The sequence below is a fragment of the Aquarana catesbeiana genome, linkage group LG02 (genome assembly GCF_042186555.1).
Source record: "Aquarana catesbeiana isolate 2022-GZ linkage group LG02, ASM4218655v1, whole genome shotgun sequence".
NCBI classification, from domain to species: Eukaryota; Metazoa; Chordata; class Amphibia; order Anura; family Ranidae; genus Aquarana; species Aquarana catesbeiana.
The window spans coordinates 808,322,345-808,384,157 of record NC_133325.1 but is presented as its reverse complement, the minus strand read 5'-3'; the positions used below and the strand labels follow the sequence as shown (position 1 = coordinate 808,384,157).

Here is a 61,813-nt window from a genome sequence, read left to right as displayed (position 1 = left end):
CCAGAGTTTGGTAACCGGAACGGATAGTCAGACAAGCCAGAAAGTCGGGGATCAGTGTAGTGGAACAGCAAGCAGGATCTGGAGCCAGAAGGAATGTCAGCCAAGCAAGTCTTAAACAGGAATGCAGGAGATTCTGTGATGTTGACCAAGGCGAAGGCAGAGCTCCTCTGGGCTGGACGGCTTAAGTAGCCAGGACTGACGAGCAGGATATCATCAACAGGTGAGTCACTGTGGAGAGAGACAGGAGCTGGCAATAAGCCGACAGCTGAGCGGCCAGCTCACAGAAGGAAGGGCTGAGCCCAGCCCTGACATGTAGCTGCTGTCTAAGTTGGATGTATTGTGTGTATGTACAGAGGGGAAAATAATGATTGGCTCCCCTGCAGATTGTGTAAGTTTTGCCCACTTACAAAGAAATGAAGGGTCTATAATTTTTATCACAGGTGTATTTTATATGACAGAAACAGAATATCAACCAAAAATCCAGAAAACATACATGATACGCAGTTCAGCGAGTAAAATAAGTATTTGATCCCCTACCAACCAACAATAATTCTGCCCCCCACAGACTGGCTCCAGTAGGTCCTCATGTGGTACACAGATTAGTCCTGTCAATGTAAGAAGGTTCTCCTAACGACAACTCGTTATAAAAGAAAAAAGTTGAAGTGGTTAATGAATAATAAAAAAAAAAAATATATAGTTACCCCATTTTTTTGTATAATGTGAAAGATAATGTTACGCCGAGTAAATGGATACCCAACATGTCACGCTTTAAAATTGCGCACACTCGTGGAATGGTGCCAAACTTAGGTACTTCCCATGGGGGCCCCTCCCTGGAGAGCATTTTCTCCTTTTGGCGATCCATCTACGCCCGGGTTTGTCCACCTCAGCTCCCGGGACTGATGTCTACACCCGGTCGGCCTTCCGGCCCTCCATGCCTTTGCCTAGTCCCATTGACATCTCTGTAAGTAGTTGTGGTAAATTGGGGTCATTCCCCCTCTCCTTTTCCTATCTAAAACAATGATTATTTTAGTTTACCCTATAAATTAACTATGTGTTTCAATACATACAGACATCTACCTCATACTTGCTCCTGAAGAGTGGCAGTCGCCACGAAACGCGTAGAGCCAATAGATGCCCTTTTCGCTCATACTGTACTGTATCAATACTTACCAATTGTATCGTACCAACAAATCTAGACATAGTTTTCTATCAGGGAGACACGCTTCTATGAAAATGGCTTTCTATGATGTGCATGATATGAACTCATTATGCTAATATTGTTGTTGTCATTTCTATTGTTACACCTATCCACCTAATGTACTTTGTTTTTATATAATATTTAACATTGTGAACTTATTATGTCATTATTTTATTATGGTATCATTATTACTATTGTTACTATTTTTTACCATCAATAAACCATTGACTGCTATTTGTTGCCTTGCAATGCTGTCATCAATGCCCATAGTTATATTATATCTAGAACAGCCCATTTTTCATATGTATCGTGATTTCTCCAGGGATGCATTCTTCATATAAAGTCCCACCCTCCTTTCTCCTTATCAAACTTCGGTACTTAAAGCGGGATTCCGGCCGCAGTTCCCAGAAGACAACGGGGCCGCTCACTGAGGAGCAGGACACGCCACGGAATAGGAAGAGGCAGATTAGGAAGACTGCCTAGCAACAAGGGTTTAGGTAAGTTTAAAAAATTTTAGTTTTTTTTTTCAAATGGTTTTTTTTTTTTTTTTTTTGGTGAATTATTTTTTTTTTCAGAGTGGCCCTCCACTTTAAAAATCTCCATAGGTGACAACATTTTTTTTTTTTTTTTTTTGTTACAGTTTACCTCTTCATAGTTACAGAGGAGGTCTAGTGCTAGAATTATTGCTCTCGCTCTAACGGTTTGAACGCTGTTTAAATATGCAGACACAACTTACAGATGTGGTCGCTTCTGCGCACCAAGGGATGGGGCGCTTTACTTTTTTTTTTTCTTATTTATTTTATTTATTTATCTTCTATCACTTTTATTCCTATTATAAGGGATGTAAACATCCTTTGTAAAAGAAATAAGCATGACAGAAGAGATCTGGGGGTCAAAAAGACCTCACATCTCTCATTTTACCTTTTTAAAAGCCAAGTCTCGCAACTTTAAAGTGATTTGTAAAGGTAAATAAAAAAAAAAATAAACATATCATACTTACCTCCACTGTGCAGCTCGTTTTGTACAGAGTGGCCCCGACCCTCCTCTTCTGGGGTCCCCCCGCGGCTCCTCCCCACATCAGATAACCCCCTAGGAGAAGCGCTTCCCCGAGGGGGTTACCTTGTAGGCGCGCTCCCGAGTCCAGCATTCGCCATCCATAGAGGCCAAATGCAGGACTCGGCTCCGCCCCCTGGCACTCACATTGTTGGATTTGATTGACATTAGCCATTTTCCCTCCCCGGTGTCATGTGACTCGTTAGTGTTACAAGGTCTCAGGTGTGAATGGGGAGCAGGTGTGTTAAATTTGGTGTTATCGCTCTCACTCTCTCATACTGGTCACTGGAAGTTCAACATGGCACCTCATGGCAAAGAACTCTCTGAGGATCTGAAAAAAAGAATTGTTGCTCTACATCAGGGGTCTTCAAACTACGGCCCTCCAGTTGTTCATGAACTACAATTCCCATCATGTCTAGTCATGTCTGTGAATGTCAGAGTTTTACAATGCCTCATGGGATGTGTAGTTCCGCAACAGCCGGAAGGCCGTAGTTTGAAGACCCCTGCTCTACATAAAGATGGTCTAGGCCTGTGATGGCGAACCTTGGCACCCCCAGATGTTTTGGAACTACATTTCCCATTATGCTCCACTACACTGAGGAGTGCCTGAGCATCATGGGAAATGTAGTTCCAAAACATCTGGGGTGCCAAGGTTCTCCATCACTGGCCTAGGCTATAAGAAGATTGCCAAGACCCTGAAACTGAGCTGCAGCACGGTGGCCAAGACCATACAGCGGTATAACAGGACAGGTTCCACTCAGAACAGGCCTCGCATGGTCCACCAAAGAAGTTGAGGTCACGTGCTCCGCGTCATATCCAGAGGTTGTCTTTGGGAAATAGACGTATGGGTGCTGCCAGCATTGCTGCAGAGGTTGTAGGGGTGGGGGGTCAGCCTGTCAGTCCTCAGACCATACGCCGCACACTGCATCAAATTGGTCTGCATGGCTGTCATCCCAGAAGGAAGCCTCTTCTAAAGATGATGTACAAGAAAGACCGCAAACAGTTTGCTGAAGACTAAGGTAAGTGGTATGGCAGCCTGGTTCTCTTGTATCAATCTGGTGTGGCCCCCAAGCTGAAGTCACTGCTGGCTTCTTATTTAGAAATGTTGTTACACACGGGGACAACCCTTTCTACTTCCATCATCTACTGCCACTTATTTCTCTGAGGGAAACCAATTATATATCCAAACCCTAGATGGCACTATAATATCATACATGACACGGGTCATAGATTTCAGAAGGTCAGGCTGTACTGGATGTAAGTAGGCAATCGCTAAACTAGAATTGGGATTTCTACATTACTTGCCCGGTCATTGCTTCACCTTCGGTCTCGCAAGCCACTGCAGTGAGTCAATGTTGTCCTCCTGCGAGGTGTCAGCACTGAGAGGTTTCCTGACATTCAGCACCACATTTATGGGTCGGTCCTCTCGCTGCTGTGACAAGGCGGTGCGGGTTTATCTTGCTGCATGCTTACATCAGTTCATTGTTCTAAGGCCCAACCCCCGGGCACAATGTATGACGTGGGGAACAGTTCCAGCCTCTCAGGTTTGTATTGTAGTCTGCGTCCTGCTGGGGATATTTCCCAATATGGAAGTGATAAAGAAATGAGTGATAGAGATGAGCGAGTTTTGGGTGGAGGAACCTGACTGACCTGCACCTCAACCCGATAGAACACCTTTGGGATGAATTAGAGCAGAGGCTGCAAGCCAGGCCTTCTCATCCAACATCAGTGCCTGACCCCATAAATGGAAGAATGTTCAAACATTCCCATAGACACACTCCTAAAGAATTGTTTTCATTCAGCCACATTGGAGGGTTTTCCCCATGAACGGCCTGTGTAAGGTCATGATTCAGCATCTCAATCGGATTTAGGTCCGGGCTTTGACTAGGCCGCTCCAAATCCTAAATTTTGCTTTTTATTTTTAGCCATTCAGAGGTGGACTTGTGTGTTTCGGATCATTGTCCTGCTACATAACCCAAGTGAGCTTGCAGTCAGGAACTGATGGCCGGACATTCTCCTTTAGGATTTTCTGGTAGAGCTCAGAATTCCTGGTTCCATCAATGATGGTAGGTCGTCCAGGTCCTCAAGCTGCAAAGCAGCCCCAGCCCATCCCCCTACCACCACCATGTCTGACTGTTGGGATGATGTTCTTGTTATGAAATGCTGTGTTAGTTTTATGCCAGATGTAACGGGACGCACACCTTCCAAAAAGTTCAACTTTTGTCTTATCAGTCCTCAGAATATTTGCCTAAAAGTCTTGGGGATAATCCAGATGTTTTTTGGTAAATGTGAGATGAGCCTTTGTGTTCTTTTTGCTCAGCGGTGGCTTTGGCCTTGGAACTCTCCCATGGAGGCCATTTTTGCCCAGTCTCTTTCTTATTGGTGAACCAACACTGATCTTATCTGAGGGAAGTGAGGCCTGCAGGTCTTTAGATGTTGTTCTGGGTTCTTTTATGACCTCCTGGATGAGTCCTCGTTGTGCTCTTGGAGTAATATTTGTAGGCCGGTCACTCCTGGGAAGGTTCTCCACTGTTCCAAGTTATCTCCATTTGTGGATAATGGCTCTCACCAATTGGCTGAAGTCCCAAAGTCTTAGAAATGGCTTTGTAACCCTTTCCAGACTGATACACGGCAATTACTTTGTTTCTCATCTGTTCTTGAATTTCTTTAGATCACGGCACGGTGTGTGGCTTTTTTTTTTTTTAGATGTTTTAGCGTGCTTCACTTTGCCAGACAGCTTCTATTTAAGTGATTTCTTGATTCAACAGGTCTGGCAGTAATCAGGTCTGGGTCTGGCAAGTGAAAATTAACTCAGCTTTGCAAAAAAATGTGCTGATCACAGTTTATTTATGATTTAGCAAGGAGGGGGCAATTACTTTTTCACACCACTGTATCGCTGGAGAGGGTGTGTGATGTTCTGGGAACCTTCACCCATCTAGGATGGCATCGTCCAATCACACAAAACTTTTGAAAAACAAAGACGTGCTACAGGAAAAATGTGGAATAGAATTTCTGCTAGACCCTTGGCAATATCTTGTTCACATGACACACCTCAAAAAGAACCTTTTTACATCCAGATTTTTGGGTTTTTATGATTACAGCTACATTTTTACTGCTTGTGGTTTATTGTAAGTATCATACTACATATATGTATGGGCAGACAAGAACTCATGTACACCAGATATAGTGCTGTGAAAAAGTATTTGTCCCCTTCCTGATATTTCTTTTGCATATTTTTTTTACACTCTAATCATTCAGATCATCAAACAAATGTTAATATTACAGAAAGATAACCCGAGTAAATACAGAATGCAGTTCTTATATGATGTTCGGTCCAATGTCAGGATATCCTGGAGGGCTGGATGTATAGAGTCAGGACGGGCAGTGACCTCTCACCTATGGAGAATGAGGGAGGGTTTCCTATCATATAACACCATCCCCCGACTACTACTAAAGAAAAAATACATCAACTACGAGGAATGGAAGAAATGACTCAGAATGAGAGAGATACTAATCAGACGTTCTGCAGTATGTGACGTGAACCTTCACACCCAACACAGATATCCTCAGTCTAAACATCTTAAAGTGGAGTTCCAGCTTGTTTTTTTTTTAAACACCCCCACGATGGTCACAACGAATCCAATACATTATAGCAGTGGTTTCCAAACTGCAGCCTGTGGGCCAAATGCGCGGGGGGGGGATCGCTGATTGGCACTGACTGGCATCACTGCTGAGCACTGATAGGGCGGCACTTATGGGCACCAATGAGACAGCACTGATAGGTTGCACTTATGGGCAATGATAGGCTGCACTGACTGGCATCTCCGATGGGCACTGGCATCACTGATGGGCACTGACTGGCATCACTGTTGGGCACTGTTGGGGCTGCACTGATGATCAGTGATTATCTGTACAATCTCCCCTGTGAAGAGATGCCGCTGATCAGCTCTCCTCTCCTCACAATCTGTCAGTGTGGGGAGAGGAGAGCCAATAAACGGCACTTCTGTGTTTACATGTGATCAGCTGTGATTGGACACAGGCGATCACATGGGTAGAGAGCCGCATCATTGGCTCTTTACTGAGATCAGGGTGGCGCCATGTTCCGGGGACACACAAGCGCGGTGAGATTGGGGCGATGTCATATGACGTCTTCCCAGAACGAGAGCGGATCCCGCTGTCATTTGTCTATTCGGCGGGTGGGAGGAGGTTAATTACGATCCGGACCCTCTACTTCCTCCTGCATTGAATTGTCTTGTAATTGTACGGTCTGCCCTCGTGTTGTAAACCAGTGCCACCTTTCTTCAGTCACGGCACCCTATAAAATTATGGAGAGTCTGGAGGCTCCTCATTATAAAATGTAATAATACTAAACGAATACTTTTACATAAGAAAGAAACATCCAGACATGTAGAACATCCAATGATTTATTCTTACAAAGCAAATACACTATTGTACACTGGTGGCGACTAGTATTCCGATGTTTCTCTTCTCCCAAAGTTGCTCACCCTCATTCAGCTAATGTTACATCAGTACTGAGGGGGAGGGGCAAATAAGGATGTTGTGTAGGCGCCTGATGTCCACCTTATTAATCAATGACGTCATTGGTTGTTAGGATGCCATTGGCTAGAAGCTTATTTTTTGGGAAATTTTTAGGCATTTTTCCAAGGCACCCCTGAAGAAACCTGAAGTCACCCCAGTGCCTGGGTACCCTGATAGTAAAGCGCTGTGCAAACTGCTGGTGATATATAAATCCTGTATAATAATATTAATAATGTATCTCTTATCTCATTCCCATCCCCCCTCCACTCCTCCTTCCTCTTGGGTTAGCCCCGTGTCTTTGTCTCTATGTCTACACCATATTGTACACGGTGGGGTGTTGGTAGTTGTACTTCCCGTACATTTTATGGACTTGTCTTATCCTTCTATCTGGATTTCCATTTTCAAAACTTTTTCTGAAATCAACAGAGAGAAAAAGAGGGACCCTCCAAATCATTCATCACCCCCCCCCCCACCCCCTAAGTACGAGGGTGAAAAGGGCTGTGCCCACCAGCTCCCAATCACAATTCATTTTATTGAAGTAAGATCAGTAAAAGATGGCTTCTGATTGGTCGCTCTGTGATCTGCCCATAAGCTTTTCTGCTTATGCTAGTAATCATTTGAAGGAAAGACAACTCTACTAACTGGTATTTTCCCAAAGAGCACTGGGAGTAAGGTGCATCATGATGGCGAATGAAAATGCACAGATGTTTCATTGGTCAGCCCTAATATCAGAACCAATCACGGATCAGGAAAAGGGAGATTGCACAGTGCCAGTCGTAGTCCATCCTACAAAAACACTTGAAGGACCGATCTTCATCTTCTGTGTCATCTGGCTGTTTGTGACCACACAAGTGGATCGGGGACCGTGTTCTTCATCCAGGCAGATCCCCCATCTGTTGTGTCCTGCCTCTGACCACACAAATGATTTGGGGACCATGTTCTTCACCCGGGCAGAACCCCCAACCTCTGTGTCCTGCTTTTGACCAAACAAATTAAGTGGCCACCATGTTCTTCACCCGGGCAGAACCCCAACCTCTGTGTCCTCTGTGTCCTGCCTTTGACCACAATGTTCTTTATCCAGACAGAACCCCCAACCTTTGTGTCCTGCCTTTTACCACACAAATGGAGTGGAGACCATGTTCTTTATCCAGGTAGAACCCTGTCCTCTATGTCCTGCCTTTGTCCACACAAATGGATTGGGGAGCATGTGCTTCATCCAGGCAGAACCTCATCCTCTGTGTCCTGCCTTTGACCACACAAATGGAGTGAGGACCTTTTGCCTCATTGAGACATAACCCTGTCCTCTGTGTCCTTTGTGTCCTGCCTCTGACCACACAAATGATTTGGGACCATGTTCTTCATCCAGGCAGAACCCCAACCTCTGTGTCCTGCCTTTGACCACACAAATAAAGTGGCCACAATGTTCTTCATCCAGGCAGAACCCCATCCTCTGTGTCCTTTGTGTCCTGCCTTTGACCACACAATTGAAGCAGGGACTGTGTAGTTCATCCAGGTAGAACCCTGTTCTCTGTGTCCTGCCTTTGACCACACAAATGGGGTAGGGGCCATGTTCTTCATCGAGGCAGAACCCTGTCCTCTGTGTTCTCTGCCTGTTGGAATGGGGACCACAAGCTGCATCACTACCCAGAAGAGCTGACGCTCTACATGACTTTTTCTGTGTTCCTTTCCTGATACAGCTTGATGGGCCCAGCAAGTGTCAGAAGGTGACAACATCTCCTCTCATAGAGCGACAGTCCTGAGTAAGTTTCTGGGGGCCGAGTCCTTCACACCGCTACACTCTGACTTCTCCAATATGGACCCACAACATGACCAATGGGAACGTCCAGGGTGACCCTTGTGGCCGTGTCCGCAGCCCTGATACCCCCCTAGGGAAAGGAGACAGAGATATGAGAAATCATGTGACACGGGGAGGGGGGACACACTGGGGAGATCCCCCTCCATCCACTTACCTGGCATTGTGCCTCCACATCCACAGCGAGCGTCCTTCTGACCTCCACTGGAGCAGAACGTACAGCAGTGGTAGATACCGGGGTGGGAGCGCGGGGTGCCTTTCACTGTCACATTAAAGGGGGATCCCTGGAGGAAGACAATGACAGATATTAACCCCTTCAAGTCTCGTTACCTTCTATACAACAGAGCAAAAAAAGTAGTTTTACTGTAAATAGAAAGTATACATTTTGTTCTGCATGTTTAGAATTACTCGGATGTTTCTTTTTATTATTATTTTTTTCCACATTTTCTTGTAATGTGAAAAAAAAAAAAAACAGATGAAAGCAAAAAAAAAAAAGAATAATGGTAAAAAAAATTTGAAATAAAAAAACACGAAAAATATTAGCTAAGGTGAGAAGGTGAGGAAGGAGCTAATGGACCAATTGGTATTTTTCTATCTTCTCTCTTTTAGGGTAATTCGGGCTGATTAGGGTTAACTGAGGGTCAATAAGGGGTTAAATATCAATACATCTTCAGATAAACTTGTACGGTTTCTGGAAGGTTCTGAATGCGATGGGGCTGCAGCGGCAGCTATTTCCAGTGCAGCCCCAACACATAGACGAGGTCCAATGCCTGGCTTTCTATGGTGTCAGGTCACGTTCAGCAAGGGTCACTGGTGTGAACGGGGCTATAAGGGATGTCACATGCAGTGGAAAGGTCACGCCTCGGATCTACAATACATACATAGGAAATAGTAAATACAAAACGACACATTGTTACATTGTATTACTGGGTGACACTTGTAGACTTTCTGCAAGTGTCTCTTTACACAGCAGGAGCGGCATTTTGACAGCTGGTGATTGGTGCTGCAGGGGGGGAGGAGCTGGATGTAAGAGATACAGAATGCTTCTTTGTCAGCACATGAACTGATTGGCTCCTTGTACTGCTTCTCCCTCCTCTAGTCTGAGTTCTGCTGTACGGGGACTACAAGAGGCGGATACTAAGTCAAATACAAGGACTTAACCACCTGCCTACCGGGGACTGTCACCCCCTTTCCTGACCAGATCAACTTTCAGCTTTCAGCGCTGTCCCATTTTGAATGACAATTACTCAGTCATGCTACACTGTACTCATATACAATTGTTATCATTTCTTTCACATAAAATAGAGACTTATTTTGGTGATATGTAACTAGTTGCCGACCGGCCGCCGCAGTTCCACTGCGGCAAGTTGGCTCCCCTCCTGCGCGAATCACCATCATTGTATGCTGGGCGCGTGGACGCACGTGCCTATTCACAAGCGGGGGAGCCAACCAGCAGGTCCGGCAGACGCCCGCGATCGCTCAAAAAACAGGCAGAACGGGGATCTGTCAGATCCCCTGTTCTGTCAGGGGAGGAGAGACAGATCGTCTGTTCCTAGTGATCGGGAACAGCGATCTCTCTCCTCCTCCAGTCAGTCCCCTCCCCCCGACAGTTAGCAACACCTCCCAGGGAACACTTAACCCCTTGATCGCCCCCCTAGTGTTAACCCCTTCACTGCCAGTGACATTTATACAGTAATCAGTGGCTATTTATAGCTCTGATCGCTGTATAAATGTCACTGGTCCCAGAAAAGTGTCTGATCTATCCACTGCAATGTCGCAGTAGCGCAGAAAATTGCAGATCACCACCATTACTAGTAAAAAAATAATAATAATAATAAAAATGCCATAAATCTATCCCATATTTTGTAGACGCTATACATTTTGCCCAAACCAATCAATATACGCTTATTGCGATTTTTTTTTTACCATAAATAGAAGAATATATATCGGCCTAAACTGAGGAAGAAATTAGTTATTTTTACATTTTTTTGGGATATTTATTATATCAAAAAGTAAAAAATATATTTATTTTTTCTAAAATTGTCGCTCTTCTTTTGTTTATAGTGTAAAAAATAAAAACCGCAGAGGTGATCAAATACCACCAAAAGAAACCTCTATTTGTGGGGAAAATTTGTGCGTCCAGCAGTGAGTGCCGCCCGTGTCCAGCAGTGAGTGCCGCCCGTGTCCAGCAGTGAGTGCACCGCCCGCGTCCAGCAGTGAGTGCCGCCCGCGTCCAGCAGTGAGTGCACCGCCCGCGTCCAGCAGTGAGTGCACCGCCCGCGTCCAGCAGTGAGTGCACCGCCCGCGTCCAGCAGTGAGTGCCGCCCGTGTCCAGCAGTGAGTGCCGCCCGTGTCCAGCAGTGAGTGCACCGCCCGCGTCCAGCAGTGAGTGCCGCCCGTGTCCAGCAGTGAGTGCACCGCCCGCGTCCAGCAGTGAGTGCCGCCCGTGTCCAGCAGTGAGTGCACCGCCCGCGTCCAGCAGTGAGTGCCGCCCACGTCCAGCAGTGAGTGCGCCGCCCGCGTCCAGCAGTGAGTGCCGCCCGCGTCCAGCAGTGAGTGCCGCCCGCGTCCAGCAGTGAGTGCACCGCCCGCGTCCAGCAGTGAGTGCACCGCCCGTGTCCAGCAGTGAGTGCCGCCCGCATCCAGCAGTGAGTGCCGCCCGCATCCAGCAGTGAGTGCCGCCCGTGTCCAGCAGTGAGTGCACCGCCCGCGTCCAGCAGTGAGTGCCGCCCGCGTCCAGCAGTGAGTGCACCGCCCGCGTCCAGCAGTGAGTGCCACCCGCGTCCAGCAGTGAGTGCCGCCCGCGTTCAGCAGTGAGTGCACCGCCCGCGTTCAGCAGTGAGTGCACCGCCCGCGTCCAGCAGTGAGTGCACCGCCCGCGTCCAGCAGTGAGTGCCGCCCGCATCCAGCAGTGAGTGCCGCCCGCGTTCAGCAGTGAGTGCACCGCCCATGTCCAGCAGTGAGTGCACCGCCCGTGTCCAGCAGTGAGTGCCGCCCGCGTCCAGCAGTGAGTGCACTGCTCGTGTCCAGCAGAGAGTGTTGCCCGCGTACAGCAGTGAGTGCACCGCCCACGTCCAGCAGTGAGTGCACCGCCCACGTCCAGCAGTGGGTGTCGCCCGCGTCCAGCAGTGAGTGCCGCCCGCGTCCAGCAGTGAGTGCCGCCCACGTCCAGCAGTGAGTGCCGCCCGCGTCCAGCAGTGAGTGCCGCCCGTGTCCAGCAGTGAGTGCCGCCCGTGTCCATCAGTGAGTGCACCGCCCGCGTCCAGCAGTTAGTGCCGCCCGTGTCCATCAGTGAGTGCACCGCCCGCGTCCAGCAGTGAGTGCCGCCCGTGTCCAGCAGTGAGTGCACCGCCCGCGTCCAGCAGTGAGTGCCGCCCGTGTCCAGCAGTGAGTGCACCACCCGCGTCCAGCAGTGAGTGCACCGCCCGCGTCCAGCAGTGAGTGCACCGCCCGCGTCCAGCAGTGAGTGCACCGCCCGCGTCCAGCAGTGAGTGCCGCCCGCGTCCAGCAGTGAGTGCACCGCCCGCGTCCAGCAGTGAGTGCACCGCCCGCGTCCAGCAGTGAGTGCCGCCCGCGTCCAGCAGTGAGTGCGCCGCCCGCGTCCAGCAGTGAGTGCCGTCCGCGTCCAGCAGTGAGTGCCGCCCGCGTCCAGCAGTGAGTGCGCCGCCCGCGTCCAGCAGTGAGTGCGCCGCCCGCGTCCAGCAGTGAGTGCCGCCCGCGTCCAGCAGTGAGTGCCGCCCGCGTCCAGCAGTGAGTGCCGCCCGCGTCCAGCAGTGAGTGCACCGCCCGCGTCCAGCAGTGAGTGCTGCCCGCGTCCAGCAGTGAGTGCACCGCCCGCGTCCAGCAGTGAGTGCCGCCCGCGTCCAGCAGTGAGTGCCGTCCGCGTCCAGCAGTGAGTGCACCGCCCGCGTCCAGCAGTGAGTGCACCACCCGTGTCCAGCAGTGAGTGCCGCCCACGTCCAGCAGTGAGTGCACCACCCGTGTCCAGCAGTGAGTGTTGCCCGCGTCCAGCAGTGAGTGCACCACCCGCGTCCAGCAGTGAGTGCACCGCCCGTGTCCAGCAGTGAGTGCACCGCCCACGTCCAGCAGTGAGTGCACCGCCCGCGTCCAGCAGTGGGTGTCGCCCATGTCCAGCAGTGAGTGCCGCCCGCGTCCAGCAGTGAGTGCCGCCCGCGTCCAGCAGTGAGTGCACCACCCCGTGTCCAGCAGTGAGTGTTGCCCGCGTCCAGCAGTGAGTGCACCGCCCATGTCCAGCAGTGAATGCCGCCCGCATCCAGCAGTGAGTGCGGCCCGCGTCCAGCAGTGAGTGCACCGCCCGTGTCCAGCAGTGAGTGCACCGCCCGCGTCCAGCAGTGAGTGCCGCCTGTGTCCAGCAGTGAGTGCACCGCCCGTGTCCAGCAGTGAGTGCACCGCCCGTGTCCAGCAGTGAGTGCACCGCCCGTGTCCAGCAGTGAGTGCACCGCCCGCGTCCAGCAGTGAGTGCACCGCCCGCGTCCAGCAGTGAGTGCCGCCCGCGTCCAGCAGTGAGTGCCGCCTGTGTCCAGCAGTGAGTTCACCGCCCGTGTCCAGCAGTGAGTGCACCGCCCGTGTCCAGCAGTGAGTGCCGCCCGTGTCCAGCAGTGAGTGCACCGCCCGTGTCCAGCAGTGAGTGCACCGCCCGTGTCCAGCAGTGAGTGCCGCCCGTGTCCAGCAGTGAGTGCCGCCCGCGTCCAGCAGTGAGTGCTGCCCGCGTCCAGCAGTGAGTGCACCGCCCGCGTCCAGCAGTGAGTGCTGCCCGCGTCCAGCAGTGAGTGCACCGCCCGCGTCCAGCAGTGAGTGCCGCCCGCGTCCAGCAGTGAGTGCCGCCCGCGTCCAGCAGTGAGTGCACCGCCCGCGTCCAGCAGTGAGTGCACCACCCGTGTCCAGCAGTGAGTGCCGCCCACGTCCAGCAGTGAGTGCACCACCCGTGTCCAGCAGTGAGTGTTGCCCGCGTCCAGCAGTGAGTGCACCACCCGCGTCCAGCAGTGAGTGCACCGCCCGTGTCCAGCAGTGAGTGCACCGCCCACGTCCAGCAGTGAGTGCACTGCCCGCGTCCAGCAGTGGGTGTCGCCCGCGTCCAGCAGTGAGTGCCGCCCGCGTCCAGCAGTGAGTGCACCGCCCCGTGTCCAGCAGTGAGTGTTGCCCGCGTCCAGCAGTGAGTGCACCGCCCATGTCCAGCAGTGAATGCCGCCCGCATCCAGCAGTGAGTGCGGCCCGCGTCCAGCAGTGAGTGCACCGCCCGTGTCCAGCAGTGAGTGCACCGCCCGCGTCCAGCAGTGAGTGCCGCCTGTGTCCAGCAGTGAGTGCACCGCCCGTGTCCAGCAGTGAGTGCACCGCCCGTGTCCAGCAGTGAGTGCACCGCCCGCGTCCAGCAGTGAGTGCCGCCTGTGTCCAGCAGTGAGTGCACCGCCCGTGTCCAGCAGTGAGTGCACCGCCCGTGTCCAGCAGTGAGTGCCGCCCGCGTCCAGCAGTGAGTGCCGCCTGTGTCCAGCAGTGAGTTCACCGCCCGTGTCCAGCAGTGAGTGCACCGCCCGTGTCCAGCAGTGAGTGCCGCCCGTGTCCAGCAGTGAGTGCACCGCCCGTGTCCAGCAGTGAGTGCCGCCCGCGTCCAGCAGTGAGTGCACCGCCCGTGTCCAGCAGTGAGTGCACCGCCCACGTCCAGCAGTGAGTGCACCGCCCGCGTCCAGCAGTGAGTGCACCGCCCGCGTCCAGCAGTGAGTGCCGCCCGTGTCCAGCAGTGAGTGCCGCCCGTGTCCAGCAGTGAGTGCACCGCCCGTGTCCAGCAGTGAGTGCACCGCCCGTGTCCAGCAGTGAGTGCACCGCCCGTGTCCAGCAGTGAGTGCACCGCCCGCGTCCAGCAGTGAGTGCCGCCCGTGTCCAGCAGTGAGTGCCGCCCGTGTCCAGCAGTGAGTGCACCGCCCGTGTCCAGCAGTGAGTGCCGCCCGTGTCCAGCAGTGAGTGCACCGCCCGTGTCCAGCAGTGAGTGCCGCCCGTGTCCAGCAGTGAGTGCACCGCCCGTGTCCAGCAGTGAGTGCACCGCCCGTGTCCAGCAGTGAGTGCCGCCCGTGTCCAGCAGTGAGTGCACCGCCCGTGTCCAGCAGTGAGTGCCACCCGTGTCCAGCAGTGAGTGCCGCCCGTGTCCAGCAGTGAGTGCCGCCCGTGTCCAGCAGTGAGTGCACCGCCCGTGTCCAGCAGTGAGTGCACCGCCCGTGTCCAGCAGTGAGTGCACCGCCCGTGTCCAGCAGTGAGTGCACCGCCCGTGTCCAGCAGTGAGTGCACCGCCCGTGTCCAGCAGTGAGTGCCGCCCGTGTCCAGCAGTGAGTGCACCGCCCGTGTCCAGCAGTGAGTGCCGCCCGTGTCCAGCAGTGAGTGCACCGCCTGCGTCCAGCAGATATGTAGAATAATACATATCGGCCTAAACTCAGGAAGACTTTTTTTTATATATATTTTGGATATGTTTTATAACAAAAAGTAAAAATAGTTTTTTGTTTTTTTAAATTGTCGCTCATTTTTTTGTTTAAAGTGCAAAAATTAAAAACCGCAGAGGTGATCAAATACCACCAGAAGAAAGCTCTGTTTGTGGGGAAAAAAGGACATAAAAAAAAAAAATGGCCTGGTCATTAAGGGGGTAAATCCTTCCGGGGCTGAAGTGGTTAATGATGTATTAATGATTACAGAGCTGCATTCATTTGAGTCTTTTATATCTGACCGGAGTTCAGCTTTAGGTTCTGTGATGGTTGAAGACATATATGACTGTGGAGGAGGGGTGATCAGAGAGAATCGGAGGTCATGTGACAAAGAACACCGTTGTCTCACCTTGATGTGACGGCCTTTTACACACACGCTGACCGACAGCTGTCCCACCTCTGTGGGGGTGTAGGAGATCTGGAAGGTTCCGTCATGGTTATCCTGGATGGAGGGTTGGAGAGCTCTGCCAGACAGAAAACAGAAAACATTTACAGGAGGGTCAGTACTGTAGAAGAGAGGGTTCTAATTGTAGGGATTGGGGTCCTCTCAGTAGGAGGAGGGTCTTCATTGTAGGGGTTGGGGTCTGAACAGTAGGAAGAGGGTCTTCATTGTAGGGGTTGGGGTCCTCTCAGTAGGAGGAGGGTCTTCATTGTAGGGATTGGGGTCCTCACAGTAGGAGGAGGGTCTTCATTGTAGGGATTGGGGTCCTCACAGTAGGAGGAGGGTCTTCATTGTAGGGATTGGGGTCCTCACAGTAGGAGGAGGGTCTTCATTGTAGGGATTGGGGTCCTCACAGTAGGAGGAGGGTCTTCATTGTAGGGGTTGGGGTCCTCACAGTAGGAGGAGGGTCTTCATTGTAGGGGTTGGGGTCCTCACAGTAGGAGGAGGGTCTTTATTGTAGGGATTGGGGTCCTCACAGTAGGAGGAGGGTCTTCATTGTAGGGATTGGGGTCCTCACAGTAGGAGGAGGGTCTTCATTGTAGGGATTGGGGTCCTCACAGTAGGAGGAGGGTCTTCATTGTAGGGATTGGGGTCCTCACAGTAGGAGGAGGGTCTTCATTGTAGGGATTGGGGTCTTCACAATAGGAGGAGGGTCTTCATTGTAGGGTTTGGGGTCCTCTCAGTAGGAGTAGGGTCTTTATTGTAGGGATTGGGGTCCTCGCAGTAGGAGGAGGGTCTTCATTGTAGGGGTTGGGGTCTTAACAATAGGTGGTGGGTCTGCACAGAGAAGAGAGCCAATAACTGGCTGCTGTATGCTCATAATCAGGGCACTGATTATCAGTGTCCTGATTATCAGTGCTGCCAATCAGTGCCCACAAGTGCTACCAATCAGTGCCTCCTCATCAGTGTCACCTATCAGTGCCCATCAGTGCTGCCTATCAGTGCCCATCAGTGCAGCCCCATCAGTGCCCATTAGTACCGCCTATAAGTGCCCATCAGTGAGGGAGAAAAAATACCTGTTTGCAAAATTTTATAGCAAACTATGAAAAACGTTTTTAGTTTTGTTTTTTTGTTTTCAAAAAGTAAAAAATAACCCAGAGGTGATTACATACCACCAAAAGAAAGCTCTATTTGTGTGAAATAGATAAATGATAATGATAATGATAAAAAATGTAGTTTGGTTACAATGTTACATGACCGCACAATTGTCATTCAAAGTGTGAGAGCGCTGGAAGATGAAAATTGTCCTGGGCAGGAAGGGGGTGAAAGTGCCGGTATTGAGGGGGTTAAAGAAATGAACGGTCTAATGACAGGGTCTCATTAATGACAGTCCCTGCTGGCAATGTCTCTCTTATATCCCGTCTCATCTGGCCATCACTGGACCTGCAATGTTGTAATCTGATCTCCCTGAACCTCCTAAACTGGAATCTCATCTCCCTGAACCTCCAATACTGATCTCCCTGGACCTCCAATACTGATCTCCCTGGACCTCCAATACTGATCTCCCTGGATCTCCAATACTGATCTCCCTGGACCTCCAATACTGATCTCCCTGGACCTCCAATACTGATCTCCCTGGATCTCCAATACTGATCTCCCTGGACCTCCCAATACTGATCTCCCTGGACCTCCAATACTGATCTCCCTGGACCTCCAATACTGATCTCCCTGGACCTCCAATACTGATCTCCCTGGGCCTCCAATACTGATCTCCCTGGGCCTCCAATACTGATCTCCCTGGGCCTCCAATACTGATCTCCCTGGACCTCCAATACTGATCTCCCTGGACCTCCAATACTGATCTCCCTGGACCTCCAATACTGATCTCCCTGGACCTCCAATACTGATCTCCCTGGACCTCCAATACTGATCTCCCTGGACCTCCAATACTGATCTCCCTGGACCTCCAATACTGATCTCCCTGGACCTCCAATACTGATCTCCCTGGACCTCCAATACTGATCTCCCTGGACCTCCAATACTGATCTCCCTGGACCTCTAATACTGAACTCCCTGGACCTCCAATACTGATCTCCCTGGACCTCCAATACTGATCTCCCTGGTTGGGTTGTATGTATACGTCAGTATAACCAGGACAGAGCTGACCTAGGTGTCCTCTCACCTGCCGGACTCTTTGTGTAAAATGGTGACTCTCGGCTGTTCCCGCGGCTCCTCCACTTTGTTCTTAGAGATGACGGTGAAGCTACATAGAGCACCCAATGAGCCGGAGTGGAGCCCTGGAGATACAGATAATGTACATTGAGCAGTGCAATATGAAGGTTAAAATATCTCTGCGTCTAAGCGAAGGGTAATATCCAGATATGAAGCTTTACTCCTTACAGAACTGGACCTCTAATGCCGCGTACACACGAGCGGACTTTACGGCAGACTTTGCCCGGCGGACTTTTCGACGGACTTTACGACGGACTTTCTGAATGAACGGACTTGCCTACACACAATCAACCAAAGTCCGACAAATTTGTACGTGATGACGTATGACCGGACTAAAACAAGGAAGTTCATAGCCAGTAGCCAATAGCTGCCCTAGCGTGGCTTTTTGTCCGTCAAACTAGCATACAGACGAGCGAACTTTTCCACCGGACTCGAGTCCGTCGGATAGATTTGAAACATGTTTCAAATCTAAGTCCGTCCAACTTTTGAGAAAAACAAAGTCCGCTGGAGCCCACACGATCAAATTGTCCGACGAAATCCCGTTCGCCGGGCAAAGTCTGCCGTAAAGTCCGCTCGTGTGTACGCGGCATAAGAGACTGGTAGGTGGTTGAAGTGATTGTGTATCTGATTAGAAGATATAAAAATCACCAGCACTCCAAATAGATGTGCATCACATATTAATTGTGAAGAAAAAGTGTCATATAAGTCAAAAGGGTACCAAAGTGCAATAAAAACATATTAATTGTGGGAAGCCAATAATGTAAGCGCTGGATCAGCCGGTGTGGCCTCCACTCAGAGGGTGGGTTCGGGAGTGCTACATAGCGTGACCATTGTCCAGCCATGGTGAAACTGGTAAAATTTGGTTTCTGCATACTGGCTGGATATGCTAATATTGGGGAACTGAGAGGGTATGTTTGAGGCACTTTTTCTCTTAGATTATTTCTATGTTTGTTGCTTCACACATGTAGCACCCTCCTAGTTAAGTTGCTAGTTATGTTAGGTAAATTTAGTTCTTTTAGCTCTACGGTGATCAGTTGAGCATCTTGTGATTTTTTTGGGCTGTTCTGTGTCTCGCTGGTTGCAGATAAGACAGCCTGAATGTTGTCCCAGCCAATCCCTGGAGGAGGGTGTCCAGTAGGTGGCTGGGAGGGAACATAAATAGTTTGAGCCTGTCAGGAGCATCTAGTGCTCCTGCTCCTCATTCCAGCATCCTGGTTTTGGCTGTGGCATTCTCCTTGTCTGTCTCTCCACCTACAAGGTGATTAATGTAGGCAGTCTCTGGGTGGAGACCAAACCTGATTTCCTGCTCGCCCCCACCCCCTTTCCTGACCGGCCGGGCTGCGTGCTCGGATCGGGGTCTGGTATGGATTTTGGGGGGACCCCCACGCCGGGTTCCCCTTAAAGTTCCATACCAGACCTAAGGGCCTGGGATGCCCCCTGCGCTCGCCGCAATAGGAAAATTTGTTTTTCCTATTGCAGCGAGTGCAAGATGCAGTACCCTGCTCCTCCGTCGTATCTGGTCCATCGGACCAGCATACAGACGAACGGGCTTTCCGTCAGGAACTGTGTCCAGGGGAGTTACGACGTAAAGATTTGAAGCAAGTTTCAAATCTAAAGTACGTCGGATTTCCGACTGAAACGGTCCATCGGAAGTCCGATGGAGACCACACACGGTCAGATTGTCCGCCGGATTTGGTCCGGCGTCATCCATCGGACTTTTGTAGGTGAAAAATCCGACCGTGTGTACACGGCATTACTGTGGAAGGAACCTTGGGGAAAAAACAGTGGACCTTTTATGGGGATGACACCTACATCTAATTCATACGTTTTTAATTAGACATACCCTCCCCCCACCCTTCTCTACTATACAAGAACCCTGTGCTGAGCTGTGTGGCTGTGATGAGGGGTGTGGCTGTGAAGAGGAGTGTGGCTGTTACTCAGCTCTGCAAGCACAGAGCGTTTGAGTGGGAGGGCAGGAAACAGTATTTCCACCAATAGTTTTCACCAATGGTAACAGTTATTTTAAGGCATATCCATGCAAAATTCAGCCATAAATCCTACATGTTGGGGACTATAAGGGGATAAGAAAAAGTTTTAAGACTTCAAATGGGGTTTAAACCAATAATCTGATTGGTTGATAACTTACTTCTCTTTTCCACACTTCTGCAGCATAGTCTCTGAAATCTCACCTTGCCCTTTGACCTCGCACCTGTCGGGGTCGACCCCTCCTCTCTGCACAGCACCGTACACTTGGTAACCTTGGCACAGCCCCGCTTCTTCCAGTGGACTGAATCGGATACTGACGGGCTCCACTTGTTCCGGCTTGCTACGATCCCCATGGCTGAGATCTTTGAGGCGGCTCAGTGCCAGGACCTTGGCGCGCACAATATGGTGGTCGGGCCCACAGTGTAGGAGGCCTCGGGTAAAGCTGGTGGCGGTACGGAGGTCTGAGAGTTGCTGATGGACCCGAGCTTTCTGTAGGTTCAAGCCCTGCTCCTTCCGATGAACTTCCTCATCAATGTCTCGCAGGAGGCGGAGTCTGTGCTCTTGGACAGCCTGTATATACCCCTCAGTGAAGACCTCTACCTCCTCCCGCAGCATATCCGCCCTCTGCCTCAGGTCTTCCCCCACCCTGTAAACAGCATTCAGAGTCTTCTCCAGGCCCTCCAGCTGTGGATCCCACTTTATTAAGGCTCCTCGGAGCTGCTCCTTGTGCTTCACCGCCACCTCCACCACGGGGCGCAGCTCATGTCCATGGTGCTTGAGGAGAGCGCAATCCCGGCATGAGGGAACCGCACAGACCTCACAGAATAAGCCCAGCTCCTCCAATGGATGGAGAGAACAGTACGGTGCCGGAGATAGTGAGGAGCCAGGGGGAAGGTCCCTGAGGAGCAACAGGCAATGAGCCGCTGTTCTCTTCTGCCGCCTGTGTGGAGGGAGAATAAAATGACCATTAATGTCCTTCTATCACTCAACCCTCACCTCACATCTAAAAATGAAGTGTGAAAAACTATGAAAAATAATTTTTTAAGAAACAAGTCCGACATACAATATTTCTACAATGATGGGTTTATATAATAATACAACCATCAGTCCCTCCCCTCATGCCAAGGTACTAGGTGTATTCCTAGACTCTGACCTGTCCTTTTAGCCTCAAATTCAACCACTGTCCAAATCGTCCAGACTTCACCTCCGAAACATCTCCAAAATGCGCCCCTTTCTAACCGACCACTAAGCAACTTTTTCACTCCCTTGACTAACTCCCTCCTCATTGGCCTACCTCTCCACAAGCTATCCCCTCTTCATTCTATCATGAATGCCTCTGCCAGACTCATCTACCTTACCAACCGTTCAGTGTCCCCCACTCCTCTCTGCCAATCCCTCCACTGGTGTCCCATTGCCCAAAGAATAAAATTCAAAACACTAACAATAACATACAAAGCCATTCACAATTCTGCCCCGACATACATCACCAATCTCATTTCCAAATATCACCTAAACCGTCCTCTCCGCTCCTCCCAAGATCTTCTGCTCTCAAGCTCCCTTGTCTCCTCCCATGCTCGTCTCCAGGACTTCTCCAGAGCCTCTCCTATCCTCTGGAATGCACTACCCCAATCTGTCCGGTTATCTTCTACTTTGTCTACTTTTAGGCAAACCCAGAAAACTCGTCTCTTCAGGGTGGCCTATCCTGCCTCCAGCTAACAACCAAATCTTCTACTTACCCCAAATCTTCTACTTCTACGTTCATCCCTCACAGTCTCTACCTTTTGTTTCACCAGCCCCTCCCGCTTAGATTGTAAACTCGAAGGAGCAGGGCTCCTCTAACCCTATTGTTTTGAATTGTACTGTTGGTGTAGTGTCTCCCTACATTGTAAAGCGCTGCGCACACTGTTGGTACTATATAAAAATATATGCTTCCTGGTAAGGCTACTATTTTTGTTACAAAGTTACAGTTTTGTATTATTTCCTGTAAGTAAGTATTTATTTGGTGCCGTATTATTGATAATGAAGCAGAAGTTGGAATGTGTGTGAGTAAAGGGGAAGTGTGTATTCTGTGTAGTCGGGTTTGCATTCAAGGCGTACCGCGCTGTCACCACACAGACCACCGCAACCACAGACACCCAGCACCTCGCAGTGTACAGATACACCCTTCGTGGTATTATCCTCACCCCCTTCCCCTTCTTTGTATACAATTGTGGCTTTGGGTAAAAAAAAGGCTCTTGTTTTTAAGCTGATGTTTAATCTGCTCATATTTGCCTTCCCTGGTAACCCCCTCCCCCATCCCCATCAACAAATGAATATCAACTTTAAATGCAAGCTTTCCATTTTAGTTACACACTTTATTTTAGTCCCAGTGATGTCGTCACTGGGTCTCTATAGTTCTCTATGGAAAACAGAGGACAGAATAAGACTTGGGAAACAATACCTTAATAAATCACCAGGATCGGATGGCTTGCACCCAAGGGTACTTAGGGAACTCAGTCAAGTAATTGCCAGACCATTGTTCCTAATTTTCTACAGACTGGAATGGTACCAGCTGATTGGAGAAAAGCCAATGTAGCACCAATATTTAAAAAGGGCCCAAAATACATCCCTGGGAATTACAGACCAGTTAGCCTAACATCAATAGTATGTAAACTCTTGGAGGGGATGATAAGGGACTATATACAAAATTTTAGTAATGAGAACGGTATCATTGGCAGTAATCAGCATGGATTCATGAAGAATCATTCTTGCCAAACCAATCTATTAACCTTCTATGAGGAGGTGAGTTGCCATCTAGATAAAGGAAGGCCCGTAGACGTGGTGTATCTGGATTTTGCAAAAGCATTTGACACAGTTCCCCATAAACGTTTACTGTACAAAATAAGGTCAGTTGGCATGGACCATAGGGTGAGTACATGGATTGAAAACTGGCTACAAGGGCGAGTTCAGAGGGTGGTGATAAATGGGGAGTACTCAGAATGGTCAGGGGTGGGTAGTGGGGTTCCCCAGGGTTCTGTGCTGGGACCAATCCTATTTAATTTGTTTATAAACGATCTGGAGGATGGGATAAACAGTTCAATCTCTGTATTTGCAGATGATACTAAGCTAAGCAGGGCAATAACTTCTCTGCAGGATGTGGAAACCTTGCAAAAAGATCTGAACAAATTAATGGGATGGGCAACTACATGGCAAATGAGGTTCAATGTAGAAAAATGTAAAATAATGCATCTGGGTGGCAAAAATCTGAATGCAATCTATAGACTGGGGGGAGAACCTCTGGGGGGATCTAGGATAGAAAAGGACCTGGGGGTCCTAGTAGATGATAGGCTCAGCAATGGCATGCAATGCCAAGCTGCTGCTAACAAAGCAAACAGAATATTGGCATTAAAAAGGGGGATCAACTCCAGAGATAAAACGATAATTCTCCCGCTCTACAAGACTCTGGTCCGGCCGCACCTGGAGTATGCTGTCCAGTTCTGGGCACCAGTCCTCAGGAAGGATGTACTGGAAATGGAGCGAGTACAAAGAAGGGCAACAAAGCTAATAAAGGGTCTGGTGGATCTTAGTTATGAGGAAAGGTTGCAAGCACTGAACTTATTCTCTCTGGAGAAGAGACAGTTGAGAGGGGATATGATTTCAATTCATAAATACCGGACTGGTGACCCCACAATAGGGAGAAAACTTTTTTGCGGAAGGGAGTTTAACAAGACTCGTGGCCATTCATTGAAATTAGAAGAAAAGAGGTTTAACCTTAAACTACGTAGAGGGTTCTTTACTGTAAGAGTGGCAAGGATGTGGAATTCCCTTCCACAGGCGGTGGTCTCAGCGGGGAGCATTGATAGCTTCAAGAAACTATTAGATAAGAACCTGAATGACCGCAAAATACAGGGATATACAATGTAATACTGACATATAATCACACACATAGGTTGGACTTGATGGGCTTGTGTCTTTTTTCAACCTCACTTACTATGTAACTATGTAAAAAACAGGCAGATGATTGCTGGTGGGAGGGGGCTGTACATGGCTTCCTGAAAACATCGCAGCACCTGACCTCTGCACTCTCAGAAGTCCTCAGTCCTGATGAAAGCAGTGGGAAGGTTATTGGGTAGAACTATGTAGATATCATAATGCTTTGATGGATGGGTGTACCTAAACAGGCTGTATTTGCATGCAAAGGACTAGATGATGCTGGATGTCCCACATCTAGGGAATGAGGTGCTGTTTGGAGCAGTATGCAGGGAGGAGTGTCAGAGCTCTGTTGATTGGAGCGGTGTGCAGGGAGGAGTGTCAGAGCTCTGTTGATTGGAGCGGTGTGCAGGGAGGAGTGTCTGAGCACTGTTGATTGGAGCGGTTTGCAGGGAGGAGTGTCAGAGCTCTGTTGATTGGAGCAGTGTGCGGGGAGGAGTGTCAGAGCTCTGTTGATTGGAGCAGTGTGCAGGGAGGAGTGTCAGAGCTCTGTTGATTGGAGCAGTGTACAGGGAGGAGTGTCAGAGCTCTGTTTATTGGAGCAGTGTACAGCAAGGATTGTCAGAGCTCTGTTGATTGGAGCAGTGTACAGGGAGGAGTGTCAGAGCTCTGTTGATTGGAGCAGTGTGCAGGGAGGAGTGTAAGAGATCTGTTGATTGGAGCAGTGTACAGGGAGGAGTGTCAGAGCTCTGTTGATTGGAGCAGTGCACAGGGAGGAGTGTCAGAGCTCTGTTGATTGGAGCAGTGTACAGGGAGGAGTGTCAGAGCTCTGGTGATTGGAGCAGTGTGCGGGGAGGATTGTCAGAGCTCTGTTGATTGGAGCAGTGTACGGGGAGGAGTGTCAGAGCTCTGTTGATTGGAGCAGTGTACGGGGAGGATTGTCAGAGCTCTGTTGATTGGAGCAGTGTACGGGGAGGAGTGTCAGAGCTCTGTTGATTGGAGCAGTGTGCGGGGAGGAGTGTCAGAGCTCTGTTGATTGGAGCACTGTGCAGGGAGGAGTGTTAGAGCTCTGTTGATTGGAGCAGTGTACAGGTAGGAGTGTCAGAGCTCTGTTGATTGGAGCAGTGTGCAGTGAGGAGTGTCAGAGCACTGTTGATTGGAGCAGTGTGCAAGGAGGAGTGTCAGAGCTCCGTTGATTGGAGCAGTGTACAGTGAGGAGTGTCAGAGCACTGTTGATTGGAGCAGTGTGCAGGGAGGAGTGTCAGAGCTCTGTTGATTGGAGCAGTGCGCAGGGAGGAGTTTTAGAGCTCAGTTGATTGGAGCAGTGTGCAGGGAGGAGTGTCAGAGCTCCGTTGATTGGAGCAGTGTGCAGGGAGGAGTGTCAGAGCTCCGTTGATTGGAGCAGTGTGCAGGGAGGAGTGTCAGAGCTCCATTGAATGGAGCAGTGTACAGGTAGGAGTGTCAGAGCTCTGTTGATTGGAGCAGTGTGGAGGGAGGAGTGTCAGAGCTCTGTTGATTGGAGCAGTGTGCATGGAGGAGTGTAAGAGCTCTGTTGATTGGAGCAGTGTACAGGAAGGGGTGTCAGAGCTCTGTTGATTGGAGCAGTGCGCAGGGAGGAGTGTCAGAGCTCTGTTGATTGGAGCAGTGTGCAGGAAGGAGTGTCAGAGATCTGTTGATTGAAGCAGTGTGCAGGGAGGAGTGTCAGAGCTCTGTTGATTGGAGCAGTGCACAGGGAGGAGTGTCAGAGCTCTGTTGATTGGAGCAGTGTACAGGGAGGGGTGTCAGAGCTCTGTTGATTGGAGCAGTGTGCAGGAAGGAGTGTCAGAGCTCTGTTGATTGGAGCAGTGTGCAGGGAGGAGTGTCAGAGCTCTGTTGATTAGAGCAGTGTACAGGGAGGAGTGTCAGAGCTCTGTTGATTGGTGCAGTGTGGAGCGAGGAGTGTCAGAGCTCTGTTGATTGGAGCAGTGTGCATGGAGGAGTGTCAGAGTTCTGTTGATTGGAGCAGTGTACAGGGAGGAGTGTCAGAGCTCTGTTGATTGGAGCAGTGTGTAGGGAGGAGTGTCAGAGCTCTGTTGATTGGAGCAGTGTGCAGGGAGGAGTGTCAGAGCTCTGTTGATTGGAGCAGTGTACAGTGAGGAGTGTCAGAGCACTGTTGATTGGAGCGGTGTACAGGAAGGAGTGTCAGAGCTCTGTTGATTGGAGCAGTGTGCAGGGAGGAGTGTCAGAGCTCTGTTGATTGGAGCGGTGTGCAGGGAGGAGTGTCAGAGCTCTGTTGATTGGAGCAGTGTACAGTGAGGAGTGTCAGAGCGCTGTTGATTGGAGCAGTGTGCAGGGAGGAGTGTCAGAGCTCTGTTGATTGGTGCAGTGTGCAGGGAGGAGAGTCAAAGCTCTGTTGATTGGAGCAGTGTACAGTGAGGAGTGTCAGAGCACTGTTGATTGGAGCAGTGTAGAGGGAGGAGTGTCAGAGCTCGGTTGATTGGAGCGGTGTGCAGGGAGAAGTGTCAGAGCTCTGTTGATTGGAGCAGTGTGCAGGGAGGAGTGTCAGAGCTCTGTTGATTGGAGCAGTGTGCAGGGAGGAGTGTCAGAGCTCTGTTGATTGGAGCAGTGTGCAGGGAAGAGTGTCTGAGCTCTGTTGATTGGAGCAGTGTGGAGGGAGGAGTGTCAGAGCTCTGTTGATTGGAGCAGTGTGCAGGGAGGAGTGTCAGAGCTCTGCTGATTGGAGCAGTGTACAGGGAGGAGTGTCAGAGCTCTGTTGATTGGAGCAGTGTACAGGGAGGAGTGTCAGAGCTCTGTTGATTGAAGCAGTGTGCAGGGAGGAGTGTCAGAGCTCCGTTGATTGGAGCAGTGTGCAGGGAGGAGTGTCAGAGCTCTGTTGATTGGAGCAGTGCGCAAGGAGGAGTGTCAGAGCTCCGTTGATTGGAGCAGTGTGCAGTGAGGAGTGTCAGATTGCTGTTGATTGGAGCAGTGTACAGGGAGGAGTGTAAGAGCTCTGCTGATTGGAGCAGTGTACAGGGAGGAGTGTCAGAGCTCTGTTGATTGGAGCGATGTACAGGGAGGAGTGTCAGAGCTCTGTTGATTGGAGCGGTGTGCAGGGAGGAGTGTCAGAGCTCTGTTGATTGGAGCAGTGTGCAGGGAGGAGTGTCAGAGCTCTGTTGATTGGAGTGGTGTGCAGGGAGGAGTGTCAAAGCTCTGTTGATTGGAGCAGTGTGCAGGGAGGAGTGTCAGAGCTCTGTTGATTGGAGCAGTGTGCGGGGAGGAGTGTCAGAGCTCTGTTGATTGGAGCAGTGTACAGTGAGGAGTGTCAGAGCACTGTTGATTGGAGCGGTGTACAGGAAGGAGTGTCAGAGCTCTGTTGATTGGAGCGGTGTGCAGGGAGGAGTGTCAGAGCTCTGTTGATTGGAGCGGTGTGCAGGGAGGAGTGTCAGAGCTCTGTTGATTGGAGCAGTGTACAGTGAGGAGTGTCAGAGCACTGTTGATTGGAGCGGTGTACAGGAAGGAGTGTCAGAGCTCTGTTGATTGGAGCAGTGTGCAGGGAGGAGTGCCAGAGCTCTCTTGATTGGAGCAGTGTGCAGGGAGGAGTGTCAGAGCTCTGTTGATTGGAGCAGTGTGCAGGGAGGAGTGTCAGAGCTCTGTTGATTGGAGCAGTGTGCAGGAAGGAGTGTCTGAGCTCCATTGATTGGAGCAGTGTACAAGGAGGAGTGCCAGAGCTCCGTTGATTGGAGCAGTGTGCAGGGAGGAGTGTCTGAGCTCCGTTGATTGGAGCGGTGTACAGGGAGGAGTGTCAGAGCTCTGTTGATTGGAGCAGTGTACAGGGAGGAGTGTCAGAGCTCTGTTGATTGGAGCAGTGTGCAGGGAGGAGTGTCAGAGCTCTGTTGATTGGAGCAGTGTGCAGGGAGGAGTGTCAGAGCTCTGTTGATTGGAGAAGTGTACAGCGAGGAGTGTCAGAGCACTGTTGATTGGAGCGGTGTGCAGGAAGGAGTGTCAGAGCTCTGTTGATTGGAGCAGTGTGCAGGGAGGAGTGTCAGAGCTCTGTTGATTGGAGCGGTGTGCAGGGAGGAGTGTCAGAGCTCCGTTGATTGGAGCAGTGTGCAGGGAGGAATGTCAGAGCTCTGTTGATTGGAGCGGTGTGCAGGGAGGAGTGTCAGAGCACTGTTGATTGGTGCAGTGTACAGGGAGGAGTGTCAGAGCTCTGTTGATTGGAGCAGTGTAGAGGGAGGAGTGTCAGAGCTCTGTTGATTGGAGCGGTGTGCAGGGAGGAGTGTCAGAGCTCTGTTGATTGGAGCAGTGTACAGTGAGGAGTGTCAGAGCACTGTTGATTAGAGCGGTGTACAGGAAGGAGTGTCAGAGCTCTGTTGATTGGAGCAGTGTGCAGGGAGGAGTGTCAGAGCTCTGTTGATTGGAGCAGTGTACAGGGAGGAGTGTCAGAGCTCTGTTGATTGGAGCAGTGTGCAGGGAGGAGTGTCAGAGCTCTGTTGATTGGAGCAGTGTACAGTGAGGAGTGTCAGAGCACTGTTGATTAGAGCGGTGTACAGGAAGGAGTGTCAGAGCTCTGTTGATTGGAGCAGTGTACAGGGAGGAGTGTCAGAGCTCTGGTGATTGGAGCAGTGTGCAAGGAGCAGTGTCAGAGCTCCGTTGATTGGAGCAGTGTGCAGTGAGGAGTGTCAGAGCTCCGTTGATTGGAGCAGTGTGCAGGGAGGAGTGTCAGAGCTCTGTTGATTGGAGCAGTGTACAGGGAGGAGTGTCAGAGCTCTGTTGATTGGAGCAGTGTACAGGGAGGAGTGTCAGAGCTCTGTTGATTGGAGCAGTGTACAGGGAGGGGTGTCAGAGCTCTGTTGATTGGAGCAGTGTGCAGGAAGGAGTGTCAGAGCTCTGTTGATTGGAGCAGTGTGCAGGGAGGAGTGTCAGAGCTCTGTTGATTAGAGCAGTGTACAGGGAGGAGTGTCAGAGCTCTGTTGATTGGTGCAGTGTGGAGGGAGGAGTGTCAGAGCTCTGTTGATTGGAGCAGTGTGCATGAAGGAGTGTCAGAGTTCTGTTGATTGGAGCAGTGTACAGGGAGGAGTGTCAGAGCTCTGTTGATTGGAGCAGTGTGTAGGGAGGAGTGTCAGAGCTCTGTTGATTGGAGCAGTGTGCATGGAGGAGTGTCAGAGCTCTGTTGATTGGAGCAGTGTACAGTGAGGAGTGTCAGAGCACTGTTGATTGGAGCGGTGTACAAGAAGGAGTGTCAGAGCTCTGTTGATTGGAGCAGTGTGCAGGGAGGAGTGTCAGAGCTCTGTTGATTGGAGCGGTGTGCAGGGAGGAGTGTCAGAGCTCTGTTGATTGGAGCAGTGTGCAGGGAGGAGTGTCAAAGCTCTGTTGATTGGAGCAGTGTACAGTGAGGAGTGTCAGAGCACTGTTGATTGGAGCAGTGTAGAGGGAGGAGTGTCAGAGCTCGGTTGATTGGAGCGGTGTGCAGGGAGAAGTGTCAGAGCTCTGTTGATTGGAGCAGTGTGCAGGGAGGAGTGTCAGAGCTCTGTTGATTGGAGCAGTGTGCAGGGAAGAGTGTCTGAGCTCTGTTGATTGGAGCAGTGTGCAGGGAGGAGTGTCAGAGCTCTGTTGATTGGAGCAGTGTGCAGGGAGGAGTGTCAGAGCTCTGTTGATTGGAGCAGTGTACAGGGAGGAGTGTCAGAGCTCTGTTGATTGGAGCAGTGTGCAGGGAGGAGTGTCAGAGCTCCGTTGATTGGAGCAGTGTGCAGGGAGGAGTGTCAGAGCTCTGTTGATTGGAGCAGTGCGCAAGGAGGAGTGTCAGAGCTCCGTTGATTGGAGCAGTGTGCAGTGAGGAGTGTCAGATTGCTGTTGATTGGAGCAGTGTACAGGGAGGAGTGTCAGAGCTCTGCTGATTGGAGCAGTGTACAGGGAGGAGTGTCAGAGCTCTGTTGATTGGAGCGATGTACAGGGAGGAGTGTCAGAGCTCTGTTGATTGAAGCGGTGTGCAGGGAGGAGTGTCAGAGCTCTGTTGATTGGAGCAGTGTGCAGGGAGGAGTGTCAGAGCTCTGTTGATTGGAGTGGTGTGCAGGGAGGAGTGTCAAAGCTCTGTTGATTGGAGCAGTGTGCAGGGAGGAGTGTCAGAGCTCTGTTGATTGGAGCAGTGTGCAGGGAGGAGTGTCAGAGCTCTGTTGATTGGAGCAGTGTACAGTGAGGAGTGTCAGAGCACTGTTGATTGGAGCGGTGTACAGGAAGGAGTGTCAGAGCTCTGTTGATTGGAGCGGTGTGAAGGGAGGAGTGTCAGAGCACTGTTGATTGGTGCAGTGTACAGGGAGGAGTGTCAGAGCTCTGTTGATTGGAGCAATGTAGAGGGAGGAGTGTCAGAGCTCTGTTGATTGGAGCGGTGTGCAGGGAGGAGTGTCAGAGCTCTGTTGATTGGAGCAGTGTGCAGGGAGGAGTGTCAGAACTCTGTTGATTGGAGCAGTGTACAGGGAGGAGTGTCAGAGCTCTGTTGATTGGTGCAGTGTGGAGGGAGGAGTGTCAGAGCTCTGTTGATTGGAGCAGTGTGCATGGAGGAGTGTCAGAGTTCTGTTGATTGGAGCAGTGTACAGGGAGGAGTGTCAGAGCTCTGTTGATTGGAGCAGTGTACAGGGAGGAGTATCAGAGCTCCGTTGATTGGAGCAGTGTGCAGGGAGGAGTGTCAGAGCTCGGTTGATTGGAGCAGTGTGCAAGGAGGAGTGTCAGAGATCCGTTTATTGGAGCAGTGTGCAGTGAGGAGTGTCAGATTGCTGTTGATTGGAGCAGTGTACAGGGAGGAGTGTCAGAGCTCTGCTGATTGGAGCGATGTACAGGGAGGAGTGTCAGAGCTCTGTTGATTGGAGCGGTGTGCAGGGAGGAGTGCCAGAGCTCTGTTGATTGGAGCGGTGTGCAGGGAGGAGTGTCAGAGCTCTGTTGATTGGAGCGGTGTGCAGGGAGGAGTGTCAGAGCTCTGTTGATTGGAGCAGTGTACAGTGAGGAGTGTCAGAGCACTGTTGATTGGAGCGGTGTACAGGAAGGAGTGTCAGAGCTCTGTTGATTGGAGCAGTGTGCAGGGAGGAGTGCCAGAGCTCTCTTGATTGGAGCAGTGTGCAGGGAGGAGTGTCAGAGCTCTGTTGATTGGAGCAGTGTACAGGGAGGAGTGTCAGAGCTCTGTTGATTGGTGCAGTGTGGAGGGAGGAGTGTCAGAGCTCTGTTGATTGGAGCAGTGTGCATGGAGGAGTGTCAGAGTTCTGTTGATTGGAGCAGTGTACAGGGAGGAGTGTCAGAGCTCTGTTGATTGGAGCAGTGTGTAGGGAGGAGTGTCAGAGCTCTGTTGATTGGAGCAGTGTGCATGGAGGAGTGTCAGAGCTCTGTTGATTGGAGCAGTGTACAGTGAGGAGTGTCAGAGCACTGTTGATTGGAGCGGTGTACAAGAAGGAGTGTCAGAGCTCTGTTGATTGGAGCAGTGTGCAGGGAGGAGTGTCAGAGCTCTGTTGATTGGAGCGGTGTGCAGGGAGGAGTGTCAGAGCTCTGTTGATTGGAGCAGTGTACAGTGAGGAGTGTCAGAGCACTGTTGATTGGAGCAGTGTGCAGGGAGGAGTGTCAGAGCTCTGTTGATTGGTGCAGTGTGCAGGGAGGAGTGTCAAAGCTCTGTTGATTGGAGCAGTGTACAGTGAGGAGTGTCAGAGCACTGTTGATTGGAGCAGTGTAGAGGGAGGAGTGTCAGAGCTCGGTTGATTGGAGCGGTGTGCAGGGAGAAGTGTCAGAGCTCTGTTGATTGGAGCAGTGTGCAGGGAGGAGTGTCAGAGCTCTGTTGATTGGAGCAGTGTGCAGGGAAGAGTGTCTGAGCTCTGTTGATTGGAGCAGTGTGCAGGGAGGAGTGTCAGAGCTCTGTTGATTGGAGCAGTGTGCAGGGAGGAGTGTCAGAGCTCTGTTGATTGGAGCAGTGTACAGGGAGGAGTGTCAGAGCTCTGTTGATTGGAGCAGTGTGCAGGGAGGAGTGTCAGAGCTCCGTTGATTGGAGCAGTGTGCAGGGAGGAGTGTCAGAGCTCTGTTGATTGGAGCAGTGCGCAAGGAGGAGTGTCAGAGCTCCGTTGATTGGAGCAGTGTGCAGTGAGGAGTGTCAGATTGCTGTTGATTGGAGCAGTGTACAGGGAGGAGTGTCAGAGCTCTGCTGATTGGAGCAGTGTACAGGGAGGAGTGTCAGAGCTCTGTTGATTGGAGCGATGTACAGGGAGGAGTGTCAGAGCTCTGTTGATTGAAGCGGTGTGCAGGGAGGAGTGTCAGAGCTCTGTTGATTGGAGCAGTGTGCAGGGAGGAGTGTCAGAGCTCTGTTGATTGGAGTGGTGTGCAGGGAGGAGTGTCAAAGCTCTGTTGATTGGAGCAGTGTGCAGGGAGGAGTGTCAGAGCTCTGTTGATTGGTGCAGTGTACAGGGAGGAGTGTCAGAGCTCTGTTGATTGGAGCAGTGTAGAGGGAGGAGTGTCAGAGCTCTGTTGATTGGAGCGGTGTGCAGGGAGGAGTGTCAGAGCTCTGTTGATTGGAGCAGTGTGCAGGGAGGAGTGTCAGAACTCTGTTGATTGGAGCAGTGTACAGGGAGGAGTGTCAGAGCTCTGTTGATTGGTGCAGTGTGGAGGGAGGAGTGTCAGAGCTCTGTTGATTGGAGCAGTGTGCATGGAGGAGTGTCAGAGTTCTGTTGATTGGAGCAGTGTACAGGGAGGAGTGTCAGAGCTCTGTTGATTGGAGCAGTGTACAGGGAGGAGTGTCAGAGCTCCGTTGATTGGAGCAGTGTGCAGGGAGGAGTGTCAGAGCTCGGTTGATTGGAGCAGTGTGCAAGGAGGAGTGTCAGAGCTCCGTTTATTGGAGCAGTGTGCAGTGAGGAGTGTCAGATTGCTGTTGATTGGAGCAGTGTACAGGGAGGAGTGTCAGAGCTCTGCTGATTGGAGCGATGTACAGGGAGGAGTGTCAGAGCTCTGTTGATTGGAGCGGTGTGCAGGGAGGAGTGCCAGAGCTCTGTTGATTGGAGCGGTGTGCAGGGAGGAGTGTCAGAGCTCTGTTGATTGGAGCAGTGTACAGTGAGGAGTGTCAGAGCACTGTTGATTGGAGCGGTGTACAGGAAGGAGTGTCAGAGCTCTGTTGATTGGAGCAGTGTGCAGGGAGGAGTGCCAGAGCTCTCTTGATTGGAGCAGTGTGCAGGGAGGAGTGTCAGAGCTCTGTTGATTGGAGCAGTGTGCAGGAAGGAGTGTCTGAGCTCCATTGATTGGAGCAGTGTACAAGGAGGAGTGCCAGAGCTCCGTTGATTGGAGCAGTGTGCAGGGAGGAGTGTCTGAGCTCCGTTGATTGGAGCGGTGTACAGGGAGGAGTGTCAGAGCTCTGTTGATTGGAGCAGTGTACAGGGAGGAGTGTCAGAGCTCTGTTGATTGGAGCAGTGTGCAGGGAGGAGTGTCAGAGCTCTGTTGATTGGAGCAGTGTGCAGGGAGGAGTGTCAGAGCTCTGTTGATTGGAGAAGTGTACAGTGAGGAGTGTCAGAGCACTGTTGATTGGAGCGGTGTGCAGGAAGGAGTGTCAGAGCTCTGTTGATTGGAGCAGTGTGCAGGGAGGAGTGTCAGAGCTCCGTTGATTGGAGCGGTGTGCAGGGAGGAGTGTCAGAGCTCCGTTGATTGGAGCAGTGTGCAGGGAGGAATGTCAGAGCTCTGTTGATTGGAGCGGTGTGCAGGGAGGAGTGTCAGAGCACTGTTGATTGGTGCAGTGTACAGGGAGGAGTGTCAGAGCTCTGTTGATTGGAGCAGTGTAGAGGGAGGAGTGTCAGAGCTCTGTTGATTGGAGCGGTGTGCAGGGAGGAGTGTCAGAGCTCTGTTGCTTGGAGCAGTGTGCAGGGAGGAGTGTCAGAACTCTGTTGATTGGAGCAGTGTGCAGGGAAGAGTGTCTGAGCTCTGTTGATTGGAGCAGTGTGCAGGGAGGAGTGTCAGAGCACTGTTGATTGGTGCAGTGTGCAGGGAGGAGTGTCAGAGCTCTGTTGATTGGAGCAGTGTACAGGGAGGAGTGTCAGAGCTCTGTTGATTGGAGCAGTGTGCAGGGAGGAGTGTCAGAGCTCTGGTGATTGGAGCAGTGTGCAGGGAGGAGTGTCAGAGCTCCGTTGATTGGAGCAGTGTGCAGGGAGGAGTGTCAGAGCTCTGTTGATTTGAGCAGTGTGCAAGGAGGAGTGTCAGAGCTCCGTTGGTTGGAGCAGTGTGCAGTGAGGAGTGTCAGATTGCTGTTGATTGGAGCAGTGTACAGGGAGGAGTGTCAGAGCTCTGCTGATTGGAGCGATATACAGGGAGGAGTGTCAGAGCTCTGTTGATTGGAGCGGTGTGCAGGGAGGAGTGCCAGAGCTCTGTTGATTGGAGCGGTGTGCAGGGAGGAGTGTCAGAGCTCTGTTGATTGGAGCGGTGTGCAGGGAGGAGTGTCAGAGCTCTGTTGATTGGAGCGGTGTGCAGGGAGGAGTGTCAGAGCTCTGTTGATTGGAGCAGTGTACAGGGAGGAGTGTCAGAGCTCTGTTGATTGCAGCAGTGTACAGTGAGGAGTGTCAGAGCACTGTTGATTAGAGCGGTGTACAGGAAGGAGTGTCAGAGCTCTGTTGATTGGAGCAGTGTGCAGGGAGGAGTGTCAGAGCTCTGTTGATTGGAGCGGTGTGCAGGGAGGAGTGTCAGAGCTCTGTTGATTGGAGCAGTGTAGAGGGAGGAGTGTCAGAGCTCGGTTGATTGGAGCGGTGTGCAGGGAGGAGTGTCAGAGCTCTGTTGATTGGAGCGGTGTGCAGGGAGGAGTGTCAGAACTCTGTTGATTGGAGCAGTGTGCAGGGAAGAGTGTCTGAGCTCTGTTGATTGGAGCAGTGTGCAGGGAGGAGTGTCAGAGCTCTGTTGATTGGAGCAGTGTACAGGGAGGAGTGTCAGAGCTCTGGTGATTGGAGCAGTGTGCAGGGAGGAGTGTCAGAGCTCCGTTGATTGGAGCAGTGTGCAGGGAGGAGTGTCAGAGCTCTGTTGATTGGAGCAGTGTGCAAGGAGGAGTGTCAGAGCTCCGTTGATTGGAGCAGTGTGCAGTGAGGAGTGTCAGATTGCTGTTGATTGGAGCAGTGTACAGGGAGGATTGTCAGAGCTCTGCTGATTGGAGCAGTGTACAGGGAGGAGTGTCAGAGCTCTGTTGATTGGAGCGATGTACAGGGAGGAGTGTCAGAGCTCTGTTGATTGGAGCGGTGTGCAGGGAGGAGTGTCAGAGCTCTGTTGATTGGAGCGGTGTGCAGGGAGGAGTGTCAGAGCTCTGTTGATTGGAGGAGTGTGCAGGGAGGAGTGTTGGAGCTCCGTTGATTGGAGGAGTGTGCAGGGAGGAGTGTCGGAGCTCCGTTGATTGGAGGAGTGTACAGGGAGGAGTGTCAGAGCTCCGTTGATTGGAGCAGTGTGTAGGGAAGAGTGTCTGAGCTCTGTTGATTGGAGCAGTGTGCAGGGAGGAGTGTCAGAGCTCTGTTGATTGGAGCAATGTGCAGGGAGGAGTGTCAGAGCTCTGTTGATTGGAGCAGTGTACAGGGAGGAGTGTCAGAGCTCCATTGATTGGAGCAGTGTGCAGGGAGGAGTGTCAGAGCTCTGGTGATTGGAGCAGTGTGCAGGGAGGAGTGTCAGAGCTCCGTTGATTGGAGCAGTGTGCAGTGAGGAGTGTCAGATTGCTGTTGATTGGAGCAGTGTACAGGGAGGAGTGTCAGAGCTCTGCTGATTGGAGCGATATACAGGGAGGAGTGTCAGAGCTCTGTTGATTGGAGCGGTGTGCAGGGAGGAGTGCCAGAGCTCTGTTGATTGGAGCGGTGTGCAGGGAGGAGTGTCAGAGCTCTGTTGATTGGAGCGGTGTGCAGGGAGGAGTGTCAGAGCTCTGTTGATTGGAGCAGTGTACAGTGAGGAGTGTCAGAGCACTGTTGATTAGAGCGGTGTACAGGAAGGAGTGTCAGAGCTCTGTTGATTGGAGCAGTGTGCAGGGAGGAGTGTCAGAGCTCTGTTGATTGGAGCAGTGTACAGGGAGGAGTGTCAGAGCTCTGGTGATTGGAGCAGTGTGCAGGGAGGAGTGTCAGAGCTCCGTTGATTGGAGCAATGTGCAGGGAGGAGTGTCAGAGCTCTGTTGATTGGAGCAGTGTGCAGGGAGGAGTGTCAGAGCTCCGTTGATTGGAGCAGTGTGCAGTGAGGAGTGTCAGAGCTCCGTTGATTGGAGCAGTGTGCAGGGAGGAGTGTCAGAGCTCTGTTGATTGGAGCAGTGTGCAAGGAGGAGTGTCAGAGCTCCGTTGATTGGAGCAGTGTGCAAGGAGGAGTGTCAGAGCTCTGTTGATTGGAGCGGTGTGCAGGGAGGAGTGTCAGAGCACTGTTGATTGGTGCAGTGTACAGGGAGGAGTGTCAGAGCTCTGTTGATTGGAGCAGTGTGCAGGGAGGAGTGTCAGAACTCTGTTGATTGGAGCAGTGTGCAGGGAAGAGTGTCTGAGCTCTGTTGATTGGAGCAGTGTGCAGGGAGGAGTGTCAGAGCTCTGTTGATTGGAGCAGTGTACAGGGAGCAGTGTCAGAGCTCTGTTGATTGGAGCAGTGTACAGGGAGGAGTGTCAGAGCTCTGGTGATTGGAGCAGTGTGCAGGGAGGAGTGTCAGAGCTCCGTTGATTGGAGCAGTGTGCAGGGAGGAGTGTCAGAGCTCTGTTGATTGGAGCAGTGTGCAAGGAGGAGTGTCAGAGCTCCGTTGATTGGAGCAGTGTGCAGTGAGGAGTGTCAGATTGCTGTTGATTGGAGCAGTGTACAGGGAGGAGTGTCAGAGCTCTGCTGATTGGAGCAGTGTACAGGGAGGAGTGTCAGAGCTCTGTTGATTGGAGCGATGTACAGGGAGGAGTGTCAGAGCTCTGTTGATTGGAGCGGTGTGCAGGGAGGAGTGTCAGAGCTCTGTTGATTGGAGCGGTGTGCAGGGAGGAGTGTCAGAGCTCTGTTGATTGGAGGAGTGTGCAGGGAGGAGTGTTGGAGCTCCGTTGATTGGAGGAGTGTGCAGGGAGGAGTGTCGGAGCTCCGTTGATTGGAGGAGTGTACAGGGAGGAGTGTCAGAGCTCCGTTGATTGGAGCAGTGTGTAGGGAAGAGTGTCTGAGCTCTGTTGATTGGAGCAGTGTGCAGGGAGGAGTGTCAGAGCTCTGTTGATTGGAGCAATGTGCAGGGAGGAGTGTCAGAGCTCTGTTGATTGGAGCAGTGTACAGGGAGGAGTGTCAGAGCTCTGTTGATTGGAGCAGTGTGCAGGGAGGAGTGTCAGAGCTCTGGTGATTGGAGCAGTGTCCAGGGAGGAGTGTCAGAGCTCCATTGATTGGAGCAGTATGCAGTGAGGAGTGTCAGATTGCTGTTGATTGGAGCAGTGTACAGGGAGGAGTGTCAGAGCTCTGCTGATTGGAGCGATATACAGGGAGGAGTGTCAGAGCTCTGTTGATTGGAGCAGTGTTCAGGGAGGAGTGCCAGAGCTCTGTTGATTGGAGCGGTGTGCAGGGAGGAGTGTCAGAGCTCTGTTGATTGGAGCGGTGTGCAGGGAGGAGTGTCAGAGCTCTGTTGATTGGAGCAGTGTACAGTGAGGAGTGTCAGAGCACTGTTGATTAGAGCGGTGTACAGGAAGGAGTGTCAGAGCTCTGTTGATTGGAGCAGTGTGCAGGGAGGAGTGTCAGAGCTCTGTTGATTGGAGCGGTGTGCAGGGAGGAGTGTCAGAGCACTGTTGATTGGTGCAGTGTACAGGGAGGAGTGTCAGAGCTCTGTTGATTGGAGCAGTGTAGGGGGAGGAGTGTCAGAGCTCAGTTGATTGGAGTGGTGTGCAGGGAGGAGTGTCAGAGCTCTGTTGATTGGAGCAGTGTGCAGGGAGGAGTGTCAGAACTCTGTTGATTGGAGCAGTGTGCAGGGAAGAGTGTCTGAGCTCTGTTGATTGGAGCAGTGTGCAGGGAGGAGTGTCAGAGCTCTGTTGATTGGAGCAGTGTACAGGGAGGAGTGTCAGAGCTCTGTTGATTGGAGCAGTGTACAGGGAGGAGTGTCAGAGCTCTGGTGATTGGAGCAGTGTGCAGGGAGGAGTGTCAGAGCTCCATTGATTGGAGCAGTGTGCAGGGAGGAGTGTCAGAGCTCTGTTGATTGGAGCAGTGTGCAAGGAGGAGTGTCAGAGCTCCGTTGATTGGAGCAGTGTAAAGGGAAGAGTGTCAGAGCTCTGTTGATTGGAGCAGTGTGCAGTGAGGAGTGTCAGATTGCTGTTGATTGGAGCAGTGTACAGGGAGGAGTGTCTGAGCTCTGCTGATTGGAGCAGTGTACAGGGAGGAGTGTCAGAGCTCTGTTGATTGGAGCGATGTACAGGGAGGAGTGTCAGAGCTCTGTTGATTGGAGCGGTGTGCAGGGAGGAGTGTCAGAGCTCTGTTGATTGGAGCGGTGTGCAGGGAGGAGTGTCAGAGCTCTGTTGATTGGAGGAGTGTGCAGGGAGGAGTGTCGGAGCTCCGTTGATTGGAGGAGTGTGCAGGGAGGAGTGTCGGAGCTCCGTTGATTGGAGGAGTGTACAGGGAGGAGTGTCAGAGCTCTGGTGATTGGAGCAGTGTGCAGGGAGGAGTGTCAGAGCTCCGGTGATTGGAGCAGTGTGCAGGGAGGAGTGTCAGAGCTCCGGTAATTGGAGCAGTGTGCAGGGAGGAGTGTCAGAGCTCTGTTGATTGGAGCAGTGTGCAGGGAGGAGTGCCAGAGCTCTCTTGATTGGAGCAGTGTGCAGGGAGGAGTGTCAGAGCTCTGTTGATTGGAGCAGTGTGCAGGAAGGAGTGTCTGAGCTCCATTGATTGGAGCAGTGTACAAGGAGGAGTGCCAGAGCTCCGTTGATTGGAGCAGTGTGCAGGGAGGAGTGTCTGAGCTCCGTTGATTGGAGCGGTGTACAGGGAGGAGTGTCAGAGCTCTGTTGATTGGAGCAGTGTACAGGGAGGAGTGTCAGAGCTCTGTTGATTGGAGCAGTGTGCAGGGAGGAGTGTCAGAGCTCTGTTGATTGGAGCAGTGTGCAGGGAGGAGTGTCAGAGCTCTGTTGATTGGAGAAGTGTACAGTGAGGAGTGTCAGAGCACTGTTGATTGGAGCGGTGTGCAGGAAGGAGTGTCAGAGCTCTGTTGATTGGAGCAGTGTGCAGGGAGGAGTGTCAGAGCTCCGTTGATTGGAGCGGTGTGCAGGGAGGAGTGTCAGAGCTCCGTTGATTGGAGCAGTGTCGGGGAGGAATGTCATAGCTCTGTTGATTGGAGCGGTGTGCAGGGAGGAGTGTCAGAGCACTGTTGATTGGTGCAGTGTACAGGGAGGAGTGTCAGAGCTCTGTTGATTGGAGCAGTGTAGAGGGAGGAGTGTCAGAGCTCTGTTGATTGGAGCGGTGTGCAGGGAGGAGTGTCAGAGCTCTGTTGATTGGAGCAGTGTGCAGGGAGGAGTGTCAGAACTCTGTTGATTGGAGCAGTGTGCAGGGAAGAGTGTCTGAGCTCTGTTGATTGGAGCAGTGTGCAGGGAGGAGTGTCAGAGCTCTGTTGATTGGAGCAATGTGCAGGGAGGAGTGTCAGAGCTCTGTTGATTGGAGCAGTGTACAGGGAGGAGTGTCAGAGCTCTGTTGATTGGAGCAGTGTGCAGGGAGGAGTGTCAGAGCTCTGGTGATTGGAGCAGTGTGCAGGGAGGAGTGTCAGAGCTCCGTTGATTGGAGCAGTGTGCAGGGAGGAGTGTCAGAGCTCTGTTGATTTGAGCAGTGTGCAAGGAGGAGTGTCAGAGCTCCGTTGGTTGGAGCAGTGTGCAGTGAGGAGTGTCAGATTGCTGTTGATTGGAGCAGTGTACAGGGAGGAGTGTCAGAGCTCTGCTGATTGGAGCGATATACAGGGAGGAGTGTCAGAGCTCTGTTGATTGGAGCGGTGTGCAGGGAGGAGTGCCAGAGCTCTGTTGATTGGAGCGGTGTGCAGGGAGGAGTGTCAGAGCTCTGTTGATTGGAGCGGTGTGCAGGGAGAAGTGTCAGAGCTCTGTTGATTGCAGCAGTGTACAGTGAGGAGTGTCAGAGCACTGTTGATTAGAGCGGTGTACAGGAAGGAGTGTCAGAGCTCTGTTGATTGGAGCAGTGTGCAGGGAGGAGTGTCAGAGCTCTGTTGATTGGAGCGGTGTGCAGGGAGGAGTGTCAGAGCACTGTTGATTGGTGCAGTGTACAGGGAGGAGTGTCAGAGCTCTGTTGATTGGAGCAGTGTAGAGGGAGGAGTGTCAGAGCTCGGTTGATTGGAGCGGTGTGCAGGGAGGAGTGTCAGAGCTCTGTTGATTGGAGCAGTGTGCAGGGAGGAGTGTCAGAACTCTGTTGATTGGAGCAGTGTGCAGGGAAGAGTGTCTGAGCTCTGTTGATTGGAGCAGTGTGCAGGGAGGAGTGTCAGAGCTCTGTTGATTGGAGCAGTGTACAGGGAGGAGTGTCAGAGCTCTGGTGATTGGAGCAGTGTGCAGGGAGGAGTGTCAGAGCTCCGTTGATTGGAGCAGTGTGCAGGGAGGAGTGTCAGAGCTCTGTTGATTGGAGCAGTGTGCAAGGAGGAGTGTCAGAGCTCCGTTGATTGGAGCAGTGTGCAGTGAGGAGTGTCAGATTGCTGTTGATTGGAGCAGTGTACAGGGAGGAGTGTCAGAGCTCTGCTGATTGGAGCAGTGTACAGGGAGGAGTGTCAGAGCTCTGTTGATTGGAGCGATGTACAGGGAGGAGTGTCAGAGCTCTGTTGATTGGAGCGGTGTGCAGGGAGGAGTGTCAGAGCTCTGTTGATTGGAGCGGTGTGCAGGGAGGAGTGTCAGAGCTCTGTTGATTGGAGGAGTGTGCAGGGAGGAGTGTTGGAGCTCCGTTGATTGGAGGAGTGTGCAGGGAGGAGTGTCGGAGCTCCGTTGATTGGAGGAGTGTACAGGGAGGAGTGTCAGAGCTCCGTTGATTGGAGCAGTGTGTAGGGAAGAGTGTCTGAGCTCTGTTGATTGGAGCAGTGTGCAGGGAGGAGTGTCAGAGCTCTGTTGATTGGAGCAATGTGCAGGGAGGAGTGTCAGAGCTCTGTTGATTGGAGCAGTGTACAGGGAGGAGTGTCAGAGCTCTGTTGATTGGAGCAGTGTGCAGGGAGGAGTGTCAGAGCTCTGGTGATTGGAGCAGTGTGCAGGGAGGAGTGTCAGAGCTCCGTTGATTGGAGCAGTGTGCAGTGAGGAGTGTCAGATTGCTGTTGATTGGAGCAGTGTACAGGGAGGAGTGTCAGAGCTCTGCTGATTGGAGCGATATACAGGGAGGAGTGTCAGAGCTCTGTTGATTGGAGCGGTGTGCAGGGAGGAGTGCCAGAGCTCTGTTGATTGGAGCGGTGTGCAGGGAGGAGTGTCAGAGCTCTGTTGATTGGAGCGGTGTGCAGGGAGGAGTGTCAGAGCTCTGTTGATTATAGCAGTGTACAGTGAGGAGTGTCAGAGCACTGTTGATTAGAGCGGTGTACAGGAAGGAGTGTCAGAGCTCTGTTGATTGGAGCAGTGTGCAGGGAGGAGTGTCAGAGATCTGTTGATTGGAGCAGTGTACAGGGAGGAGTGTCAGAGCTCTGGTGATTGGAGCAGTGTGCAGGGAGGAGTGTCAGAGCTCCGTTGATTGGAGCAATGTGCAGGGAGGAGTGTCAGAGCTCTGTTGATTGGAGCAGTGTGCAGGGAGGAGTGTCAGAGCTCCGTTGATTGGAGCAGTGTGCAGTGAGGAGTGTCAGAGCTCCGTTGATTGGAGCAGTGTGCAGGGAGGAGTGTCAGAGCTCTGTTGATTGGAGCAGTGTGCAAGGAGGAGTGTCAGAGCTCCGTTGATTGGAGCAGTGTGCAAGGAGGAGTGTCAGAGCTCTGTTGATTGGAGCGGTGTGCAGGGAGGAGTGTCAGAGCACTGTTGATTGGTGCAGTGTACAGGGAGGAGTGTCAGAGCTCTGTTGATTGGAGCGTTGTACAGGGAGGAGTGTCAGAGCTCTGTTGATTGGAGCAGTGTGCAGGGAGGAGTGTCAGAACTCTGTTGATTGGAGCAGTGTGCAGGGAAGTGTGTCTGAGCTCTGTTGATTGGAGCAGTGTGCAGGGAGGAGTGTCAGAGCTCTGTTGATTGGAGCAGTGTACAGGGAGCAGTGTCAGAGCTCTGTTGATTGGAGCAGTGTACAGGGAGGAGTGTCAGAGCTCTGGTGATTGGAGCAGTGTGCAGGGAGGAGTGTCAGAGCTCCGTTGATTGGAGCAGTGTGCAGGGAGGAGTGTCAGAGCTCTGTTGATTGGAGCAGTGTGCAAGGAGGAGTGTCAGAGCTCCGTTGATTGGAGCAGTGTGCAGTGAGGAGTGTCAGATTGCTGTTGATTGGAGCAGTGTACAGGGAGGAGTGTCAGAGCTCTGCTGATTGGAGCAGTGTACAGGGAGGAGTGTCAGAGCTCTGTTGATTGGAGCGATGTACAGGGAGGAGTGTCAGAGCTCTGTTGATTGGAGCGGTGTGCAGGGAGGAGTGTCAGAGCTCTGTTGATTGGAGCGGTGTGCAGGGAGGAGTGTCAGAGCTCTGTTGATTGGAGGAGTGTGCAGGGAGGAGTGTTGGAGCTCCGTTGATTGGAGGAGTGTGCAGGGAGGAGTGTCGGAGCTCCGTTGATTGGAGGAGTGTACAGGGAGGAGTGTCAGAGCTCCGTTGATTGGAGCAGTGTGTAGGGAAGAGTGTCTGAGCTCTGTTGATTGGAGCAGTGTGCAGGGAGGAGTGTCAGAGCTCTGTTGATTGGAGCAATGTGCAGGGAGGAGTGTCAGAGCTCTGTTGATTGGAGCAGTGTACAGGGAGGAGTGTCAGAGCTCTGTTGATTGGAGCAGTGTGCAGGGAGGAGTGTCAGAGCTCTGGTGATTGGAGCAGTGTGCAGGGAGGAGTGTCAGAGCTCCATTGATTGGAGCAGTGTGCAGTGAGGAGTGTCAGATTGCTGTTGATTGGAGCAGTGTACAGGGAGGAGTGTCAGAGCTCTGCTGATTGGAGCGATATACAGGGAGGAGTGTCAGAGCTCTGTTGATTGGAGCGGTGTTCAGGGAGGAGTGCCAGAGCTCTGTTGATTGGAGCGGTGTGCAGGGAGGAGTGTCAGAGCTCTGTTGATTGGAGCGGTGTGCAGGGAGGAGTGTCAGAGCTCTGTTGATTGGAGCAGTGTACAGTGAGGAGTGTCAGAGCACTGTTGATTAGAGCGGTGTACAGGAAGGAGTGTCAGAGCTCTGTTGATTGGAGCAGTGTGCAGGGAGGAGTGTCAGAGCTCTGTTGATTGGAGCGGTGTGCAGGGAGGAGTGTCAGAGCACTGTTGATTGGTGCAGTGTACAGGGAGGAGTGTCAGAGCTCTGTTGATTGGAGCAGTGTAGGGGGAGGAGTGTCAGAGCTCGGTTGATTGGAGTGGTGTGCAGGGAGGAGTGTCAGAGCTCTGTTGATTGGAGCAGTGTGCAGGGAGGAGTGTCAGAACTCTGTTGATTGGAGCAGTGTGCAGGGAAGAGTGTCTGAGCTCTGTTGATTGGAGCAGTGTGCAGGGAGGAGTGTCAGAGCTCTGTTGATTGGAGCAGTGTACAGGGAGGAGTGTCAGAGCTCTGTTGATTGGAGCAGTGTACAGGGAGGAGTGTCAGAGCTCTGGTGATTGGAGCAGTGTGCAGGGAGGAGTGTCAGAGCTCCATTGATTGGAGCAGTGTGCAGGGAGGAGTGTCAGAGCTCTGTTGATTGGAGCAGTGTGCAAGGAGGAGTGTCAGAGCTCCGTTGATTGGAGCAGTGTAAAGGGAAGAGTGTCAGAGCTCTGTTGATTGGAGCAGTGTGCAGTGAGGAGTGTCAGATTGCTGTTGATTGGAGCAGTGTACAGGGAGGAGTGTCTGAGCTCTGCTGATTGGAGCAGTGTACAGGGAGGAGTGTCAGAGCTCTGTTGATTGGAGCAGTGTACAGGGAGGAGTGTCAGAGCTCTGTTGATTGGAGCGATGTACAGGGAGGAGTGTCAGAGCTCTGTTGATTGGAGCGATGTACAGGGAGGAGTGTCAGAGCTCTGTTGATTGGAGCGGTGTGCAGGGAGGAGTGCCAGAGCTCTCTTGATTGGAGCGGTGTGCAGGGAGGAGTGTCAGAGCTCTGTTGATTGGAGGAGTGTGCAGGGAGGAGTGTCGGAGCTCTGTTGATTGGAGCAATGTGCAGGGAGGAGTGTCAGAGCTCTGTTGATTGGAGCAGTGTACAGGGAGGAGTGTCAGAGCTCTGTTGATTGGAGCAGTGTGCAGGGAGGAGTGTCAGAGCTCTGGTGATTGGAGCAGTGTGCAGGGAGGAGTGTCAGAGCTCCGTTGATTGGAGCAGTGTGCAGTGAGGAGTGTCAGATTGCTGTTGATTGGAGCAGTGTACAGGGAGGAGTGTCAGAGCTCTGCTGATTGGAGCGATATACAGGGAGGAGTGTCAGAGCTCTGTTGATTGGAGCGGTGTGCAGGGAGGAGTGCCAGAGCTCTGTTGATTGGAGCGGTGTGCAGGGAGGAGTGTCAGAGCTCTGTTGATTGGAGCGGTGTGCAGGGAGGAGTGTCAGAGCTCTGTTGATTATAGCAGTGTACAGTGAGGAGTGTCAGAGCACTGTTGATTAGAGCGGTGTACAGGAAGGAGTGTCAGAGCTCTGTTGATTGGAGCAGTGTGCAGGGAGGAGTGTCAGAGATCTGTTGATTGGAGCAGTGTACAGGGAGGAGTGTCAGAGCTCTGGTGATTGGAGCAGTGTGCAGGGAGGAGTGTCAGAGCTCCGTTGATTGGAGCAATGTGCAGGGAGGAGTGTCAGAGCTCTGTTGATTGGAGCAGTGTGCAGGGAGGAGTGTCAGAGCTCCGTTGATTGGAGCAGTGTGCAGTGAGGAGTGTCAGAGCTCCGTTGATTGGAGCAGTGTGCAGGGAGGAGTGTCAGAGCTCTGTTGATTGGAGCAGTGTGCAAGGAGGAGTGTCAGAGCTCCGTTGATTGGAGCAGTGTGCAAGGAGGAGTGTCAGAGCTCTGTTGATTGGAGCGGTGTGCAGGGAGGAGTGTCAGAGCACTGTTGATTGGTGCAGTGTACAGGGAGGAGTGTCAGAGCTCTGTTGATTGGAGCGTTGTACAGGGAGGAGTGTCAGAGCTCTGTTGATTGGAGCAGTGTGCAGGGAGGAGTGTCAGAACTCTGTTGATTGGAGCAGTGTGCAGGGAAGTGTGTCTGAGCTCTGTTGATTGGAGCAGTGTGCAGGGAGGAGTGTCAGAGCTCTGTTGATTGGAGCAGTGTACAGGGAGCAGTGTCAGAGCTCTGTTGATTGGAGCAGTGTACAGGGAGGAGTGTCAGAGCTCTGGTGATTGGAGCAGTGTGCAGGGAGGAGTGTCAGAGCTCCGTTGATTGGAGCAGTGTGCAGGGAGGAGTGTCAGAGCTCTGTTGATTGGAGCAGTGTGCAAGGAGGAGTGTCAGAGCTCCGTTGATTGGAGCAGTGTGCAGTGAGGAGTGTCAGATTGCTGTTGATTGGAGCAGTGTACAGGGAGGAGTGTCAGAGCTCTGCTGATTGGAGCAGTGTACAGGGAGGAGTGTCAGAGCTCTGTTGATTGGAGCGATGTACAGGGAGGAGTGTCAGAGCTCTGTTGATTGGAGCGGTGTGCAGGGAGGAGTGTCAGAGCTCTGTTGATTGGAGCGGTGTGCAGGGAGGAGTGTCAGAGCTCTGTTGATTGGAGGAGTGTGCAGGGAGGAGTGTTGGAGCTCCGTTGATTGGAGGAGTGTGCAGGGAGGAGTGTCGGAGCTCCGTTGATTGGAGGAGTGTACAGGGAGGAGTGTCAGAGCTCCGTTGATTGGAGCAGTGTGTAGGGAAGAGTGTCTGAGCTCTGTTGATTGGAGCAGTGTGCAGGGAGGAGTGTCAGAGCTCTGTTGATTGGAGCAATGTGCAGGGAGGAGTGTCAGAGCTCTGTTGATTGGAGCAGTGTACAGGGAGGAGTGTCAGAGCTCTGTTGATTGGAGCAGTGTGCAGGGAGGAGTGTCAGAGCTCTGGTGATTGGAGCAGTGTGCAGGGAGGAGTGTCAGAGCTCCATTGATTGGAGCAGTGTGCAGTGAGGAGTGTCAGATTGCTGTTGATTGGAGCAGTGTACAGGGAGGAGTGTCAGAGCTCTGCTGATTGGAGCGATATACAGGGAGGAGTGTCAGAGCTCTGTTGATTGGAGCGGTGTTCAGGGAGGAGTGCCAGAGCTCTGTTGATTGGAGCGGTGTGCAGGGAGGAGTGTCAGAGCTCTGTTGATTGGAGCGGTGTGCAGGGAGGAGTGTCAGAGCTCTGTTGATTGGAGCAGTGTACAGTGAGGAGTGTCAGAGCACTGTTGATTAGAGCGGTGTACAGGAAGGAGTGTCAGAGCTCTGTTGATTGGAGCAGTGTGCAGGGAGGAGTGTCAGAGCTCTGTTGATTGGAGCGGTGTGCAGGGAGGAGTGTCAGAGCACTGTTGATTGGTGCAGTGTACAGGGAGGAGTGTCAGAGCTCTGTTGATTGGAGCAGTGTAGGGGGAGGAGTGTCAGAGCTCGGTTGATTGGAGTGGTGTGCAGGGAGGAGTGTCAGAGCTCTGTTGATTGGAGCAGTGTGCAGGGAGGAGTGTCAGAACTCTGTTGATTGGAGCAGTGTGCAGGGAAGAGTGTCTGAGCTCTGTTGATTGGAGCAGTGTGCAGGGAGGAGTGTCAGAGCTCTGTTGATTGGAGCAGTGTACAGGGAGGAGTGTCAGAGCTCTGTTGATTGGAGCAGTGTACAGGGAGGAGTGTCAGAGCTCTGGTGATTGGAGCAGTGTGCAGGGAGGAGTGTCAGAGCTCCATTGATTGGAGCAGTGTGCAGGGAGGAGTGTCAGAGCTCTGTTGATTGGAGCAGTGTGCAAGGAGGAGTGTCAGAGCTCCGTTGATTGGAGCAGTGTAAAGGGAAGAGTGTCAGAGCTCTGTTGATTGGAGCAGTGTGCAGTGAGGAGTGTCAGATTGCTGTTGATTGGAGCAGTGTACAGGGAGGAGTGTCTGAGCTCTGCTGATTGGAGCAGTGTACAGGGAGGAGTGTCAGAGCTCTGTTGATTGGAGCAGTGTACAGGGAGGAGTGTCAGAGCTCTGTTGATTGGAGCGATGTACAGGGAGGAGTGTCAGAGCTCTGTTGATTGGAGCGATGTACAGGGAGGAGTGTCAGAGCTCTGTTGATTGGAGCGGTGTGCAGGGAGGAGTGCCAGAGCTCTCTTGATTGGAGCGGTGTGCAGGGAGGAGTGTCAGAGCTCTGTTGATTGGAGGAGTGTGCAGGGAGGAGTGTCGGAGCTCCGTTGATTGGAGGAGTGTGCAGGGAGGAGTGTCGGAGCTCCGTTGATTGGAGCAGTGTACAGGGAGGAGTGTCAGAGCTCTGGTGATTGGAGCAGTGTGCAGGGAGGAGTGTCAGAGCTCCGTTGATTGGAGCAGTGTGCAGGGAGGAGTGTCAGAGCTCTGTTGATTGGAGCAGTGTGCAAGGAGGAGTGTCAGAGCTCCGTTGATTGGAGCAGTGTGCAGTGAGGAGTGTCAGATTGCTGTTGATTGGAGCAGTGTACAGGGAGGAGTGTCAGAGCTCTGCTGATTGGAGCAGTGTACAGGGAGGAGTGTCAGAGCTCTGTTGATTGGAGCGATGTACAGGGAGGAGTGTCAGAGCTCTGTTGATTGGAGCGGTGTGCAGGGAGGAGTGTCAGAGCTCTGTTGATTGGAGCGGTGTGCAGGGAGGAGTGTCAGAGCTCTGTTGATTGGAGCAGTGTACAGGGATTAGTGTCAGAGCACTGTTGATTGGAGCAGTGTACAGGGAGGAGTGTCAGAGCTCTGTTGATTGGAGCGATGTACAGGGAGGAGTGTCAGAGCTCTGTTGATTGGAGCGGTGTGCAGGGAGGAGTGTCAGAGCTCTGTTGATTGGAGCGGTGTGCAGGGAGGAGTGTCAGAGCTCTGTTGATTGGAGCAGTGTACAGGGATTAGTGTCAGAGCTCTGTTGATTGGAGCAGTGTACAGGGATTAGTGTCAGAGCTCTGTTGATTGGAGCAGTGTACAGGGAGGAGTGTCAGAGCTCTGTTGATTGGAGCGGTGTGCAGGGAGGAGTTTCAGAGCTCTGTTGATTGGAGCAGGATGCTGCAACTCTGAATTACTACTGACCTCTGATCTATTATTTACTTCTGACTCCTGCATTCTTCATTAATTACTACAAACCCCGCACTCTGTGTCACTACTGACTTCTAAACTCTGCTTTACTTACTCCTGACTCCTGGTCTCTGTAACATACTACTGACCCCTGTACTACACATTACTGAAACCAACAAGTAGGATAGGTTTTTATTTTTACAGTGATATTTGTATTATATTTTTCTTCAAACTTTACTTACTGTTCAATGGGGCCTTATTATTATTATACAGGATATATATATAGCGCCATTATGTATAATATAACGCCAACAGTTTGCGCAGTGCTTTACAAAATGAAGGCAGACATTACAGTTACAATACAGTTTGGTACAAGAGGAATCAGAGGGCCCTGTTAGGTTATCTGCTTAAAAGAATGTGCTGAACTCTTCTCTACATTGTACCTGTCGGGATCTCCAGTCCTTTCCATGAATTGTATCCGTGTCATACACACAACATTCTTTAGCGGGTACAATATTGAGCTGCCGAATATCAGATGTCCACCAGCTCAAGGCCTCCACCTCCTTCATTATATATAGACAGAGGAAGTCTGCACTGCCTGGCCTCCATCCCAAAATACTCCCCCCCCATGGAAATCTCAGCAGATATTATCAGATACAATTCTGGGTGTGATGGATGTGCAAAGTCATCATATTATATATTCCACATCCCCATCTATGCGGCACTTCCCCAAATGATACAATCTGTACACACAGTGTATATATATATATATATATATATATATATTGTACCTCCTACTCCTGTATTACTGATTCCTTCTAGCACAATACTTCAATGATATGTCCACCCAAAACTCTTCTCTTTAGTTTTAGGAGGAGTGGGGAAGTATTGGAACCCCTCTCAGGTTTTATGGTTACCTGGGTCTCCATTAGAGAGATTTCCCCTCAATTATCATCCTGGTGACAACATTTTAGTAAACAGGAAGTGAGGGGAATTCTCCAACATCAACACCGACCGTGAGAATAGAAGTTTTTATTTTTAAAGGAGTCGGGGAAGGACAGAGCTCCTGGAATAGTTACATTTTTGTCCCTATTGCAACAACACAGACTTCTATACAAAGGCTTCTCTTTAGTAGAGTAGGAAGGAAATCCCTCCAATGGAAGCCCAGGATTACAGTAAAAACCTGACAGGGGTTCTTATCCTTCCCCATCCCAACCAGAACTAGAAATAAACTTTTGGTTGGACTTAACCATTTGCCAACTGCGCTGAAGCCGAATGACGGCTACATCATGGCTGTCCAGTTCTGGGACACTGTCATACACCATCCTCTCGTGATCATGCCCACAGGGTGCCCGCTGCAGCACGCGGGCGGCGTGTTCTGTGATCGCAGTGTCCTCCGGACACTGCTGATCACAAACTGAGGTCAGTGGCTCTTTACCATGTGATCAGCTGTGGCCAATCACAGCTGATCATGATGTAAACAGAAGCTGGTTATCGGCATTCCTTTCCTTGCACTGACAGCATGAGGAGAAGAGAGACAATAACCAGCTTGTGTAAAAGGGACATCTACACTGATAATCAGGACAGTGATTATTAATGCCCTGATTATTAGTGCAGTCCCAACAGTGCCCACCAGTGCTGCCAATTAGTGCTCACCAGTGCTGCCAATCAGTGCCCCCTCATCAGTCTGTCCTATCAGTGCCCCCTACTGGTGCCCATCAGTGCTACCTATAAGTACCCATCAGTGCCGCCTATCTGTGCCTATTCATCAATGCCACCTCATCAGCGCTCATCCATGCCACCTCATCAGTGAAGGAGAAAAATTACCTGTTTGCAAAATTGTATAACAAAGTCTTAGATAATCTGAATATCTGATTGGTTCCTGCGGCTGATGTGCCCATGTGCTCCCCTTTCCCGCTCACCTGTGCGCCTGGCAGCAGAACTCGCACATGTTGATCTTGCACTCCTGGCAGCGTCTCTCACCCTTTCCATCTGCGCACAGATCACATGGCATCTGGTGCCCTCCGCTCCGCAGCCGTTCGCGCAGCACCTCTGTCTGTGCCAGCATGTCAGGTAAGAAATCCTTCACTCCCCCCGCTGGCAGCGCCACCTCTGAATCGCACATCGGACACAGGAGGCTCCTCCGTTTCTGCCCCTTCTCCATGGTGGTGAAGGGCTCCAGCTTGCTCAGGCAGTCCATGCAGAGGGTATGCAGGCAGGGCAGCACCCGGGGGTCTGAGAACATCTCCTGGCACTGTGGGCAGTGTGCCCGCAGCTCCCCCGAAATCTCATCCAGAGCACCGGACTTCGCCATCTTATCAAAGTCCAAATTCTGTAAAATTCTCCGGAAAAAAAAAAAGATGAGGCCAGAGAGACAGAAACTAACAAAACAATCCAAAATCTCCTATCCAGGGAGCACAGATCCTTTCCAAGGTGCCCAACGAGAATGAACAGAAAAATAAGATCATTAGAGAGGTCAAGAGATCCTAAGAGAGGTCACCAAATCCAGCAGAAGATGCCAAGAGAGATCACTAGATACCACACACCCTAAGAGAAGTCATCAGGTCCAACAGTAGATCCTAAAAGGTCACTAGGTCCAATAGGAGATCCAAAGAGTGGTTAATAAGTCCAACAGGAGATCCTAAGGGAGGTCACTAGGTCCAACAGAGGGGTCCTAAGAGAGGTCACCAAATCCAGCAGAAGATGCCAAGAGAGATCACTAGGTACCACACACCCTAAGAGAAGTCATCAGGTCCAACAGTGGATCCTAAGAGAGGTCACTAGGTCCAATAGGAGATCCAAAGAGTGGTTAATAGGTCCAAACGGGAGATCCTAAGGGATGTCTCTAGGTCCAATAGGGGTTCCAAAGAGAGATCACTAGGTCCAGCGGGCGATCCTGAGAGATCACTAGGTCCAACAGGAGATCCAAAGAGTGGTTACTAAGTCCAAAATGAGATCCAAAGAGTGGTTACTAGATGCCACACATGGTCCTAAGAAAGCAGTCACTAGATCCTGCAGAGTATCCTAAGAGTAGTCAATAGATCCCGCACAACCTCAGATCAGGATTTTATCTATCAGAGTGGAGTTGGGGTAGAACTACAATATCCAGCAGTCATGGGTCAGGAAGGAGAAAGGTTTAAGAAGACCCCGGTATGGAGGTCCCTGATTTTAGTGGAGGAGTCCCTGGTTTTAGTGGTGGAGTCCCTGGTTTTAGTGGTGGAGTCCCTGGTTTTAGGGATGGAGTCCCTGGTTTTAGTGGTGGAGTCCCTGGTTTTAGTGGTGGAGTCCCTGGTTTTAGTGGTAGAGTCCCTGGTTTAGTGGTGGAGTCCCTGGTTTTGGTCTCCTGTGACTTTTCCTGCAGTAACATTCCTGGGCCGGTCTGTACAGGAGCCTCATGCAGGCCTCACACCGCCTGCCCTCCCCCTCCCTCTCCCAGGAGTCTGAGAGTCACTCTGGACAGGAGCAAGGTGCAGCTGTGTCAGCGATGACGGGGTTAATCCTGGGCACATTCCCAGAATTCCAGCCCCCCTCCCCCCCTCCCTGCTGATCCTGGAGGACTGGACACACCTTACAACCCTCCCACCATAAGTATAGAAAAAGTCCAAACATTAATCAGAACTTGTGTTTGTGTCCCTGCCGGGGAGATTCACCCTCTATTCACCCCGTGGCCATTGTCACCGAGGCAGAAAGTGTGCGGATGTATGATGTGTAATAGAAGGAGGTTTTCATTTCAGTAAATAAACAACAACGTGTGACCCGTGTTCTGTGTGATGTGGTGATTGGTGGAGGTGTGACGGATATTCCATGTATGTTACATTGTAACCATTCACCCTCACAGCATTAGATTGGATACTTTATTATCATTGTATTCAATACATCAATATTTTACATTGTAGCTCTCCGACCTCAGCACTACAAACATACCCTCACCGGACACTTCATTGGGTCCTCCTTGCTAGTAGAGGGTTGGATCCCCTTTGGCCTTCATTCTTGGTGGCATAGATACAACAAGGTGTTGGAAACGTTCCTCAGAGATTTCGCTCCATAGTGACATGATGACATCACACAGTTGCTGCAGATTTGTCGGCTGCACATCCATGATGCCAATCTCCGGTTCCACCACATCCCAGAGGTGCTCTATTGGATGAGATGTGGTGAGTGTGGAGGCCATTGGAGTACAGGGACCTCATTGTCCAGTGGTGAGATGATTGGAGCTTTGTGACATGGTGCATTATCCTGCTGGAAGGAGCCATCAGAAGATGGGGACACTGTAGTCATCAAGGGATGGACATGGTCAGCAACAATACTCAGATATCCCATCCCCCACACCATTACACCCCCACCACCAGCCTGAACCGGTGATATCCCATCCCCCACACCATTACACCCCCACCACCAGTCTGAAGCAGTGATATCCCATCCCCCACACCATTACACCCCCACCACCAGCCTGAACCGGTGATATCCCATCCCCCACACCATTACACCCCCACCACCAGCCTGAACCGGTGATATCCCATCCCCCACACCATTACACCCCCACCACCAGCCTGAACCGGTGATACCCCATCCCCCACACCATTACACCCCCACCACCAGCCTGAACCGGTGATACCCCATCCCCCACACCATTACACCCCCACCACCAGCCTGAACCGGTGATATCCCATCCCCCACACCATTACACCCCCACCACCAGCCTGAACCGGTGATATCCCATCCCCCCACACCATGACACCCCCACCACCAGCCTGAACCGGTGATACCCCATCCCCCACACCATTACACCCCCACCACCAGCCTGAACCGGTGATACCCCATCCCCCACACCATTACACCCCCACCACCAGCCTGAACCGGTGATATCCCATCCCCCACACCATTACACCCCCACCACCAGCCTGAACCGGTGATACCCCATCCCCCACACCATTACACCCCCACCACCAGCCTGAACCGGTGATACCCCATCCCCCACACCATTACACCCCCACCACCAGCCTGAACCGGTGATATCCCATCCCCCACACCATTACACCCCCACCACCAGCCTGAACCGGTGATATCCCATCCCCCCACACCATGACACCCCCACCACCAGCCTGAACCGGTGATACCCCATCCCCCACACCATTACACCCCCACCACCAGCCTGAACCGGTGATATCCCATCCCCCACACCATTACACCCCCACCACCAGCCTGAACCGGTGATACCCCATCCCCCACACCATTACACCCCCACCACCAGCCTGAACCGGTGATACCCCATCCCCCACACCATTACACCCCCACCACCAGCCTGAACCGGTGATATCCCATCCCCCACACCATTACACCCCCACCACCAGCCTGAACCGGTGATATCCCATCCCCCACACCATTACACCCCCACCACCAGCCTGAACCGGTGATATCCCATCCCCCACACCATTACACCCCCACCACCAGCCTGAACCGGTGATACAAGGCAGGATGGGTCCATGCCCCAAATTCTGACCCCACCATCTGAATGTCGGAGCTGAAACGTTCAAAGTCACAGAGATCCCCTTTCTTCCCCATTCTGACGCTCTGATCTTCAGCAAGTCGTCTTCACCATGTCTAGATGCCGAAATGCATTAAGTTGCTGCCATGTGATTGGCTGAATAGCAATTTGTGTTACCGAGCAACTGAACAGGTGTACCTAATAAAGTGTCCGGTGAGTGTATATATATATATATATACTGTACTATCCACACATCATTTATAAAATGTGAACAATCGCCCTCACAAAGATCACAAATATATTCCACATGATACAAATATTAGAATAGTAAATGATTATTTCTCAGTTCTCTTCGTTTTCCTGGAAGTGGTGAGGGATGAAATAGGAGGAGATTTATTAAAACTGGAGCACTCAGAACCCGGTGCGGCTCTGCCTGGCAGCCAATCAGCCTCTAACATCCGCTTCTTCAATTAAGCTTTGGCGATAAAACCTGGAAGCTGATTGGTTGCGGATTTTGCACTTTTCAGTTGTAGTAAATATTCCCCCCCAAAGTTTTATACAAATCTAAAATGTTAGAGTTGTCACCAGAACAGGAAGTGAGGGGGAAACCTTCCAGTGGGGACACCGGCTCCTGGGACTCTCCTTACTTTGGAGAGATTTCCTCTCATTTCCTGCCGTGTCTCAGACAGGAAGTCATGAGAAGTTCCTTCCCATTTCCTGTGATACACAAAACTATACAAAGTCAGTGATTGTCACTTTTTTTTCCCCCTTCGTCTCCCATGAATGTCATAAAGAGAAATCGATCGGTGACCCTACAGAAGAGGAATCAATCTACAGGTGATCTTATGAATATCACATCGCAGACTTCCATCAGGGAGAGCGATCGATTCCCCGTCTGATCATCATCAATGTTATATCTGAGAATTCTCATTGTATCGGAGGACGTGGGCCGCAGTCATAAGAGCTGAAGATTATTCTTCTTATATTCCCCTCCCCCACCTTCCCAACATGATAATGACATTCCATTCCTGTATTTATCACACACCATATATTGTACCCAGTGATGTCATCACCAGGTCTCTGTACTTCTATATACAATGCAGGCAGATCGTGGCTGGTGGGAGGGGCCAGCAGAGTGCTATAGTTAATCTGGCTGGAAAAAAAAAAAAACACACAAGTCCATCCAACATAGAAAATATATATATATATATATACAGAGCTTTCTGAGAACCTCACAGCACCCGGCCCCAGTACTCTTCTCAGGAGCCCTCAGTCCTGACATCAGCAGTGGGCCGGCTCTTGGGAGGAGTTATGCAAATATCAAAATGACTCGATGGGTGGGTGTCGGTCTCAGTGGCGGCCCATCCATAGGGGGCGCACGGGCGCCGCCCCCCTTGTCCAATCAGGGCCGGATTAAGAGCATCCTGGGCCTGGTGATAAGGATTTTGCTGGGACTTTTTATGAAAATAAATAAAATACAAACACCATTTTTTTTGTTAAAAAGAATTAAAGAGAGAGAGAGAGCGAGGGGGAGGGGAGGGGGGTGATAGAGAGGGGAGGAGAGGAAGGGGGGAAGGTGAAAGAGAGGGGGGTGAGAGAGACAGAGAGAGGGAATAGGGGGTGAGAGAGAGTCAGGGGGTGAGTAGGGGGGGGGGTAATAGCACAGCACAGTACATCACATGGGTGGCACAGCAAATGACATGGTGAGCACTGCAGAGCATATTCCATTGTGGGTACTGCACTGCCCATGACATGGTGGGTACAGCACATTACACGGTGGGCACTGCAAGGCACAGCACATGACATGATGGGCACTGCACATTACATAAACAAGGAAAAGGGGCGCCTCTGAGTATATATCAATAATCATTTATTTACAACAAACAATATCCACTCACATGGAAGATTGTAGTACTGCGTTCCGGTGCGTCTCTGAGTAGAGCAGAAGCTGTAGGACCACAAGTCTCACCAAGTCCGTGCAGTGCTGGTCTTACATCAGGTCCTGGCAAGGATAGATGATGGTGACTGGACACGGCAGGGGCTCCCTCAGGTCTCCAGATGGCGCTTCCGGATATATAATGGGTTAAAAAAGCATAGACCAACGGTCTGTGGGTTCCAAGGAGGGGGTGAGGGGACGCCAAAGCCGATCGCCGGGCGCGCTGCAGTCCGAGGCTCATACGTCTCCGTGAGAGAGATATGGTAGCGGCCGTACAGAGAGCCAGAACGAGGCCTGGATAGCAAGCACAGCGCGGCGCCGGGTCGTGACGTCACGGCTATGCGACGCGTTTCCGAGTCTGCGCGTTATTGGTGACAGGAATAGCGGCACTCCTTTCTCAAGCATCTGACGTCACGACCCGGCGCCGTGCTGTGCTTGCTATCCAGGCCTCGTTCTGGCTCCCTGTACGGCCGCTACCATATCTCTCTCACGGAGACGTACGAGCCTCGGACTGCATTTTTTAACCCATTATATATCCGGAAGCGCCATCTGGAGACCTGAGGGAGCCCCTGCCGTGTCCAGTCACCATCATCTATCCTTGCCAGGACCTGATGTAAGACCAGCACTGCACGGACTTGCTGAGACTTGTGGTCCTACAGCTTCTGCTCTACTCAGAGACGAACCGGAACGCAGTACTACAATCTTCCATGTGAGTGGATATTGTTTGTTGTAAATAAATGATTATTGATATATACTCAGAGGCGCCCCTTTTCCTTGTTTATTTTCTTTAGCCTATTGGACCTTGCTTCTGGTCTTTTTTTGGTGGCAGCCCTGATTGACTCCCTCCTGTATATATATCTATATATACCATCCCTGCCATTGGACTATTTAGGAACAGTTATGTGAGGTATACTTGCTTTGCGCCTTTTTTACTTGTTTTTTGTACTGCACATTACATAGTGGGCACTGCATGACACAGCACATGACATGGTGGGCACTTCATAGCACTGCACAAGAGAGGCCTGTAGTAGGGGCAAAGACTAAGCGGAGGACCAACATGACTGGATCAGAGGGGGTTTGAGATGAGGTGGAGTAATTAATAGGTGGGGCATGTAAATGTGGGCACTTACCTGATTGGTGTAAGAGGGGAGCAGGAGTGGATCCAAGAGTTGGTATGTGGTAAGGGTCTGGGGGTAAGTGGTAAGGGTCAGGTGCCAATTCCCGAAACTTGTAATGTTTCATATTCCCATCGCACACGTTCCTGGTATAAGCTCTTAAAGGTCGGGTGCTGCAGCAACAACCAGCTGGATACTGGTTCAAGTCACAATGTAGATACTTGCCAGCACACCAAGGATCAGCACACGGTGGCGTCCAAACGGTTTAGTTTATTGCATGATCACAACACAAAAAGGTGCAACTTTTCGGAGTCACGCAGGACCCCTTCGTCATCACATGCCTGACGAAGGGGTCCTGCGTGACTCCGAAACGTTGCACCTTTTTGTGTTGTGATCATGCAATAAACAATTCCCGAAACTTGTCCCACTGAAAGCGAGACAAAGTGTCGGCAATGACGTTTTCAACTCCCGGGAGGTGCACAGCATAAATAAAAACATTAAATTGCATGCAGCGCAACACCACATGCCTGAAAAGCTGCACCACTGGCGGGGATGACGCCAACACCCTAATGATGATCTGCACCACCCCCAGATTGTCCCCATGAAAGCCCACTTTCAAGTTCCTGAAGGACTCCCCCCACAACTCTACTGCCAGCACGACTGGAAACAATTTCAGCAATACCATGTTCCTCAGCAGACCAGACGCTTTCCACGAATCCGGCCAAGGACCTGCGCTCCCCTTGCCCTGGAAAAATGCCCCAAAGCCAAATGACCCGGCCACATCCGTGTAAATCTCCAAATCAAAGTTGCTAACCGGTCCCGACATCTATAGTGCCCTCCCGTTAAAACCTGACAGGTACGCGTGCCATATTCTCAGATCCTCCCTGTGCTCCCATACCAGGTGCACAAAATGATTGGGAGTCTTAGCCCCCGCCGTACTTGCCGACAGCCGTCTGCAAAATTCCCTACCCATCCGGATAATGCGACACGCAAAGTTCAGCTTACCCAACAATGACTGTAGAGTCCGAAGTTGTACCTTGCGCAATCTCAGAATCCCCCGAATCCAATAGTATGCTAATGCAAATCTAGCCGCGACGTGCTCCAACGTAGCCAAAACACTGCACAGACCTCGGATGAGGCTGGTCCCACACACAGGAAATCATGCAAGTAATGGATGATGGAACTCACTCCCACTACGTCACGTTCAACACACTCCACGAAATAACTGAACCGCTCAAACAATGCACATAAGATAGAACAGCCCATGGGTAGGCAGCGATCCATGTAGAATTCCTCTTGTCAATGACAACCTAGCAAACGGAAACTTTTAGGATGAATGGGAAGCAGTCAGAAAGCCAACTCCATGTCGGATTTTGCCATCCTAGCCCCTCGCCCATACCTCCACACACAGAAAACAGCCGCATCGAAGGAAGTGTACGAAACAGCACATATTTCTGGGTCAATCGCATCATTGACCAACCCCCCTTAGGGAAGGAAAGGTGGTGAATCAGCCTGAATTTATTAGGCTCTTTCTTGGGCACGACCCCCAAGGGTGAGTCCACCAGATCTGCGATTGGCAACAAGGAGAAGTGGCCCCCCATGCGTCCCAACGCCACTTCCTTCCGCAGTTTCTCTGAAACCACATTGGGATGTCGCAAAGCCGAGCGCAAGTTTCGGGAAACGGGGGGCAGAGACTAGGGTAGCAGGAATTCGAAACCCCTCCAAAAACCCCAGGAGCTAGTTCAGGAAAGTCCTTGGGATGAGCCGGTATCTCTGCTTCTCTTCATCCTCCTTGTTATCCTCCGGCTTGACCCTGTCTACATTGAACTTCTCTAGTGGCAGCAGTAAGAATATCTCCACATACTCACCTTTCCATATCTTCTCCCTAACCTCCGGTTTCAGGTAAGCCCCCAGGGGGCCCTCAAAACACACGTATACCTTGCTGAGTCTGCCGACCCCGCTTTGTCCCCTGCTCCTTCCTTGTCTGCCGCGTCCCAGCCTCCCACCGCAGTATCCACTACCACGGGCGCCGTAGTCACAACGGGGAGTGCTGGCGGCACCCCGGACCCGGAGTCCCCCAGCCCGGACGCCCCCCCTGGGTTCCACCCAGGCTGCCGCAGGTGAAGCCAGCCTGCTCACCCCAGGCTTGAACCTGTGTACCAACTCCTTCAAACCCGCTGAGAACCCCTGCAATCCCGCCTCCGCCGTTGCGTTGTCACTGACCACCACGGCCAGAGGGGAAACCACGGGCGACACCGCCCTCTGGCAAGGGGGCTGTGTCCCGGACCTAGGCCCGCCCCCCCAAGAACCCCAAAAAAAGTGGCCTCCAGCACTTAGTTGCCCCTGGACACCGCCATCCGCTCGCCTGCACCAGCCATCTGGCAATGGGGGGCCTGCCGGCTGTGGACTGGGAAGGCCCGGCGGCCGCTGCAGTTTTCATCCCCTGCTGAGGCCACACACCCGCAGCCCCCTCGCCAGGGGTGGAGTCTGCTTCTTCCATCCCCCACCGCATGGTGGGCCCACACCCGGTCATACCAGAGGGCCTGCCCGCCAAGCCCTGTCTCTGCTGGGGATTCCTCCCAGGACCCCCCACCGCCGGCACGGACATGCGCTTTGCGGGGGCCCTGAAAGGGCCCAGATGGGACTCCCTGTGTGACGCTGGGCCCTTGGGGGGGAGTTCGGGGAGAAGCGCTCCGGCGGCCTGGACCTCTTAGCTCGTGTGGACTCCCACCCCGTGGTGCTCCAGCACTTGGTTGCCCCTGGACATCTCCGCCATCCGCTCACTTGCACTGGCCATCTGGCAACGGGGGGCCGCCAGCTGTGGACTGGGAAGGCCCGGCGGCCGCTGCGGTTCTCATTCCCTGCCGAGGCCCCGCCCCCGCAGCCCTCTCACCAGGGGTGGAGTCCACTTCTTCCATCTCCCGCCGAGTGGCGTTGCGTTGTCACTGACCACCGCGGCCAGAGGGGAAACCACAGGCGACACCGCCCGCTGGCAAGGGGGCTGTGTCCCGGACCTAGGTCCATCCCCCCCTTTTTATCTCCCCCTGAGAACACAAAGAAAAAGTGGACTTACCAGGCTGCCTAGGAAGGGTCCCACCAGCTGAAGGTCCCACCTCCATCGCTGCCAGGCTTCCGCGAGGCTCCTCCTCCTCCAACAGGGAGAGCTCCCCCGCTCTGAGCAATCGATCCACCATCTCTTCCTCCTGCAACGACAGCCCTCCAGGGGATCCATCCATGGATGCTGAGGATCTGCGCTGACGTGGGCCCTGCCTCCTCACGCTGGATCCACCCACCGATTTCCTTGATGCTTTTCCCGGGCCTCTACCGCCTCCAGCACTTGGTTGCCCCTGGACACCTCCGCCATCCGCTCACCTGCACCGGCCATCTGGTAATTGGGGTCTGCTGGCTGTGGACTGGGAAGGCCACTGCGGTTCTCATCCCCCGCCGAGGCCCCGCCCCCGCAGCCCCCTCGCCAGGTTCGGAGCCCGTTTCTTCCATCTCCCGCCGCGTAGCGAGCCTGGGGTGGGCCCCGGTCATACCGGAGGGCCTGCACATCAATTCCCGTCTCTGCTAGTGATTCCTCCCAGGACTCTCCACCGCCGGCACGGACATGCGCTTCGCGGGGGGCCCTGAAGGGGCCCGGATGGGACTCCCTGTGTGACACTGGGCCCTTGGGGGGGAGTTCGGGGAGAAGCGCTCCGGCGGCCTGGACCTCTTAGCTCATGTGGACTCCCACCCCATGGTGCTCCAGCACTTGGTTGTACCTGGACATCTCCGCCATCCGCTCACTTGCACTGGCCACCTGGCAACGGGGGGCCGCCAGCTGTGGACTGGGAAGGCCCGGTGGCCGCTGCAGTTCTCATCGTCTGGGAGAAGTGCTCTGGCGGCCTGGACCACCGAGCTCATGTGGGCTCCCGCCCCACGGTGCTGGCATCCAGAGCCCCCTCACCTAACACCAGCTGCACTTACTCCCGCAACCACTGCTCATCCTTGACTGCCGCTGCGGCCCTCAGTTGGGACATCAGTTCCTCTGTGGCAGGCATGACACACGCTCCTCCAAGCTCTCTCCTCCCACCACTGGTGATGGGGAGGGGGTTGCCTCTAACCTAAACCTCTTGCTGCCCTCCTACTGCCCCAACTACCCAATCCAGACCCCTGTAACATACCCTGCCTAGCTCACTGTTCCCTCAGTCATGCCCAGCCCTCCATTCCATTCACTTTGCTGCTTTTCTTCTGGCTTTTCTGGAGCAGTGATTTAAAAAAAATGTCCAAGTAGTAATAAGACAAACTGTCTTTGGTGGTGGATGTTTATAACATCATAAAGGTAGAACCGACACTGAGGGCACAGCTTTTCACATGAGGGAAGCCAGCTCTGATAGATAGAACAAGAAAAAAAGCAGAAAAGCGCCTCTGAGTGCAAGTATTTAATGTTTACAATAACATGTAATCGTTACATAAAAGTAAGGGATGACAGGTTGGTGGAAAAAGAAATCTCCTGGATTGGTCTCCAAACATCTCTGGGCATGTCGGGTATGAGTGGAGAGTCCAGCTGCTGCGGTGACCGTGATGTTCCTGGAGGAGGCCGGCTAGACCTCTCAATGGCTGGAGGAGATGAGGAAGTTCCGCTCTGAGAACTTCTACTCACCAGGACCAGAGGGCGGCACGGCCGGCGAGTCCGCGGGCGGTTGTTCTGCACGGGAGAGTGATTTGAGTGGAATGTCACATTATTCCGATGGGGAGGGTACTTTGCAGATGAAGAGAAGAAGATGAAGAGAAGAAGATGTAGAGAAGCGTCACACAGCAGGAGCCTCCCATCCAATCATGGATGCGGAGCGGCCCGAAAAGAAGATGAAAAGAAAAGGATGAAGAAAAGAAGATGCTGCGGAGGGAGATGCCGGACGAGAACACCGGAGAAAGAAGCAGAGGATCGGAGGAAGAAGAAGATGGAGGAAAAAAACCGAAGGAAGATAGAAGAAAGAAGGTAGAAGATGGAAAAAAGAAGACTTTAAATAAAGGAATTGTCAAAAACTGTCTCTTGTCATTATTAATATTTTTGAGTTTTTTTGTGAAATGGTAGGGGTACTTTTGTACCCCCTTACCATTTCACACAGGGGGGGGGCCTAGATCTGGGGGTCCCCTTGTTAAAGCCCCCCCAGCCTGCAGACCCCCACAAACACCGGCCAAGGGTTGTGGGGATGAGGCCCTTGTCCTCATCAACATGGGGACAAGGTGCTTTGGTGGGCTACCCCAAAGCACCCTCCCAATGTTAAGGGCATGTGGCCTGGTATGGTTCAGGAGGGGGGGCGCTCTCTCGTCCCTCCCTCTTTTTCTGCAGCCTGCCAGGTTGTGTGCTCGGATAAGGGTCTGGTATGGATTTTTGGGGGGACCCCACGCCACTTTTTTTAATTTTGGTGCGGGGTTCCCCTTAATATCCATACCAGACCTGAAGGGCCTGGTATGGAGTTTAGGGGGACCCCCACACCAGTTTTTTTTTTAATTTTGGTTCGGGGTTCCCCTGTGGGGAAATCCCATGCAGTTTTTATCAATGAACTTTTATGTGTATTGTCGGACCGGCAATTTATTAATAGCCGCGAGTAGTTTTAAATTACTTTTTTCCTTTGAA

General features: G+C 52.0%; 1 protein-coding gene across 1 annotated transcript; it reads right to left on the bottom strand.

The window, feature by feature from the left end:
- Window positions 1-2,879: 2,879 nt before the first annotated feature.
- Window positions 2,880-51,160, bottom strand: LOC141129502 (E3 ubiquitin-protein ligase TRIM45-like). The gene is made up of 6 exons (XM_073617574.1): window positions 49,577-51,160; window positions 19,892-20,628; window positions 17,653-17,767; window positions 15,438-15,552; window positions 8,761-8,887; window positions 2,880-8,676 (listed from the first exon to the last, which is right to left on the bottom strand). Exons 1-6 carry the CDS (start codon window positions 49,966-49,968, stop codon window positions 8,531-8,533), a joined length of 1,632 nt encoding a protein of 543 aa, XP_073473675.1. The 5' UTR covers window positions 49,969-51,160; the 3' UTR covers window positions 2,880-8,530.
- Between the last annotated feature and the right edge of the window lie 10,653 nt (window positions 51,161-61,813).

Bases quoted from the DNA above. Each gene is read 5' to 3' on its own strand.
- LOC141129502 (XM_073617574.1), bottom strand. From the start codon at position 49,968: ATGGCGAAGTCCGGTGCTCTGGATGAGATTTCGGGGGAGCTGCGGGCA. The intron at 17,768-19,891 runs GTGAGATTTCAG...CTGTATCTCCAG, and splicing joins GTGCGAGGTCAAAGGGCAAG to GGCTCCACTCCGGCTCATTG. The intron at 8,677-8,760 runs GTAAGTGGATGG...TCCTTTCCCTAG, and splicing joins ATGTGGAGGCACAATGCCAG to GGGGGTATCAGGGCTGCGGA.